General features: G+C 38.8%; 3 protein-coding genes across 10 annotated transcripts in view; all 3 read right to left on the reverse strand.

The window, feature by feature from the left end:
- LOC127441303 (major facilitator superfamily domain-containing protein 12-like) overlaps positions 1 to 404 on the reverse strand; it is a 12,810-nt gene extending 12,406 nt beyond the window's left edge. The window contains exon 1 of one of the 2 annotated variants that reach the window (XM_051698542.1): positions 1 to 404. This exon is cut by the window's left edge and continues 274 nt beyond it. The gene's annotated coding sequence lies outside the window, so the exon portion shown is untranslated. The other variant, XM_051698543.1, reaches the window with a different exon arrangement.
- A 6,008-nt stretch (positions 405 to 6,412) lies between these two features.
- LOC127441305 (casein kinase I-like) lies at positions 6,413 to 45,792 on the reverse strand. 7 transcript variants are annotated; one of them, XM_051698548.1, is made up of 13 exons: positions 40,089 to 45,489; positions 39,959 to 40,006; positions 36,021 to 36,786; positions 23,017 to 23,086; positions 20,796 to 20,944; positions 20,423 to 20,657; positions 20,086 to 20,171; positions 15,293 to 15,377; positions 15,053 to 15,201; positions 14,880 to 14,963; positions 11,460 to 11,561; positions 10,038 to 10,144; positions 6,413 to 7,730 (listed from the first exon to the last, which is right to left on the reverse strand). In XM_051698548.1, exons 3-13 carry the CDS (start codon positions 36,258 to 36,260, stop codon positions 7,676 to 7,678), a joined length of 1,362 nt encoding a protein of 453 aa, XP_051554508.1. In that variant the 5' UTR covers positions 36,261 to 36,786; positions 39,959 to 40,006; positions 40,089 to 45,489; the 3' UTR covers positions 6,413 to 7,675. The 7 variants fall into 7 exon arrangements, with proteins under 7 accessions (XP_051554508.1, XP_051554510.1, XP_051554506.1 ...); XM_051698550.1 differs by lacking the exons at positions 39,959 to 40,006; positions 40,089 to 45,489 and adding an exon at positions 45,500 to 45,792 and having other exon boundaries at positions 15,053 to 15,198; XM_051698546.1 differs by lacking the exons at positions 39,959 to 40,006; positions 40,089 to 45,489 and adding an exon at positions 45,500 to 45,790.
- Positions 45,793 to 50,965: 5,173 nt separating this feature from the next.
- The window catches only part of LOC127441304 (MAP kinase-interacting serine/threonine-protein kinase 2-like), a 23,097-nt gene continuing 1,973 nt past the window's right edge, over positions 50,966 to 72,089 (reverse strand). Inside the window, exons 6-14 of the mRNA XM_051698545.1 lie at positions 66,710 to 66,789; positions 66,241 to 66,314; positions 66,053 to 66,157; positions 65,898 to 65,953; positions 65,576 to 65,671; positions 53,043 to 53,237; positions 52,727 to 52,891; positions 52,525 to 52,565; positions 50,966 to 52,379 (exon numbers count right to left, since the gene is read on the reverse strand). Of these exons, the coding sequence (XP_051554505.1) occupies positions 52,097 to 52,379; positions 52,525 to 52,565; positions 52,727 to 52,891; positions 53,043 to 53,237; positions 65,576 to 65,671; positions 65,898 to 65,953; positions 66,053 to 66,157; positions 66,241 to 66,314; positions 66,710 to 66,789 (1,095 nt within the window). The 3' untranslated portion in view covers positions 50,966 to 52,096. The remainder of the gene's footprint in view (positions 52,380 to 52,524; positions 52,566 to 52,726; positions 52,892 to 53,042; positions 53,238 to 65,575; positions 65,672 to 65,897; positions 65,954 to 66,052; positions 66,158 to 66,240; positions 66,315 to 66,709; positions 66,790 to 72,089) is intronic.

Raw genomic sequence — 72,089 nt, forward strand, 5'->3', positions numbered from 1 at the left:
ACAACAATACAATGAATTTCCAGTCGGCTAAATGTGCATATCTTTGTGTATTCACTTCAGCATCCCGTCCTCTCCAGCTCCGGCTTCCTCATGACAGGAAGAATAAGTCGTATGTGAAGTTCAAAGCTCGGTCCATCATTTTCGCTGTTGTAAGATCCTCAGGGTTTGACCCAAAGTCAGCTGACTTTGTAAATGAGTCACGATGGAGGAGGTGCGAATTGAAACTCCATGAATCCACACTTACACCGGTAAGGTGATGTTTACCTTACAATTGTAAATATCAGGCACAACATTGTCTATGTGGGAGATTTTGTAGCATACATAAAGCTGGAGTTGTCGACTGTCTTGTTATTGTGGAGCCATTTGTGATGACATGTTTATTAAGCCCCGCCTCATTCAATCCACAAGATTCCCATCCACACACGTGATTCGTATGTGTTGTTAAAGGGACAGTTCACTCAAAAATTAAAATTCTCTCATCATTTACTCACCCTCACGCCATCCCTGATGTATGACTTTCTTTCTTCTGCAGAACACAAATTAAGATTATTTGAAGAATATTCAGAAACAAATCAATATTTAAGTCCTTTTTTTTACTATAAAGTCTCCTCCCTGCCCAGTAGGTGGCGATATGCACGTAAAATGTGAATCGCCAAAAACGAAAGAATGTGAAAGTGAAAGTGGACACTGTAGTAAAAAAAGATCTTAAAGGGATAGTTCACCACAAACAATTAAAATTCTCTCATCATTTACTCACCCTCATGCCATCCCTGATGTATGACTTTCTTCAGCAGAACACAAAGATTTTTGTTGGACCAGCTCTGTTGGTCCATACAATGCAAGTGAATGGTGATCAGACCTTTGTAGCTTCAAAAATCACATAAAGGCATCATAAAAGTAATCCACAAGACTCCAGTGGTTAAATCCATATTTTCAGAAGTGATATAATAGGTGTGGATGAGAAACATAAAAATGTAAGTCCTTTTTCTTACTCTAGTTTACTCTGATTTTTGGAGATACAAAGGTCTGAACACCTTTTTACTTGCATTGTATGGACCTGAAGAGCTGAGATATTCTTCTAAAAATCTGGGATGGCATGGGGGTGAGTAAATGATAAGTGAATTTTAATTTTTGGGTGGACTACCCCTTTAAATATTTATTTGTTTCCCACCCACACCTATCATATCACTTCTGAAGATATGGATTTAACCACTGGAGGAACCATCTTATCGATGACTTTTGTGCTGCTTTTATGTGCTTTTGGAGCTTAAAAATTTTGGTACCCATTCACTTGCTTTGTGAGGATTATAGTATATTTTTATATCAACATGAACTAAAACATAGAAAAGAACTAACTTAGAAAGCCTGGACTTTGTGTGACCCAGGAGAGGGCATATGAGGTTACTAAAGTGCTGATGTTGCAAGAAACACTCTGTGCACTAAGTTGTAGCAAAGAACAATGGTACTGAGACATGAGAAAACTCTGGGAGGCACAGCAAAGTAAAAAAATTAACACAACCAATAATCAAAATAACTATATTATGCTCAGATTGTGATGTATTATTTACTCAGAATGTATATTTTCATGATAAATGAATTTAAAATATATATATATATATATATATTTTTTTAAATGGACTAAAAGCCAGGTTTCCACTATTAAAAAGAGGTCAGAGGCTCTGTGAAATAATGGTGGCAAACAGAATCCATTGGATACAAAAAATATTAAGAGGGTGTAGACAAAAGGTAATGCTAGATAACAAACTGTATAAAAAAGGAGGGTTTTGACCAAGACAGTCAGATCTCAGCTGACATCTCGGGTTTGTTGGTTTGTTCAATAAACTCTAACCGTTGACACCTGGAACTCCTGACTTCAAGAGTTTTCTTACAGAGAGGAAAGAAAAGTTTTCCATGCTCCACAACAGGATCTACAGAACTGAGATATTATTCTAAAAATCTTTGTTTGTGCTCAGCAGAAGAAAGAAAGTCATCCACATCTGGGATGGCATGGGGGTGAGAAAATTAGAGAACTTTCATTTTTGGGTGAACTATCTTTTAAACTGTAGGGTCACTTGATCATTATGAGAATAGCAATGTTCTTTTAGATACTCGGAATTAGCAACATGTTAGTTTCTCACTATTTTAGAGATTTTCCACTGAAAATAATGAACTAATGATGGCTCTTGTAAAGGTTATATAGAGAAAGAGACATGCGAGATGTACACAAAAAGCCTATGTGGGGTCCAAAAGTCAAGGGCAATATAATATACACCAATCAGCCACAACATTAAAACCACCTGACTAATATTGCGTAGGTCCCACTCGTGCCACCAAAACAGCACCAACCCCCTATTCTTCTCACCACAATTGTACAGAGCAGTTATCTGAGTTACCATAGACTTTGTCAGTTCAAACCAGTCTGGACATTCACTGTTAACTTCTCTCATCAACAAGGCATTTCTGTCCGCAGAACTGCAACTCACTGGATGTTTTTTGTTTTTGGCACCATTCAGTGTAAATTCTTGAGACTGTTGTGTGTGAAAATCCCAGAAGATCAGCAGTTACAGAAATACTCAAACCAATCTGATACCAGCAATCATGCCATGGTCGAAATCACATTTTTCCCCCATTCTGATGGTTGATGTAAACATTAACTGAAGCTCCTGACCCGTATCTAAATTATTTTATGCACTGCTGCCACACGATTGACTGATTAGATAATCGCATGGATGATTGTTGGTACCAGACGGGCTGGTTTGAGTATTTCTGTAACTGTTGATCTCCTGTATGCAGTGTTGGGGAGTAATGGAATACATGTAACAGGATTACGTATTTAAAATACAAAATATAAGTAACTGTATTCCACTACATTTACAATTTAAATCATTGGTAATTAGAATACAGTTACATTCAAAAAGTATTTTGATTAATGAAGAGATTACTTTGCATTTTATTGTCATTTGTTTCATTTAATATTTAGTCCTTTCAGATGGAAAACATTTATATATATAAATGATGTGATCCAAAGTGCATTTGAACAGCGGTGAAACACTTTCTTATGATGTGTTACATTCATACGAGCAGACAGAGAAGTAAGTTTGAAGTAAGTTTGGAGCAGAAGAAACAGAAATAAACCTTGTGTAAATTGTCAGCTTTATGCTAAGCTAAAATGCTATTTCTAGCCATTTTACATGCACGTTACCAGACACGATCATATTTTTTATCAAGAAAATTAACGATTGGATCATAATTTCTTTTTTTCTAGTAAGACCTTTGATATTAGGGCAAAAATCATATTCTTGATAATGTTTGTATTGTTTTCCTGTAAAAATATCTACAAATCCTTAAAACAAGATCGATTTGATTGATCTTGTTTTAGAAATAACACTACATAAGATATTTAGGTTTTTCAGAGAATGTGTTTTTAACATGTGTATTTTGTCTTACTGTACTGGCAGAGTTTTTATAGTCAAAACAAGTGAAAAAATCTACCAGTGCTGAAGAAATAATCCAAAGTATTTAGAATACGTTACTGACCTTGAGTAATCTAACAGAATACATTACAAATTACATTTTACAGCATGTATTCCGTAACCTGTAGTGGAATACATTTCAAAAGTAACCCTCCCAACCCTGCCTGTATGTAATATAATATAATTAATATAATATAATATATAATCAGGTATGGTAAAGCTTCTAATCATAGAATGACAATAGACGGACCCAGAAAAATGTATGGAGAAAATGTGCATCAATATGCTGAAGCATGAGGACTTTGGATTTGACTTTCCAATGTGAATCTAATACAGGTGCATCTCAATAAATTAGAATGTCGTGGAAAAGTTCATTTATTCTCAACTCAAATTGTGAAACTTGTGTATTAAATAAATTCAGTGCACACAGACTGAAGTAGTTTAAGTCTTTGGTTCTTTTAATTGTGATGATTTTGGCTCACATTTAACAAAAACCCAATCTCAAATAATTAGAATATGGTGACATGCCAATCAGCTAATCAACTCAAAACACCTACAAAGGTTTCCTGTGCCTTCAAAAAGGTCTCTCAGTTTGGTTCACTAGGCTACACAATCATGGGGAAGACTGCTGATCTGACAGTTGTCCAGAAGACAATCATTGACGCCCTTCACAAGGAGGGTAAGCCAAAAACATTCATTGCCAAAGAAGCTGGCTGTTCACAGAGTGCTGTATCCAAGCATGTTAACAGAAAGTTGAGTGGAAGAAAAAAGTGTGGAAGAAAAAGATGCACAACCAACTGAGAGAACCGCAGCCTTATGAGGATTGTCAAGCAAAATCGATTCAAGAATTTGGGTGAACTTCACAAGGAATGGACTGAGGCTGGGGTCAAGGCATCAAGAGCCACCACACACAGACATGTCAAGGAATTTGGCTACAGTTGTCGTATTCCTCTTGTTAAGCCACTCCTGAACCACAGACAATGTCAGAGGCGTCTTACCTGGGCTAAGGAGAAGAAGAACTGGACTGTTGCCCAGTGGTCCAAAGTCCTCTTTTCAGATGAGAGCAAGTTTTGTATTTCATTTGGAAACCAAGGTCCTAGAGTCTGGAGGAAGGGTGGAGAAGCTCATAGCCCAAGTTGCTTGAAGTCCAGTGTTAAGTTTCCACAGTCTGTGATGATTTGGGGTGCAATGTCATCTGCTGGTGTTGGTCCATTGTGTTTTTTGAAAACCAAAGTCACTGCACCCGTTTACCAAGAAATTTTGGAGCACTTCATGCTTCCTTCTGCTGACCAGCTTTTTAAAGATGCTGATTTCATTTTCCAGCAGGATTTGGCACCTGCTCACACTGCCAAAAGCACCAAAAGTTGGTTAAATGACCATGGTGTTGGTGTGCTTGACTGGCCAGCAAACTCACCAGACCTGAACCCCATAGAGAATCTATGGGGTATTGTCAAGAGGAAAATGAGAAACAAGAGACCAAAAAATGCAGATGAGCTGAAGGCCACTGTCAAAGAAACCTGGGCTTCCATACCACCTCAGCAGTGCCACAAACTGATCACCTCCATGCCACGCCGAATTGAGGCAGTAATTTAAGCAAAAGGAGCCCCTACCAAGTATTGAGTACATATACAGTAAATGAACCTACTTTCCAGAAGGCCAACAATTCACTAAAAATGTTTTTTTTATTGGTCTTATGATGTATTCTAATTTTTTGAGATAGTGAATTGGTGGGTTTTTGTTAAATGTGAGCCAAAATCATCACAATTAAAAGAACCAAAGATTTAAACTACTTCAGACTGTGTGCATTGAATTTATTTAATACACAAGTTTCACAATTTGAGTTGAGAATAAATGAACTTTTCCACGACATTCTAATTTATTGAGATGCACCTGTATATCAGTGGAATGACATGTAACTTGGAACCAAAAATTGTCCTACCTAGAATTACTTTGAATTAATAGCAAATATTGTCTTTTTCACATGGACAATTCTGTGTATATGTGGCATTGATTCTCTCAAGCCATCTTTACTCAAAGTTGTACTTGCACAGACTGTTTAATGCTGCTCAGAGCACCATAAATGCATTTACACAGCAGTTAAATGTGTAAATGTTCTAAGATGAATATTAAAACTATAAAATTATGAATATAGAAATATGAAGTGAATGAAAATATGAAGTTATACTTTAAAATATGAAACTAAATTATGAACTATAAGCTCTACCATCATAACAAAGTATAAGGCTGCTCTGATGCTGCATTTCATTTTCACAGAACAAAAGCAGCATCAGAACTAGGGGATGAGATGGGACAGAGCAGGAATAATATAGTCTGGCTTTTATGCAGTATTGCGTCTTTACACAGAATTTTGAACCAGCACAGAAGAGACTTAACTCGGCTGTGTAAAGATGCCTTAATTAGAATGGTTAAATTAGATTGTGTACAGCTAATACATTCACCTCAACAACCATATACAACCTTATTGTTAAAAAAACAGCCCATTCATGTTTCCTGACAGTCTGTTTTAAAGAGGTTAATGTTTGAATAATACTTGCTGGCCCTTCAGAACTGTTATATTCCTGTAAGAAATGAAAAATTTGGGAGGATCAAAATGTTCTGTTCCTACACTATACAATAAAAGTTTTTATAGAAAGCAAGCGTGCAATAAGGATGTACCACCTGCTTTTATGCCTTTGTATTCTGTGAATTGTATTATTCAGTCTTTCAAATGTAATAAAAGGGGTTTTTAAGGCACATGACCAGCAACTTTGCAGATCTGATCTATGTCACCACATCCTGGCGACTGACTGTAACCGCCTCTGTTTTCTAGGTCAAGTCACTTAATGTTGACACAAAGGTTGAGAGGTGAGGATAAAGCACCACAACAAACTCAATACAGTGATTGTGCATACATACAAAACGTAACATCTTATGAGGCATAGAAGAAAAGAAACATTTAATAGGTATGTAAATCAATACACATCCTCACTCTTATAGGCAACCTCTGTTACTGCGTATAAACCCATAGACTCATGTCTTGTGGATCTTTGCTATGATACACTTTACAACAGTGAAAAGAAATCTGAGCAATGCCAACGGATTCCATTAGACTGAAATGGAGCACACAGTAGAGAATAAACCATCTGAGAGGGCCATGGACACCTCAACCTGGATAGGAATTTTAAAAGGGACACATTAGTGTTAAATTTTTTACTTGGAAAGGCACAAACTATGTTTCCCAGGTAACTTAATCTAATGCAAAAAATAAAAAGCATAAGACGTTAACTCTCAACCCCCCCATTGGGAGAGACCAGCTTGCTGTATAAATGATCCATATCTGCCTTTATTTCTGTTACTTTGTTCATTTCAATGCCAGATGGTTTTCTTTTTTCCCCCAAAAAAGTGCAATAAACAGGGGAGAGATCCCATATAATTCTCTCCATCTCCCACAGTACCTGAGACCAGCCACTGTGCTACAACATCATCCACAATGACAGGAAAAAAAAGAGGAAGTAAAAAAAATAAAATAAAATAAAAAAACACTAAGAGCAGTTAAAAAATGATCACACATTCTACAACATGAGTAAAACTGTCCAACTCAGGGAGAGCAGATCTTGAAAAAACTTGTTTTAAATTACAAAAAAAAAGAGGAGACAGAATTTACATCAGTTGTTTGATTCTGGTGAACATTTCTCAATACATCAGTCAGCAGGCTTTCCCCACTTATTTTGATCCCATCAAACAAAACACCATGGGAGATCACGCAATTATCCAGCCAGTGTCGAAGTGAATGGATGTTTGTGTGTATGGAGTTTCTGGTTGCCTTTTAGTTCTCAAATATTGGTTTTGCATTTCATCTAAAGCACAAGTTCAAACAGTCCATCTGGGTTTAAGTCACATAACATATATCATCTTATTTACGACCATTTAAATCTCTTCTGGTGTCCCACATTGTACAAATATATTTATTTGTTCCACTGAATTGATTCCTTACAAAGAGTGTCAGGGCCCAGAGTACTGAGGTGTGTTCTCTCTGAGCGGATGCCAAAAGTGAGGCAGTGAGTTTGTGTTCTGAGGTGGAGCACAGCACTCAGAGCACAGATAGAAAGGGAGGGTGCTCCACATTTCATATCGAGTCCTTTGCTTTATTTCTTTTTCTTTAAACGCACCAGTGACTCTTAATGTTTCAAACATGTTCTTCCTCACTTGTGCCGCTGGAGTGCTTTCCTCTTCCTCCTCTTGAAAAAACAACAGCACCTGAAACAAGCATATAAGTTAAAGATGACTTTGCAGTCTCCTTCCCTCAGACTCGAACTAGTCAAGCACAGTCTATATTAGATAGAAATTAACACTATAACGGCATGTGTATCAAATATGATACATAATGTTTGATGGCTCCTGTTTCATTCTCTGTTCAAGCTGAAAAGACAAAAACGTATGGTATATGATATGTAAGTTTCACATGTTTATGGCACCATCTAGTGGTTATTTGTAAAAAAGTGGTTTCAATGTTTATATCGATCTACTTAAAATGGCGGCGGACTTGCGTGAAAAATTACTCTTATGTTAGGATAAATGACATCTTATTTTAATAAAGTAAAAGTGACAGTAATGATTATATTGTTACTGATATTTTAAAATGAGTATTTGCTGAATATAAGCAACTTATGCTTGGTTAAAATTTTGTATATTATTTTATTGAAAAAGCATATTGAAAAATACATGTATCAAATATGATACAACAGGCTTTTGAGGTATATCTCTCAATCACCATTACATTACATTCATGCCCACCACCACACACACACACACAGACACAAAAAGTGTAAACCCCGGTGTAAACAGCAACTGCCACACAGTGTAGCTATTTGCACCCCAAAAGTCTGTTGGAACCACAGAAATATATGACAAACTAACCTGTAGATGTCACTGCAGTGGTGTGGGGAGTAAAGATGGTGTGTGAATGTGTACTGTTGCCCTTGCAACCGCGGTTTGAATCTGCCTTTATCCCACTCTTTTTCCCCATTCGATTTTCTGATTAAACTCTTAAATATTTCCTTTAATACTATTTAAAATAATAGATAAAAATTAATATAAATGTTGATGTCATCGCAGTGATTTGGTCACGGCGAATGTCGAGGGGTGCAGAGAAGGGTTTGATCCGGAGGCAGGGTCTGTTGATCGTTCCCGCATGAAACCATGGTTACTGTAGTAAAACCAAGGTTGTTTTTTCTAAGGTAAGGTTAGGTTTAGGGGTAGAGCTTAATGTATTGTGTCTGTGGGACTCTAAATAAACACAGTAAACACACTGCAGTCTCTAGAATTTACTCAGAATGGTGCCAAAACCAAAAAACATCCAGTGAGCGGCCGTTCTGCAGATGGAAATGCCTTGTTGATGAGAAAGGTTAACAGAGAATGTCCAGACTGGTTTGAACTGAAAGTCTACAGTAACTCAGATAACAGCTCTGTACAATTGTGGTGAGAAGAATATAATCTCAGAATACTATTTTGAGATGCGGGTTGGTGCTGTTTTGGCGGCACGAGAGGGACCTACACAATATTAGACAGGTGGTTTTAATGTTGTGGCTGATTGGTGTAAAGTTCTCATTATTTTACATTACAAGCTATTATGATGTCATCTTACCATAAGTTCCTGAGACCCAGCAAAATAGTTTTAAACTTTCCCTTTTTTAATTGTCAATATAGTGTTTGGTGCATAAAATACATATGATAAAACATTTAGTTTCTCTGAAAAGCCCTCTAATAATACCCCAAGATTTACCACTGTAGCATGTATAAGCTAATAAAACTTAAGTAACAACCATCCTATACAACAATTAATCGCAGGGCCTCAGGAGGATAATGACCCTTAAAGCCTAATGTATCAAATATGATACATAGAAAAAAAAAAACATGCAATTTTCTGTGAACTATTTATTTTTATATTTTGTATAATGGTACTAAAAACAGTTCAAATGTCAAAAAATTTGAATTTTCTGACAATACCATCATATGCTATGCAGGGTTAAACAAAATATAGCAATAAGCCAAGAGAGGCTGTGCGTTACAGACATTTTACTTCAGATGAGGGGTGTTTGAAGGCACAATGCAAAGTGGAGTGCTTAAAACCCCCTTATCCATTGTAAAATCACTGTAATGCATTGACTTGAGTGGCTTATTACTTTTATTTATTAATAATCATTATAACAAACAATTCTCACATTAAGTAATGCAGTTCATTATCCTAACTGTAGGCTGTTGCCAAGCAACGCATTATTTTAAATATGCCGCATTATTATAAAATGTGCAGTCACAGGTGTGAGTTTGCAATCATTTAAAAAAACTTCGAACACAGGTTCATCCAATCAAAATTTAAGAGTCAAATCTATTTTTTTTATAAGCTAATTTAAAGAATCAACTTTGACAAAGACAAAGTCCCAAGACTCATGTTAGCATAGCAAACTGCAGAATTTTGCACAACTATCTGTAACTGGTACTTATGCAACAAATACACAGACATAAATGCAATAAAAGTGCTTTAAGACTTTATAAAAAATTCCTTACTTTGTATCATCGGCCACCTCTACCTCAGCAGGCGCAGTAATGGGAGCGTTGGAGTGTCCCGCCGTGGGATCATCTGTATTCACTTCTCCATTGGTCGAGCTCATAACCTGAAGAAACAATGGAAGGCAGCAGGCAAAGTGCTTTTAATATAGACTGGCAAAGATGAGCTATAATATCAAAACCACAGTACACAGTGACAGATTTTTTTTCACTCTTTTTTTGGTACTTCACATTCAACAGTTCTTGCAACTCTATCACAACTGGTTGGGGCTTAGTAACCTATTAAGAACACTTTGTGTTCAATTGTTTAAAATCAAGTTGCTTAGCACCAACCAGGGTAAGTTAAGAAGAAAGGGAAAAAGTAAAATGATGGAACGGTTTGGAAGGGCTTGGTTAGCTAATGAAGCAAGCACAAACCGACCTAACAGAGTGCAACTGTGTCTGCCCACTTTTCCAGTCGCCCCCTCCTCCAAAAAAATTTTTTCCATAGGGATTTGATAAACTTGTCATAAAAGTGTTCTAAGCCATGAACCAAACCAACCAGCTTCAAGGTGAATCACAACATTATAAACTTTGATTTGAAGCAAAAAAGTAAGACAAAAAGACAAAGGTGCAAGATTGTGAACTTAACATCTTTAATGAAAGAATGAACTACAATCCCATGAAGCATTGCAATTGACACAAACGACCAAAAAAAAAAACACTTTTGATTTTAAGTTGTTGATTGTAAGTATAGAAACAAAATATTTAAAGTTTATTGCTAAATAATCTTCTGTGTCATGGGAGTGGGCTATTACTACTGGGTTCGTTTGCAGCATGTCGGATTGGTGGATCTTTCTTTACAGGATTCACTGGTAGTGTAGTTATTTACCACAAATTCTATAATTGAACAAGTTTATTTAAAAACCAAGTTGAAATAATGCAACTTCTATTGATGACTTCAATAGAAGCTTACACCATCGATTAACATCCTCTGAGGGTCTGTATTTAAAGGTTAAATATAATTAAAAATCAATTCCCCTATGGAAAAAAAATACATTATACAATTTTTACTTCCAGAACACTCCATTTTAGATGGAATTCTTGGGAATAACAGCATGATTTTGAAATCCTAAAATGGTGAAAATCACAAAGTTACATCATGGATGAATAAAACCCCAAAGAACCTGATGTACACAAACAAATATCCATTTTGTCTTACTTAGCTACCCATTTAAAAGCAGTATTTTCACACTGAAGTTACCAGATCCCGACCCTAACCATCGCGGGTGTGTAAGTGTGATGTGCGTTAGACAAGGGCAAAGAGAGGAACAGACTATTTAACTGTTCACAGCAGGAAAATGAACAGAGGTGTCTCGAGTGACAGGACGAGAGGGACAGAAAGACACTTAAACCATGCAGTACTGCGCAAACACCCAGTACCTGGACAGAGCCCCCCAACCTATCGGCTGTGAGGTGCGACCCCAGGAGCTCCCTGTTGGTCACGGGAGTGGGCTGAGACTCACTTCCTTTGGGTTCTGGTGACTGGCATGACAGCAGTGGGTGGAAGGGGGAGGGTGGCAGAGGGTATAAGAGATGTATTTGAAAGGAGGTGAGGGTGTAAAGAAAAAAGAACAGAACGAATTTAAAGAGGAACGCCTTCCATGCACAAGCAGACTACTCTAATTAACAGGACAGAGGTGGAAAAACAAGTGTGAGTGAAAAAAAAAGAGCATGTGACATGCAGAGGTGGAGAGAGGGAAGCTAAGCTCTTATCTTTCAGAAACAGCTGCAGCAGATCTTTTCAAAATGTATAAACATAATAGACTTAATTTACTTCTACAGAAATACAGTTTCAAGGAACTGTGACCAAGACATGGTAATACCATTGTCTAAAAGACTGAAATTTAGACTACCAAAAGCTATTTTGGCTGCAGGAGAGCAAGATGTCTTGAGTTTGTTGATGACTGAGACAAAAAAGTAGACACATGCACTGCTTCTATGAGTTAAAAGAAAATCATGAAATTCTGTGATATCATCAAAAATTACAATGCATAAAGCAGTTAGGGTTCCACAAAAAAAAACACAGTAAAGAAAACAAACAAGGGAAGCTGGTACTTCAAATGTAATATCTGTGACCCATTCTTCCTCGTTTACATCAACAAGGACATAACTGTAAAACTGAAAGTGAATTTTGTCAAATAATTCAATAGTTACATGATACTGGAATTCATGATTCTGGTATCCATGCAATGACACCAAAACCTATATTTTTCATTGACTGTACACTCCATAAACTGCATAAAAGAAATACAGTAATATAGGATGTGTATTAGACAAACATCTAATTTACATTTGTATAGACAGTATAAGGGTGCATTTCCCCTATATATATATATATATATATACAGGTGCATCTCAATAAATTAGAATGTTGTGGAAAAGTTCATTTATTTCAGTAATTCAACTCAAATTGTGAAACTCGTGTATTAAATAAATTCAATGCACACAGACTGAAGTAGTTTAAGTCTTTGGTTCTTTTAATTGTGATGATTTTGGCTCACATTTAACAAAAACCCACCAATTCACTATCTCAAAAAATTAGAATATGGTGACATGCCAATCAGCTAATCAACTCAAAACACCTGCAAAGGTTTCCTGAGCCTTCAAAATGGTCTCTCAGTTTGGTTCACTAGGCTACACAATCATGGGGAAGACTGCTGATCTAACAGTTGTCCAGAAGACAATCACTGACACCCTTCACAAGGAGGGTAAGCCACAAACATTCATTGCCAAAGAAGCTGGCTGTTCACAGAGTGCTGTATCCAAGCATGTTAACAGAAAGTTGAGTGGAAGGAAAAAGTGTGGAAGAAAAAGATGCACAACCAACCGAGAGAACCGCAGCCTTACGATTGTCAAGCAAAATCGATTCAAGAATTTGGGTGAACTTCACAAGGAATGGAATGAGGCTGGGGTCAAGGCATCAAGAGCCACCACACACAGACATGTCAAGGAATTTGGCTACAGTTGTCGTATTCCTCTTGTTAAGCCACTCCTGAACCACAGACAATGTCAGAGGCGTCTTACCTGGGCTAAGGAGAAGAAGAACTGGACTGTTGCCCAGTGTTCCAAATTCCTCTTTTCAGATAAGAGCAAGTTTTGTATTTCATTTGGAAACCAAGGTCCTAGAGTCTGGAGGAAGGGTGGAGAAGCTCATAGCCCAAGTTGCTTGAAGTCCAGTGTTAAGTTTCCACAGTCTGTGATGATTTGAGGTGCAATGTCATCTGCTGGTGTTGGTCCATTGTGTTTTTTGAAAACCAAAGTCACTGCACCCGTTTACCAAGAAATTTTGGAGCACTTCATGCTTCCTTCTGCTGACCAGCTTTTTAAAGATGTGCTGATTTCATTTTCCAGCAGGATTTGGCACCTGCCCACACTGCCAAAAGCACCAAAAGTTGGTTAAATGACCATGGTGTTGGTGTGCTTGACTGGCCAGCAAACTCACCAGACCTGAACCACATAGAGAATCTATGGGGTATTGTCAAGAGGAAAATGAGAAACAAGAGACCAAAAAATGCAGATGAGCTGAAGGCCACTGTCAAAGAAACCTGGGCTTGCATACCACCTCAGCAGTGCCACAAACTGATCACCTCCATGCCACGCCGAATTGAGGCAGTAATTAAAGTAAAAGGAGCCCCTACCAAGTATTGAGTACATATACAGTAAATGAACATACTTTCCAGAAGGCCAACAATTCACTAAAAATGTTTTTTTTTATTGGTCTTATGATGTATTCTAATTTTTTGAGATAGTGAATTGGTGGGTTTTTGTAAAATGTGAGCCAAAATCATCACAATTAAAAGAGCCAAAGACTTAAACTACTTCAGTCTGTGTGCACTGAATTTATTGAATACACAAGTTTCACAATTTGAGTTGAATTACTGAAATAAATGAACTTTTCCACGACATTCTAATTTATTGAGATGCACCTGTATATATATATATATATATATATATATATATATATATATATATATATATATATATATATACACACACACCCCGATCAGCCACAACATTAAAACCACCTGCATAATATTGTGTAGGTGCCCCTCGTGACCTCTCTCATCAACAAGGCATTTCTGTCCGCAGAACTGCCGCTCACTGGATGTTTTTTTGTTTTTGGCACCATTCTGAGTAAATTGTAGAGACTCTTTGTGTGTGAAGATCCCAGGAGATCAGCAGTTACAGAAATACTCAAACCAGCCTGTCTGGCACCAACAATCATCCATGCGATTATCTAATTAGCCAATCGTGTGGCAGTAGTGCTGTGCATAAAATCAAGCAGATATGGGTCAGGAGTCATGTTCACATCAACCATCAGAATGGGGAAAAAATGTGATCACAGTGATTTCGACCGTGGCATGATTGCTGGTGCCAGATGGGCTGGTTCAAGTATTTCTGTAACTGCTAATCTCCTGGGTTTTTTTACACACAACAGTCTCTAGAATTTACTCAGAATGGTGCAAAAAACAAAAAACATCCAGTGAGTGGCAGTTCTGTGGACAGAAATGCCTTGTTGATGAGAGAGGTTGACAGAGAATGGCCAGACTGGTTCAAACTGACAAAGTCTACGGTAACTCAGATAACTGCTCTACAATTGTGGTGAGAAGAATAGCATCTCAGAATGCTGCACTGTTTTGGCGGCACGAGGGGGACCTACACAATATTAGTCAAGTGGTTTTAATGTTGTGGCTGATCAGGTATGTATATATATATATATATATATATATATATATATATATATATATATATATATATATATATATATATATATATAATATGCATGTGTGTTTATCTCACCTGGTTTTTGGTCTGTGGTTGTGCTTTGTCTCTGCTGCTGGACTGCAGAGGTGTGTCACTAGGCATGGGTCCTATTGGAGTTGGCTGTACAGACATGAAAAAAACTCAACACTCGCTTATTTTGGTACATTATACACAGGAGGTTTATGCTACGACATCCAACTGAGACTTACCAGCGGCTTGCCAACCCAGTCATATTCATAATCAAAGACAAAGCCGTTTCTGTCGAAGAGGTCTGTAAAGAGTTTCCTCAAGTAGTCATAATCCGGTTTTTCAAAGAAATCCAGTCTCCGCACATAGCGCAGGTAGGTGGCCATCTCTTCTGTCAGATGAGGTCAAAGTTAATGGTATGCACATAAGTCAGGGTGTAAGAGAAATATATCTGACCTTTTGAAAGCAAACGGCACATTTACCTGGAAAACTCTCACAGAGCACTTCTATAGGGGTTGCCCTTTTGGTATCTCCGATTTTCTGGTAGCGCTCCTTAAGTGTGTCAGCCTTAAATAATAAAATGGAAAACAATTAAGAAAAAAAGGGCTGTTTTTCCCAAAAGCATCGCAAGCTTAAGTTGATCGTAGAGACCACTGGCGCCATTGGTTTCTATGATCTACTTAAGCTTATAATGCTTTTGGGAAACGCAGCCAAGAGCATTTGGTTCTATGAAGAAATGTGTATAATAAATGGCTTATGCCATTGCTTCTTCCTTAAGCTTATAGGCCAAATTATGATTTTTTGTATATATATATATATATATATATATGTATATATATATGTCATGCGTATTTTGTTATTTCATGTTTTTCATTTCTTTTATTTTGAAAAGTTTATTTCTAGTTCCTGTTTCATGTTATGTGGTTCCCTGGTCATGTGATTTCATGTTTTCCCTCCATGTTCACATGTCTTGTTTTCATTGGTTTATCGTATATTATCTTGTTTAGAGTTCTGTTTGTTCATTGGTTTGTTCTCCCATGTCCATGTATTTAAACCCTCATGTTTTCCATTGTCCTTTGTCAAGTATTATTGTGTGTTTGGTAACATTGTCATGCCAAGTCAAGTCAAGTTTATGTCAAGTCAAGTTTACATCAGGTAAAGTCTTGTTCATGTTTATGTTTCACATTTGTAGTTAGGGTTTTTTGGATCTCACTTGTGTTAAATAAATTGCACTTGGGTTCTTCACTCCATCATCATCGTCTCTTCGTCTCCAGCATTGCCAGCAGCCAATCGTTACAATATATATATACAGGTGCATCTCAATAAATTAGAATGTCGTGGAAAAGTTCATTTTATTTCAGTAATTCAACTCAAATTGTGAAACTCGTGTATTAAATAAATTCAATGCACACAGACTGAAGTAGTTTAAGTCTTTGGTTCTTTTAATTGTGGTGATTTTGGCTCACATTTAACAAAAACCCACCAATTCACTATCTCAAAAAATTAGAATACATCATAAGACCAATAAAAAAAACATTTTTAGTGAATTGTTGGCCTTCTGGAAAGTATGTTCATTTACTGTATATGTACTCAATACTTGGTAGGGGCTCCTTTTGCTTTAATTACTGCCTCAATTCGGCGTGGCATGGAGGTGATCAGTTTGTGGCACTGCCGAGGTGGTATGGAAGCCCAGGTTTCTTTGACAGTGGCCTTCAGCTCATCTGCATTTTTTGGTCTCTTGTTTCTCATTTTCCTCTTGACAATACCCCATAGATTCTCTATGGGGTTCAGGTCTGGTGAGTTTGCTGGCCAGTCAAGCACATCAACACCATGGTCATTTAACCAACTTTTGGTGCTTTTGGCAGTGTGGGCAGGTGCCAAATCCTGCTGGAAAATGAAATCAGCATCTTTAAAAAGCTGGTCAGCAGAAGGAAGCATGAAGTGCTCCAAAATTTCTTGGTAAACGGGTGCAGTGACTTTGGTTTTCAAAAAACACAATGGACCAACACCAGCAGATGACATTGCACCCCAAATCATCACAGACTGTGGAAACTTAACACTGGACTTCAAGCAACTTGGGCTATGAGCTTCTCCACCCTTCCTCCAGACTCTAGGACCTTGGTTTCCAAATGAAATACAAAACTTGCTCTCATCTGAAAAGAGGACTTTGGACCACTGGGCAACAGTCCAGTTCTTCTTCTCCTTAGCCCAGGTAAGACGCCTCTGACATTGTCTGTGGTTCAGGAGTGGCTTAACAAGAGGAATACAACAACTGTAGCCAAATTCCTTGACACGTCTGTGTGTGGTGGCTCTTGATGCCTTGACCCCAGCCTCAGTCCATTCCTTGTGAAGTTCACCCAAATTTTTGAATCGATTTTGCTTGACAATCATAAGGCTGCGGTTCTCTCGGTTGGTTATGCATCTTTTTCTTCCACACTTTTTCCTTCCACTCAACTTTGTTAATATGCTTGGATACAGCACTCTGTGAACAGCCAGCTTCTTTGGCAATGAATGTTTGTGGTTTACCCTCCTTGTGAAGGGTGTCAATTATTGATCTGTCAGATCAGCAGTCTTCCCCATGATTGTGTAGCCTAGTGAACCAAACTGAGAGACCATTTTGAAGGCTCAGGAAACCTTTGCAGGTGTTTTGAGTTGATTAGCTGATTGGCATGTCACCATATTCTAATTTTTTGAGATAGTGAATTGGTGGGTTTTTGTTAAATGTGAGCCAAAATCATCACAATTAAAAGAACCAAAGACTTAAACTACTTCAGTCTGTGTGCACTGAATTTATTTAATACACGAGTTTCACAATTTGAGTTGAATTACTGAAATAAATGAACTTTTCCACGACATTCTAATTTATTGAGATGCACCTGTGTGATATATATATATATATATATATATATATATATATATATATATATATATATATATATATATATATATATATATATATATATATATATATATAAATAATTTAAGGCAATTAAAGTTGCATAGATAATGAATACAAAAGAAATATACTGCGTAAAACCGTTTTAGATGGAGTATAGCATGCCACAACCACAGGACAAGTTTCATGACAACTACCCATGTATCATCCAACAGGAAAGTCACAAAACCAACTAAAGCTATAAATAAACACATTTGAGTTCTTTTAAGTCTTCTAAATAGGTCAGCCTATCTAGGCTGTTTAGCAATCAGTTATTCCGCTGACTTTACATGATAGTGACTGATAGTGGAGCACGTCAGTTTCAGACATTAGCTAAGTGAGATAAAACTCTCAGACCAGAAGGATATCATCAAAACAGAGTGTGAACTGAATGGACTAAATGAAACAGATACATTTGTATTTCACCTTATTTGCAGTCTCTTGGGACAAAAACACCCCAGAGCCGATAAGCTACACTAGAGTACCATGTAATAACCTCTAATAAATACCCTTAATTGTACTACTTTCATTAAAGGAATAGTTCACCCAAAAATGAAAATTTGCTGATAATTTACTCAATCCAAGATGTATCTGAGTTTCTTTCTTCATCAAAACAGAATTTAAGATTTTTAGGATTTCATTTCAGGCCTCCTCCTTTAAACAATGCAAGTGAATGTACTCCATTTTTTTGACGGTCCAAAATGCATATTTAGGGTGCATCAAAATAATTCACACGACTCCAGTCGACACAAAGTTCTTCTGAACCCAAACAATTGATTATTTTGAGAAACAAAACAATACTTATATACTTTTTACCTACAAATGTTCACTTCCATACATCTCTGTGACGCGTGCTCATGAGAGGGATGACGTAAGCTCATTGGTAAGGTCACACATCACGTGGAGGAGGAGGCAGGAAGCGTGTCAGTTTAATTATCTTTGCTTTAGATTTGTATTTGTATAAGTGTATTGTTCAAAATGTTCATTTGGCATGTGTATCCTGGATGCTTCAACCTTCAGTAACCCCAAAGAAAATGCATGCCGGGAAAAATATTAACTTTTCATTGATTGCCTATACATGAACATGAGCGATTTAAGCTCTGGCTTATCTCGCTGATCCTGGACATTCTCTCAAATATTGGAGGGTGTGCAGTGAACATTTTACCCCTGATGATTTCAGACCATCAAAAGAAACAAAGGGTCAATATCTGAATTCATCGGCTGTTCCTGTGCTGTTTTTCCAGCGAACTCAGGTATGTGTGAAAACTTTGTCATTGTCACGACTCCCTCGGGCTCTGCACCTCCCTCAGCGCTCCGCTCCTCATCACCCGATTTCTAATTCACCGCACCTACACTCAATTCACTCGCTCATCACTGCCTACAATACTTATATACTTTTTAACTACAAATGTTCACTTCCATACATCTCTGTGACACGCACTCATGAGAAGGATTACGTAAGCTCGTTGGTAAGGTCACGCGGAGGAGGCAGGAAGCGCGTCACTGTTTACAAGAGAAACTTGCACAGACCACAGACCAAGCGCCGTTCACAAACCAATCAATATAAAATAAAAATTTCCAAATAATAATACAAATATTACTGTAGTAAATAACCATCCTTTATTTCTGAGCAATGCCGTTGTGTTATCTACTTTTCTTTAGCAGAAATATATAGGCTATATGACTGTCAGGAATTCAAGCCACACAAGTTGTAGTAAGTGAAACCAAGTGTGAGAGCGTTTACTGAAATTCACAGGATTTACAGGGTTTACACAGTGACATCAATGGTACAGGTGATATCACTGAAGAGAAGCTTCACAAACTGAAGAAGAGGTAACAAGCAAAACAACAGGGTAAACACTAAACGGATAACAAAGAAGATCAAGTGCAAGTACAAACAGGTAAATAAACACTGCAAGTGCTTTATGTGAGACTTGACATTGAAGTGGCTTGAAGGTGAGTTATTTATGCTTTGTTTCTAAAAATAATCAATCGTTTGGGTTCAGAAGAACTTTATTTGTTGACTGGAGTCATGTGGATTATTCTGATGCACCCTAAATATGTATATTCACTTGCATTGTTTAAAGGAGGAGGCCTGAAATGAAATCCTAAAAATCTTAAATTCTGTTTTGATGAAGTAAGAAACTTAGATACATCTTGGATGGCCTCAGGGTGAATAAATTATCAGCAAATGTTCATTTTTGGGTGAACTATTCCTTTAAGTCTTGTTTATCTTTAATGTTATCCTTGAACACAGAACAGTTTATATTCATAATTTTCAAAATAAACCCTTAAATAAAATCCATGAAAACGTTTCTTTCACTCTAACCACTGCAATACCTTCAAGCCTTGCCAGGGCAGACTGCCTCGTAGGAAGTACATGAACATGTGACCAAGTGCCTCCAAATCATCCCGCCTGCTTTGCTCTGTAAAAGAAATAATTATGAAACTGCTAGCTAGACTAAGAACTGTCTTTGGTCATAAGTTTTATTTCACTGTGTAACCCCTGCATTTTCAACAAGTAGCAGCTGGCATAAAAATGCTAAACAAAACAGCACCTGTTTCTACCATTAAATCTAAGTTTTTATCCTTCAATAAATTTGTAGTTCTTTTGTCCTTCATATGCTGAATCTTTCCAGTGTCTCAGGTAAAATGTTATCCAGGTGCAGAGTCTTACCCTTCCCCAGGTGTGTGTTGATGCTCATGTAACGAGCTGTGCCTGTTAAGCTCTTGTGCTCCCTGTAAGGGATGTGTTTTTTGGTCTCAGGGTCAATGTATTCTTTGGCCAACCCAAAGTCAATGATGTGGATCGTATGCTGCCTCTTGGTCCCCGGCCGGCCCACCAAGAAGTTCTCAGGCTTAACATCCCTGTAGATAAGACTTCTTGTGTGCACATACTCCATCCGTGTGATCTATAATAAAAGGATGAGATCCTTTAAGGAACTACCTACAGGGTCACTGTTCCAATTAATTTTGTTGAATCACTAACAAAATTGTAATTCTTTATTAACATATTTGTTTCTCTCTCGTGTTTGAACGATTATACTAACCAGCTGAATTGCAATCATGAGGACAGTCTTGAGGGAAAAGGTTCGATCGCAGAGGTCAAACAGGTCCTCCAGACTGGGCCCCAACAGCTCCAGCACCATGGCATTGTATTTCCCACAAGGACCAAAGTAGTACACCTGAGGAACGCCCTCTGCCAAAACACATATAAATGCAGTTTATATGCAAGACAAATCCACAGAGTTGTGTAATGCAAATACAAACTGGCAATTCAGTACAGCATTTACTAACAAATAATTTTCAGAATCAAGAAGATTATTTGAGAAAGCAAGTGAACAATGAATCCTTTGTTATATGGTGTTGGGCACTCTTAAATGTTTTGGGAACAATTATGTCAAAAACATAGGTAGAGTGGTGTAACGATATTTCGTGCCACAATATAGCAAAATATAAAATGCTACGAACCGTATCGTGGGTTTAAAAAAATAGATTGCTATGTAACAAATTTTGATCAGCATAGGACTTTGCATCATTTGTTGGTATGATAAATGATGCATCACTGCCTTAACCATTATAATGTGTAACAGGCATTACATATTAAATTATAAAGATTAATTAATTGAAGTACTGAGCTCCATCGCTCGTTCACCATAAGGATTCAGATAAATCATAGACGGATGATTTTCTCCCCTTTTTCTCCCCAATTTGGAATTCCCAATGCACTCTAAGTCCTCGTGGTGGCGTAGTGACTCGCCTCAATCTGGGTGGCGGAGGACGAATCTCAGTTGCCCCCGCGTCTGAGATTGTCAACCTACGCATCTTATCATGTGGCTTGTTGAGCACGTTACCACGGAGACAGCGCGTATGGAGGCTTCACGCTATTCTCCGCGGCATCCACGCACAACTCACCACGCGCCCCACCGAGAGCGAACCACATTACAGCGACCACGAGGAGGTTACCCCATGTGACCCTACCCTCCCTAGCAACCGGGCCAATTTGGTTGCTTAGGAGACCTGGCTGGAGTCACTCAGCATGCTGATTTGCTCTTTAACATGATTCAGGTTTACTGCATTTATAGCTAACATTTGGGAAGGGACCATTTTGACACACTTTGCGATCAGAACTGCGATATCGAAACACTGATCATCTAATCGAAATGTTCACATTCATAGCTATTTCTGAAAGGTACAGACTCTGAACGTACTGGCCCAATGAGCGACAATGACCAGTATCCAGTCTAAAGCTGTGCAAAATAGCGAATATTTATGATTGTTTGTGAATATCACAATAATGTTGTATATAACTAAAATTATGTCATTCTTCCTTTTCATTCATCAAAAAAAGTGGAAAACATGCCTTTATTTTTTCAATGATTTTTACCGCATTTCACTTTTTTGCATTAAGCATTTTGAATCTATTTGCAACAATGGCTATTTAATCAAAGAAAATAGATCTACATTGAATATCGTCAAAAGGCTGAAATTTACATCGATCTAAATGATGACACTGAGATATCCTTTTTCAGCTTTATCGCCCAGCACTAGTCTGGCCTGAGACTAACATGCATAAAGTAGATCACACAGTAACCTGAAAATAAGCACACACAAAAAACACAAACAAGCACATTACCAGATTCTGTGTGACATAATACAACTTCAGCACAGAGGAATGAGTGAAAGTGCACAGTGTCATGTTTTTTCCTAAGTTCTCCACATGAAAAATGTATGGCAGAATAGACAGGGCCTGAAGCCTTAATCTAGGGAAAAGAAATCTCCCCTGGCTCAATAGTAGCAAGAAATACAATGCTTAGGTCCTAAGCCAGCAACCATAAGCTTTATGACATCTGAGCCAAATACAATGAACAGATTATGAATATATCATATCCTCAATATCAGCTATATGTTAATGTCACATCCTTGAATATCACTACGTTAAACACTTTCTGTTCTACAAGTCTTTTTCAAAGTTGTGTGGGAAGAGCACAGCAAGTAGAGCAATCGATGCACAGGAACCACAGTTTGTGCTGATAAAATTCTTCCTCCATACTGAAGAGAGGATGTGGACAGGATAGGCTAAAGCAACTCACGATTGTAAATAGATGTGGACAGCATAAACTCTAGGAGAATGTAAAGAAACTGGCACCAAACTATGGAACAAAATATGTCTAAATATGTGTTAAACTGTAAATTCAAAGGATTTATGGCTTGAGTAATGTGTGGAAGACAATATAAGAGAAATGGCTAGAAACACAAACAATTGCTTACCTGAGTTTCCCAACTGTTTATAAAACCTGTACTCAAGGTGGAGCTGGGGTGCTCTGGATTTGATTGGCTCCTATAAATGAGTAAAAATTAAATGACATATGAGAATGGCAACGAGGACATAAAAATGTTTTGGTAAACCTCTTAACATTAAAAAGCCAGTTAGCTTACATTATTTTAAGTAATAAACCAGTCAGATAAATGACGTGGTATGTATTTGTGGACGCTGGACAACTAGGCAATGTCTTTTATAATGAACATATTGCTCAGCATAGTATGTTCAGGTTATGACATCCCAAAGGGATCAAAACAGGTAGTCCATTTAACTTAATGCTGGTATTTACATAAATAATGTGAGTGAGTGAAAGTGCGTGTGTACAGTTAAGTGCAAGATCAGCCCGGGTTAAATCTGTGGCACCAGCAGCTCTGAGCATGCGGAGGAAGAGCTGCCAAGTGAAAGGCAGAATTGAAGATCCAAATAAATAAATAAATCCAAGCAAATTGCATAAAGGGCCTCATGATGTATTAAACAACTAGCTGGAGAGTGACATGTACAACAACTTTACTTGCTTAAAAAGTCTATTTCCAACATGACACAACCACTGTATAGTAATTCTCAGTCAGATCAGTTCACAAATAGGAGCAACATCAAGGAACCATCTAATCGGTATTAATATTAGTAGCAATTAGGTATTATAGACCATTTCAAGGATGTATACAATAAAGAATTTAGAACACTACTGACCTAGGAGCACTTCCAGTCACATTACCAGATCCTTTAAATAAGGCTCTGGGTTAACATATTTTCGCAAAAACATGAAACATTTACCTGTAGTGACTTATCCAGATGTGTTGCTGATACTAAGCGTCTACGTGAGAGAGGCGATGATATTGTATCGTAGTTTAGATGCTCACAATTATTTCCTCAGCAGAGAGCTCAGGAATTTGATCGCTCCGATTATAATCAATGAAGCCGTTCAATGAAGCTGTCTGTGTGACCTGCGGAGAAGGATTTCTTTTTTTGTGTTCCTAATTTGTAAGTTGTTTTGGATAAAATCGTCTGCTAAATGACTAAATGTAATAGTAAATTACTTGAGCATCATTCATTATAATGGGATTGATCTATAGTCACTTTTAGAGCTCTACCTCTCAACCATACAATTAGTTGGCAAAAATATCGTTCAGCTACCAGAGATAAGATGTGTGCTACAGTTGTTTGTACAGCACGTATTCAGCCATCTCGCTTACTGCAGCGATTTATGCGTCCACTTGTCGCTGCTTTTTCGGAGATTTAATCCCTTTGATTTCCATTAGTTCTAGGCATCCAGGGAGCATCCAGTAACCAAACAACATTGTCCATATTTTAATAATGACATTTTATTTCAATCATGTTAATGTTATGTTAACATTGTTTGTTCATTTAACAAAGATATCACTTCCTTAAACCGATGAATAGTCCCTGAAATGGTCTAAGCCATTATGAGGCTTTCTTCAGAAAATAATATATTGTGCCCTGTAGCTATCTGTGTGTTCTCTAGCTGTGTTCCTCAAAAGACCTATAAGCTACAGTAAATTTAGTTCTGTCATTCCTTCACTTGCTAACTCTTATCATTAAATGTAGGGGTGGGCGATATACAGGTATACATGATAAACTGGTAGAAATTTGGCAATCGGTATACATTTTAGATTATCGTCTGTATCGCGGTAACGCAAAATCACCACCGCGTGACAAGACATTTGCACCTCATTCTATTCACGTCACATGTATGCGGTATACATTCTGTTGGAGATATGGAGGAGGAGGGTGGAGCGGCTTCAGTTGAGACTGAGAGAACTGAAGAAACAGGGTTTTTCAGGTAGGCTACTGACAATTTTTCGCGGCCGCCCAGGTGAAAAATCGGGCCACCGAAGCAAATTCAATGACATTCATCTCACATTCTAATTAAATAAGCTTCTCATCTGACACACACACAGTTGTGTTTTACGTGATTGTCGCGCGTGCTATATCTGAAGCATGAAAGTGCGCGTCCAGGCTTCAGAGTTCCCTTACGACCCAGTACACTTGACATTGCGTAGCTATGCATATGGGGAGTGTCTTCTTTCACAACCTACTTGAAACCTCTCTACAATAACACCAATATTCTAATATTGGCTATGGCGTTTGAGCCCCGCCTGTTTTGGCGCGAAACTGTCCGCTATAAAAACAGATGCACAGACACCATTTCCTCAGAATTTCTTCAAGACAGCGATCATCTCGTCTAGAAGCCCTCTACCTTCGCCATCGATATACACGAGTCAGCGGGTGGAATCTTTGCGGAAAGACTTTCCGCTCCCCTGCAGTGCTCCGGCGAACATCACACCACCTCGCCAATTGATGCTTCGCTGGTGAACGGGCCTCAGCATCCTGATTCCCCGCAGCGCTTCGGCAGGGTTTGTGTATCCTTACAAAGCAGTTGTATATTGTGTATTGTATATTGTGTGATATAAATATATATTAATTTATATATCTAAGAGAGTAATTTACGTTTTCGGGTCTTTTCAAAGATTCCGTAAGTGTTCCTTGTGCGAGAGGCACATCCCACTGTCAGATCAGCATGAGAGCTGCGTTTACTGTCTGGGCCGTGCCCACGCAGAGTCAGGAGACAGACTGTCCTCACTGTGAGGGCATGAGTCTCAAGACGTTTCACTCGTGAATCACCCTCGTTCTGAGGGACGATTCAGCCTCACGCACACTCCCACCCACCTCTTCTGTGATACCCGAGGATTCACATGAGGCGGCACGGCGGGGCCGCGAGGTCGAGCAGGATGACTTTGAGATGGTCCTCGTGGCGGCACACGCCCTGTGAGCTCCTCAATCTCTCTGAAGTGCATGTTTTCCGATAAGATGTGTGCTTCTGAAGAGCGGGCGGCCTCGTCTCGTGCAGCGGTTCTGACGCTGGGGATGTTAATAGTCATGTCTCTCGCTGCATCAGGCGCATCAGGTCAGTGGACGATGCTGCCGCCCCTCCCCCCCGCAAGGGCGAGGAACATGCACGCGCCACTGACAGGGAGATGCTCCACATCCTTACAAGGGCGGTCGAAGAGCTTCACTTTGAGTGGTCTCCCCCAGAGGAACCTGAACAGTCTCACCTCGATGATTGGTTCCTGCAGTCTGGATGCTGTCAAAAGGCAGCATCCCGTAAATCTGCCCCATTCTTCCCCGAAGTTCATAACAAACTATCTATGTCCTGGCACACACCCTTCTCGGCGTGCTCGCGCAGTGACGCCATACTCTTTAATGTGGATCACGGTGAAGAAAATGGTTATGCCCAATTACCCTCTGTGGAGGAGGCGGTAGCGGCACACCTCTGCCCAGCGAGCAACATGGGCAACCTGGCAGTTCTGGTTCGACATATATGGATGACCCTCACAGAAATGAGTAAAAAAATATAAATAAAAAAAATTAAATAAAAAAAGGCTCAACTGGAGACACAAAACACTGTTCCCCATCTCCCCATTACTGGTTGTCAGGAAAGGAATATCATTGTTCACAATATTGTTCAAAATGTTGTTTGTGTCTTGCACTCAAATAAATGAAATAAAAAATGCAATAAGTGCAATAAAGAATACAGCACTCGTTGCAAATGCATGAGATGCTCACACATTCTCAAAAAAGATCCCTTTTCCCCTTCAAAGCACAAACATTTTGCGCTACCGCTTCCCTATAGTTAGCATCGCATCATATCATACAGTGAGCAAACCAAATTGCCCTCTGTCCCATTACGCGGACATGTGGCGAGCCCTAATGGATATTTCAGAATGGGTGCAAAAAACAAATTGAACATGGTTATACAATCCAATTTGCATGCCGGCCACCCCATTTCAACGCTGTTCTGTCTTCCACGGTTTCAGCCGAGGATGCGCCAGTGTTAAGAGCCAAAATAAACAATTTCATTGTGAAAAACGCAATAGAGATTGTGCCAAATTGTCAAGCACAAAAAGGGTTATACAGCCGTTATTTTCTTGTTCCAAAGAAAGATGGCGGACTTCGGCCAATCCTGGGGCCGGTTTCACAAAAATGTTCTTAAGAAAAAATTACGAAAGTTCTTAGGATAAGAAGTTTGTAAGAACGTTCCTAAGTACAATTCTTGAAAAAATCTTTCTCAAATAGTTCTCAAATATTTTCTTAAGAATAAAAAGACAAGCTTTGACATTGACTGATCAGCCTGCTCATGGGCTTGCCTTATCTAATAGCCCACAACAAATTCAATACTTCAACACTGGTAAATCGTAACTATAAATGTATCTATTAACCTTTTTTTTTTTAAGTAGCAAGCACCTCGCGATAAGTTTTTTGAATGTAAAGTGCGTGAGATGTGTTAGTTTAATGACATTAACCGTCAAAAGAGAATTTACTTGCTGCTAACCATTTGATAACTTTAAATTTGACATGGAGGAAAAGAAAAGAAACAAAAATTTCAGGAGACAAAAGCTGGATGTTATTGTTGAGGAAATTACTGCAGGGAAAAGTTCTCCTTGGGAAGCTTGATAATAATATCACGTCGAAAAGTAAAAGGCGGGCAAATGGGAAAGGGTGGCAGAGGCTGTCTCCACTGTGCTCAACTCCGATTGGAATGTGGATTGGGGGGGTGATAGAGAAGTCTCAGCTTTCTAATGTTATAATTATTATGTTTCTATGAACTCTAAAGATCGCGGAGAGAGAGAGCTATATACAGCGCATCCATTTGAATTAGCATGACTGGTCACCACATTAAGAAGCTTCTAAACAACATTTATCGTTTGAATTTGGTGATGACATTTACATGGTTTACAAGATGAAAAAAAATATAATTAAACACAAAACAGTCACAAAAAAAATTTCGTCTAAAATAACATTTCTATGTAAACAGCCCACTGCGACTTCAGACTCAACATGAAAAAGACAGTAAATTCATTAAACATTTTACCTTTTAGGATTTAAGACAACTGTGAGGTTATCCAAACTTTGTTATTTACGACGATATTTAAGAAAACAAAATTCAGAGAATTTGAATGCTTACCTTTTTTCTTAAGAACAATCTTAAGAAAAAAGATAAGAACTTTCTTTAGTAGTATATTCGGGAATACAAAATATTCGTAACTTTTTTCTTAAGTTACAAATTAAGAAGAAAATGGTAGTTAAGAAGAAATTTCTTCTTAAGAACGTTTCGTGAATCCAGCCCCTGGATCTGAGACATTTAAATCGTGCACTTTTAAAGCGCCCATTCAACATGATTACTTAGAAATGGATCTTATCGCACGTACACCCACACGATTGGTTTGCATCTATAGATCTGAAGGATGCGTACTTTCATATCCAAATTGTAAGACATCACAGAATGTTTTTGAGATTTGCGTTCGAGGGAACAGCGTATCAATTCAAAGTCCTGCCCTTCGGACTGTCTCTGACTCCTCGCACATTTACGAAGTGCATCAATGCGGTTCTCACCCTCTGAGACTGAGCGGCGTACGCATCTTGAACTACCTCGACGACTGGCTGTTCCTGGCGCAATCAGAGGCTCTGTTATGCCAGCACAGAGACTTACTGCTTCAGCATCTAAACAGCTTGGGCCTCAATGTAAACTGGGCGAAGAGTATGCTGTCCCCCAGCCAACAAATCTCCTTTTTGGGAGTCCGCCTAACTCCACAAGCGAGTCCGCGCACCTCACGAGCATGCGTGTTCAGGCCATTCTACAGTGTCTGTCTTGGTTCAAACTGGGGAGAACACTTCCTCTGAAGCTGTTTCAGAAAGAATTGGGATTTATGGTGGCATCATCCCATTAGATCTCTTACACGAGACCTTCAATGCTGGCTGAAGTGTCGCGTGCCACAACATGCTTGGCTCCAACGGCGCATGCACATCACTATATCCCAGCTGCATAGCTGCTTTAGCACCAAGGACAGATCTTACATTTTACCAGCAAGGTGTCGTGCTGGAGCAACATGTCAGGTGGAAAGTGGTGACCACGGATGCTTCCAATACAGGTTGTGGGGCAGTGTGCAATGGACGCCCGACTTTCGGCACCTGGACAGGTGCGAGGAGGGCGTGGCGCATCAACTGCCTAGAGATATCGGCTGTAATTCTAGCCTTAAAGGATTTTCAGTCAGAAATAGCGAGCTGTCATGTCATGATTTGCTCAGACAACATGACAGTTGTGGCATATATAAACCGCAAAGGCGGAATTCATTCACCGCCACTGTTGAGACTGACGTGTCGCCGCCTCCTTTGGGGCGAGCATCATCTCCTCTCCCTGAGAGCGACATATGTCCCAGGCCACCTGAATTATGGGGTGTTGCCGGGCGAATGGAGATTTCATCCTCAAACTGTATTGAGGATTTGGGAAATATTCAGCAAAGCAGAAATCTGTCTATTTGCCTCAGTGGAGAATGCCCACTGTCCCCTCTGGTATTCGAAGTCCCAAGCCCCGCTGGGAACGGACGCAATGGCACACAAATGTGCATTTCCCCCGGTATGCCTGATTCACTCTGTCATATGCAAAGTCCGAGAAGACAAGGTAACGGTTCTATTAAGGGGCTTTTCCACTGCACGGTACAGCTTGACTCAACTGTTTTGGGGGTTTTCCACTGTGGATAGTACCTGGTACTATTTTTAGTACCACCTCGGTCGCGGTTCCAAGCGAGCCGAGCCGATACTAAATGTGATGTCAAAACCCTGCAGATCACTGATTGGTCAGAGAGAATCATCACTACCAGTGTCACTGGATTTGCGACACGGGACATTAACCCGCTAGTTTTAAAGTTAGCAACAGTGATAGCAGTATCATTTGTTCACGCGACTTTCGAATTGTAAAAAGAAATGGCTGTGCGCAAAACCACGCCATGGTCAATAAACGAGGTGCAGACGTTCCTCTCGTTAGCGACGAACGAAATGATGAAGCAAAAAAGTCTTTCAGGAAGTGTCTCAGCTGTTGGCCGCACACGGCTACCACCGGACCTACCAACAGTGTAGGGAAAATAAAAAAAACTTAAGTGACTACAGAACCATCAAGGACCACAACAGCTGGAGAGGTTCAAACAGAAGAAAGTGGAAGTGGTTCAACCAAATGGACGCTATCTATGGCAATAGACCGGCGAGCAATGGGAGGGAGGGTGCCCTGGACTCGGCCACGGCGTTGTTGGAGTCCATGATGGAGGATGGTACGTTTTGTTACGTTAACTCTATATTCTGCTTGAAAGCTTCACTTTATTTAGTTGACCAGCTACTGGAAAGCTTGCTTCTAAAACAACCAGGCCAATTTAACTGTTTCACTTGTGTAAAATCACCATGCAACAACTGTTTTATGCAGCACAATGAGCTAATAGCTAACAGCTGGTGGTCATGTTATTGTTTATGGTCAGTAATGTTTGTGTCGCGTTTAAGATGATGTCACGGCAGTAGGGCAGCGCAACTATGACGATAAGCCTATAATCCCACCCACGTTGAGGCAGCACTAAACTGCAGTGGAAAAGCAAGCTCAGAAAAGTAAAGCGAGCAGAGTTGAGTCGAACCGTAACGTGCAGTGGAAAAGTGCCATTAGTTGCGCCAAAATGGCCCAACCAGCCATGGTTTCTGGAAATGATGGAGATGCTGTACAGCTCACCATGGGAAATACCACTGAGGAGGGATCTCCTCTCTCAGGCGCAAGGCACAATCTGGAATCCCCAGCCCCAGCTGTGGAATGGTGCGCACTACACGTGCCAGAACTGACGCATTCAGTCATGAACACCATTTTACAGGCCAGAGCATCGTCCACGAGACGCCTCTATGCACTAAAATGGAAGGTGTTCACTGATTAGTGTCTCTTACATGGCAAGGACCCAGTAAACTGCCCCATACATGAAATTCTAATATTTCTTCAAGAGCGATTAGACGCAGGACTCACCCCGTCAACACTCAAAGTGTTTGTGGAAACTATATCTGCGTATCATGCACATGTAGTCGGTGCCTCTATAGGCAAGCATGATTTAATTTTTTTTACATAAAGTTCCTTAAAGGAGCAAGACGATTAAAACCCACCTCGGCCGGCTACAGTCCCGACTTGGGACTTAACTTTAGTCCTAAAAGCTCTCGCAGGGCCCCCCTTCAAACCTTTGGACTCTGTTGATTTGTGCATGATCTCCATTAAGACCACACTACTGCTGGCTCTGGCCTCAGTAAAATGGGTAGGTGACCTGCATGCACTATCAGTCAACAATTCATGTCTGGAGTTTGGCCCCGGTCTTTCAATAGCCACTGTCAAACCCAGGAAAGGATATGTACCCAAGGTCCTAACCATGCCCTTCAAAGTGCAGGTGGTTCACCTTCAGGCCTTCTCCCCTCCTCCATTTAATTTGGATGAGGAACAATCATTGCATTTGTTTTGCCCTGTGTGGGCACTACATGCATACGTTGAGCGTACTTACCAGTTCAGACTGTCTGATCAGCTCTTTATATGCTATGTAGGTTGCACAGAAGTCCGTCTCCAAGCAAAGGCACTCTCACTGGACTGTCGATGCAATTGCCCTGGCTTATGAGTCGCAGGGTCAGGCTTGCCCAGTTGGTGTTAAAGCACACTCAACTAGAGGCATGGCCTCCTCATGGGCATGGACGAATGGTGTGTCCTTACAAGACATATGTTTTGCAGCAGGATGGTCCTCTCAAAACACATTCGCAAGGTTTTACAACCTAAACATAACATCTCTTTCTTCACAAGTCCTCTCTGTTTAGAGCACTTGGTATTCATTGGCCAAATATATATATATACTTATGCCCTTCCCTTTCTTTTTTTTTTCTTTTTTTTTTTATATATTTTTATTGAATAATGTGTATCTATATAGTAAAAAAACAAAAAACAAAAAACCCCCCCCAAAAACAGCGTATTGTATACTGTACAGTGAATGTTATTATTTGTATATTGTTGAGTGTAATTATGTGTATAACAGATGTTTAAATTGTGTTGTGTTAATTTGATGTTATTGTAAATTGGTATATGTCTCATCACTGTCACGACTGCTATGTTGATCGGAACTGCACCCAAGAATTTCACACACCATTGCACTTGTGTATATGGCTGTGTGACAATAAAGTGATTTGATTTGAAGTACGGGCTCCCCATCATTTGCACAACTGCCTGCATTCAGGCCGTTATAATTTACCATAAAGTCACAAGCACTTTCATTATAAATAAAGTCCCTTCCCAACTGGGTTCATAAGGAGTTAATTCATAATATATGACTATAGTTCATATATTCGTTATGAGTGCTCTCCTCCTGGCCAAAACGAGGATCACTCACTGCGGCATACTCATGTCCGTAGCCGTCCCACAAGACTGCGCCACCATGTTTCCTCTCTGGGAAGTTATGTCATGTAGTGCGGTGTGATGGGATTCTGTTCCACATTTTAGAATAATAGTAAAGTCATCACAACTATGGAATAATAGAAATGGAAATATGGGAATTATGTTGTGACTAAAAAAATCCAAAATAAATCAAAACTATGTTATATTTTAGCATCTTCAAAATGGCCACACTTTGCCTAGATTTTGCAGAAATGTACTCTTGGCATTTTTTTCAAACAACTTCTTGAGGTATCACCCTGGGATGCTTTTTAAACAGTATTGAACTGTATCGAACCAACTGGCTGGTGTTTTTATGGACATTTTCAACCTTTCCCTCTCTTTGTCTGTAGTCCCCACATGCTTTAAAACGTCCACCATTGTGCCTGTTCCAAAGCAATCCAAAATCACTTGCTTAAATGACTGGCGTCCTGTTGCTCTGACCCCCATCATCAGCAAATGCTTTGAGAGACTAATCAGAGATTACATCTGCTCTGTGCTGCCTCCATCACTGGACCCATTGCAGTTTGCTTACCGCAACAACCGCTCCACTGATGATGCCATTGTATCCACAATACACACTGCTCTCTCCCAGTGTGTATTGTGGATGCAATGGCATCATCAGTGGAGCGGTTGTTTAACCACTTACTCATTAAAAGAATGAGTAAGTGGTGGCTCAGCGGTTAAGGCTCTGGGTTACTGATCAGAAGGTCAGGGGTTCAAGCCCCAGCACTGCCAAGATGCCACTGTTGGGCCCTTGAGCAAGGCCCTTGACCCTATCTGCTCCAGGGGCGTTGTATCATGGCTGACCCTGCACTCTGACCCCAGCTTAGCTGGGATATGTGAAAAAAAAAAGAATTTCACTGTATATGTGCAAATGTATAACATGTGATAAATAAATACAATTAAAAAAAAATTAAAATAAAAGTGACCCTAAACTTTTGAACGGTAGTGTATATATATATTATATATTTTTTTTTTTTTTTAACTTATGGATCATTTCCTTTGTTGCATTGCTTTCAGATGATGTCAAGTTTCTTGAGGAAAGTTTATAATAAAAATTATAATAGGCCTTCTAGTCACCATCAGACTAAAATGTGGCATAATGTGAAATTTAGAATTATGGTAAGGTTGATTTAAATCCAAACCTTTTTTATCATTACTCTATGTCAAATAAAGAGATAATTATATAAGAAGTCGTTTTCATGTATAAAGTACTCAAATGACTAGATTATTAAAAAATAGGCATTACAATAAGGTTATTTAATATATAAATATTTTTTAATAAATAAATATAAAAATATATAGTTTTTTTTAATTAACTATATCGTGATATATATCATTATCGTGATGTAAAATGATTCACATCGTGATATAAGATTTTGGTCATATCACCCACCCTTAATCAAATGTATGACTACATGACGTGAAAATGTGATTACAGTTACAGTACGTGAAACTGAGACCAAGGCGCAACACTACGTAAGTGGCAATGTCTCACTTTACGCCATCACACATTTTTTTCAAACAGAGAACAACATGAAAATGAGATCAATGCATTTGAGACTTCTGCAATATGTTGACATTCTACACGGTATAAAGTGGCTTGTACTGTATTTGAGTAATCACAGAAAACAGATATGTTTCAAAACTGAGACCAGTGCTGGAAATAAACGGTTTATGTAGCAACTAAAATGTCCCTAGATATCCTCCTAATTTGTAATTACTTTTTTCCCAATGTATTATGGATGTGATCCAGACAAATCAACCTGTAATAAAAAACTGCTTTCAAACTAAAATCCATTCAAATTGTTGATATGGAAGAAAAGCGCAACAACAAAAAGCTCAAATTCTTTTACGCATCTGGACGCATCACCGCAAACTGCATGCAGTCTGAACTTACTCCATGCACGCAAATGTGTGAGAAGTGCTCTCACACAGTTGACACCTCTTGTTGTTACGTGTTCACACCCTCACCTATGGATTGTGTCATTTTTGCCTTAATTTCGAATTGTTGATGCTGCAATTTTGTAATCGAGGAATTTGCTTAATCGAGTAATCGTGACAGCCCTACTTGTCACCCAAACAATAAACAATATCCCATGAATTATTCCATTGGATTACACATGGAATATCTCATCTCACATCAAATCCCAACTCGCTCGCACCTCTCTCTCCTGTTTTCTAATTGCTATGTGACTAGCACGACACTCACTTGAAACCAAGTTTTACTCACACATTTCAGACAAGACACATTTTTTAGCATGTACAAAGCACCGAACACAAGATGCACTTGGTGTGTGCCAAAAAAAATTAAATGCAGAAAAAACCCTGACCATCAAATTGATGGAAAGCATTTAAATTATTCATCAATGTTTTTAAAATTACTAAAAGACAGAAAAGTTATTACGGCCTCTGATGTAATATGTAAGTAGCGTTTTCCATTTGCATGGGAACCTTTGATCGGAACTCTATCCGATCACTGTGGAGACACATTGTCTGCAAGGTGTAAATGCAATCCAGCTATAAATACTCTGGATATGAAACGCATGTTAATGCAAGGTGTAAATTGGGCCAAAGGTTCATCTACAGGACTTGTTTTCACATGCATGGTGCATATATTTGCATTATTTGTTTTTTGCATTATTTTAATTGCATTATGAAAAAAATATGTTACATATTTTTGTGGAGTAGGCTAAAGCTGTTGGTAATTTAAACTACACTAAAGATACCCTTGCAAAAAAGTCTGTAATGTTCTTTTCAAATCACAACCTGCAGTACACTGAAATAAATTTTATCATACAATGATCCTTCAGGCTTTTGCTCTTCATGTAGTAGTTTTTTGTTTGTTTCTGTTTTTCCCTTTTCTCCCCAATTTGGAATGCCCAATTCCCACTACTTAGTAGGTCCTCGTGGTGGTGCGGTTACTCACCTCAATCCGGGTAGCGGAGGACAAGTCCCAGTTGCCTCCGCTTCTGAGACAGTCAATCCGCGCATCTTATCACGTGGCTATTGTGCATGACACCGCGGAGACTCCTAGCATGTGGAGGCTTATGCTACCCATGCACAACTTTCCATGCACCCCACTGAGAGCGAGAACCACTAATTGCGACCACAAGGAGGTTACCCCATGTGACTCTACCCTCCCTAGCAACAGGGCTAATTTGGTTGCTTAGAAGACCTGGCTAGAGTCACTCAGCACACCCTGGATTCAAACTCGCGACTCGAGGGGTTGTAGTCAGCATCAATACTCACTGAGCTACCCAGGACCCCCGCTCTTCATGTAGTTTAAGGAAACGTATAGGAAATACTGTACGGCAGAGACAACAGTATTGTCCTTTGTTGTCTCTATCACAAGTAATGACATTGTAATATGTCAGTGTGACAAGGTTTTATCCTTTCAGATGAAACTGGGTGAAGAGGGGAGAATGCAAACACTTATGTGGTTTAAATGTTATAAACTACTGCGATTGTTTAACTGCAGACACTACAGGTAGCAGCAGAAGTTATGTTCACCATGTACCTGAATAATTTCCAATATCCTAACATCAACACACACTGCCCAAAATCAATAAGTATTCAATAATGAATTTCTATTTTAAATAAACCATACACTTTTGAGATTTAGCCAAGTTATAAAAGAACATATAAAACTGGCTTTCTTGAAGCACTTACCAGTTTAATGGCCACATATTCATTAGTGTAAAGATTCTTCCCGAGTCGAAGCTCGCCAAAGTTTCCGCAGCCGATCTTCTTTCCCACTCGGAAGTTAGGGCCAACCATAAGCACTCCAGAATTGGTCCCGGAGCCTCGGCCCCCTCCGTGCCCTGTCCTGCTCCCACCAGTCTTAGACATTCTCTTTCCTTCCTCCACCTCTCCTTTTCCTCCTCCTCCTCCTCTCTTATCAAAATCCATAAGCTTGTGATACCCCGGCCTCTCCACGATTACTCCACTGCCATAAAATCACAGAGCCACCAAAACAACTAGCAACAGGGGTATGGGGAATGGGATGGAGGAGAGGAATTTAGAGAGAGAGAGTGTGGAGGGAATGACTGATCCACAAAACAGTTCTATGCATGTAGCTTAAACTAGACATGAACTGCTTTTATAGGTGGGGAAGTACTGACAACAGCAGACAATCCAAGGAAGTGATATCTGACACAAGACATTGCAATCTTCCTCAAATCCAACTTCAGAAGAGCATGGTCATCAGTAGATGGTCACAATAACATGTGTTTACAGACACATGCACACACCTTTGCTTCCACACGGCCCTAGCTACTGAAAGCAAGGCACTGTCTGGCATCATTTTCCATCCTTAGCGCCCCCTCCAGGTGGTTTTGTAGCGACGTGTCAGACATTCCTTGTGTCCACATACGAATACATAGCATGTCAGTTTGTGTTGAAACAGGCAGCACATCAGCGGCGCATCTTAGAATATCTAGGGCAGAGAAAAACACATTTATTAGAGCCCAACCGATATGGGATTTTTGAGACCGATACCGATTTTAGAGAGGGAAAATTCACCGATTACCGATATGGTGGCCGATCTAGTTAATTTTTGAGCTGGAATGAAAACAGACCTTTTCTATGTGTGTTGCTCAAAAATTTGGCACTGATATGACTATGCAAAGGTACTCAGAAGGCTGCTTTCTTAAATATTTTTATCAAAGAATATTTGACATTATTATTATACACTGTCAACAAATTCAAGAAATGAACACTGAGAAAATAAAGAATAAATAAAAATACAATAAATAGCTTAATAAACATCAGTACTGTATGTTTAGTATCAGTCAATGGCTGACCATTAAAATAAAGAATAAATTCAAATAAAATAAATAGCTAAATTAACATCAGTAGTACTGTTTAGTATCAGTAAAATGCTGACCATTTAAATAAAGAATAAATAAAAATAAAATAAATAGCTAAATAAACATCAGGGGCCGGTTGCACCAGCTATACGTATGTTACAACTTAGCCTAGTTGTGGTGTAAATGGGCACTAAATCAAAATGTATGCACTACTAAATATTTGAGCGTTGCACCATTACATTTATGTAGGATATAACCCTACGTATAAACTAAATATTTATGGAAGCCTCAGACCAGGCGTAACTGATGGAATAAAAAAGCAGACTCACTTAATGACATCAATGAGCTCATGTTTTGGTTGACAGGCTTCAGTCCTTTCGATATATATGATGGTGTTGGCATTTACACTCGTTTACATTTACGAGAGAGAGAAAAAAAACGTACTTTTAAGCAGCTCTTCAGTATGAAACCAATCTAACGGTGCAGTTTTTATGGTGCGTCGCCCAGTGTCAAGTTTCAACACATTCAAAATATATAATATATTAAAATGATTAAATGTCTATTTTTCCAGCCTGTTGTATTAGTATTTATTTATCACCCCTTATTTATTTTAGATACAGTTCCTATAAATTATTATTTACACAGGGCAAATATACTATTTATTAAATCTACTTTTATTACGTATCCTATTTAATGTCAGGAAAACCAGACTTTTAAATATTACATTTTATAAATGCAACAACTGGAATTGTTCAGTTGAAGGGGGTACCAAACTGTGAATCCTGAACAAAACAGTTTGGTGAATACAAGTTTACACGCTGACAAGGTATGAAAGTAGCTACGTGGTTAGCTAGTTAGCTATAAGCTCGTTGCCACGTAGAGCAAAAGATGGACTTTATTTACTTTCCAGCATTGTGTCTCATCAACTAGGTAACAACATAGTGTGAAATCAACACTCAACAAACACAATCCACCACCACACCGTTGTCTGCTGAGCTGCAAAAAGATGCTCTTGTGCTTAAATTTCAATCTACTACACTACTGACTGCACTGACAAACTATAGCTGGCTAACATAACAAACAGATGTGATCAACATGAGTGACATGGTTGTCAGAGACTGGGTTAACATTATATTAGTTATAAAAAATGATGGGGTCATTGTACATTAACTTTTCACTATGTATTTCACAACCTACTTAGCAATTTACCAAGAACACACTGCTCAACTCCACCCTGTCTGCAGAGCCACTGTCAGCTCAGAGTCAGCTCTGTAAACAATGGAGTCGGAGCACGCTCTGCTGGACAAACTACGTAATGACACCAATTCTAAAGCATTGTTTTCTGCATTACATGTTCTGAAAAAGTTTTCATATCTGCGCATATCGGTAAACATACACTATATTGCCAAAAGTATTCGCTCACCCATCCAAATAACTGAATTCAGGTGTTCCAATCACCAATCAGGTGTATAAAATGAAGCACCTAGGCATGCAGACTGCTTCTACAAACATTTGTGAAAGAATGGGCCGCTCTCAGGAGCTCAGTGAATTCCAGCGTGGTACTGTGATAGGATGCCACCTGTGCAACAAGTCCAGTTGTGAAATTTCCTCGCTACTAAATATTCCACAGTCAACTGTCAGTGGTATTATAACAAAGTGGAAGCGATTGGGAATGACAGCAACTCAGCCACTAAGTGGTAGGCCACGTAAAATGACAGAGCGGGGTCAGCGGATGCGGAGGCGCATAGTGCGTAGAGGTCGCCAACTTTCTGCAGAGTCAATCGCTACAGACCTCCAAAGTTCATGTGGCCTTCAGATTAGCTCAAGAACAGTGCGTAGAGGGCTTCATGGAATGGGTTTCCATGGCCGAGCAACTGCATCCAAGCCATACATCACCAAGTGCAATGCAAAGCGGCAGATGCACTGGTGTAAAGCACGCCGCCACTGGACTCTAGAGCAGTGGAGACGCGTTCTCTGGAGTGACGAATCACGCTTCTCCATCTGGCGGTTGCCAGGAGAACGGTACTTGTCTGACTGCATTGTGCCAACTGTGAAGTTTGGTGGAGGGGGGATTATGGCGTGGGGTTGTTTTTCAGGAGCTGGGCATGGCCCCTTAGTTCCAGTGAAAGGAACTCTGAATGCTTCAGCATACCAAGAGATTTTGGACAATTCCATGCTCCCAACTTTGTGGGAACAGTTTGGGGATGGCCCCTTCCTGTTCCAACATGACTGCGCACCAGTGCACAAAGCAAGGTCCATAAAGACATGGATGAGCGAGTTTGGTGTGGAAGAACTTGACTGGCCTGCACAGAGTCCTGACCTCAACCCGATAGAGCACCTTTGGGATGAATTAGAGCGAAGACTGCGAGCCAGGCCTTCTCGTCCAACATCAGTGTCTTACCTCACAAATGCACTTCTGGAAGAATGGTCAAAAATTCCCATAAACACACTCCTAAACCTTGTGGAAAGCCTCCCCAGAAGAGTTGAAGCTGTTATGGCTGCAAAGGGTGGGCCGACGTCATATTAAATCCTATGGATTAAGAATGGGATGTCACTTAAATTCATATGCGTCTAAAGGCAGATGAGCGAATACTTTTGGAAATATAGTGTATATGCTGATACCGATATATCGGTGAAAGGCTAATATCGGCACTACTTAAAACGCCTCCACACTAGACCTACAACTCGATTTTGACTGAGGATGTCACTCATGCAGACTGCTTTGCTGAGATCTTGCTCTCTTCAGTCAGAGGTATGACACACTTGCTGATTAAGAACGGTGGAGGTGTGCAAACATACCTACTCATCGCAACTCTCCCTCTCTGTTTCCCTGTCACGTGGAGCTTGCTGAAATAACAACAGGAGTACCGTATGAGCATAAAAATTTTTAATGGATTGATTTAGGAAGCGAGTCATGGAGGAACTTTACCTTGTCAAAGAGTGTGATTGTGTATTTATCCCCTCGAGGCTTGCAGTAGAACACGTATGAACATATGCAGCTTTCAGTGAGTACGAAATTACGTTCAATAAAAACAGACTGTTTCTTCATGTTCAGATTAGTCATTTAGTGTAGGAGAAAAATGATTCTGGTGACAGTATCACTGTAGATTACAATCAGCATTTGTGATTATAGCAACTGAGTGCCATGAAAACATTCAGATCAGCTTGATGTTCTTTGGTAAAAGAAGCTCATTGGTCACTTGACGAGAACACAAGAACCTGCCTTGGTGACAGAAAGATTTTTTCAAGCAAGCCTGATGTGCTTTTACAGTTTTTGAAGCCATTAACTCAACAGAGAGTCCCGACGGTCAAGTGATTAACGACCCCCCACTGGCAAAGGCTAATGTGCACTTAATCTCCCTCCGCCTGGCCGACGATTATGTAAATTAAGTTCACACCTGAAAATCACTGGTAAAATCGGCTAGTGTGGCACCGGCTTTAAAAGTACACATGGAGAACTGCATTCTAATAGCACCTGCTCTTCTAGATCAGGGGTTCTCAACGGGGGCGGTACCGCCCCCCAGTGGGCGTTCAAAGGATGCCAGGGGGCGCTGAGAGCAAACTGGTAGAGAAGGGGGTGTTAGGTCACGGGGGGGGGGGGGGGGCTTATCAGTCATGTTAATCAAATCGTCAAGTTCCTGTTTGCCTTAAAATGTTTATCTAGTCTCCATTATACGGGTTGGTATGCATTTGTACCTCGGATTATCTGATTCTGAAGTCTAGCGACGCATCTGATGTATCTGGTTTAGCAGCGTCAAATAGTCAGGCAAAGTCACAACCTCCGCTAAGCCACCTGTATGGCTATGTAAGTGGATACGGCTCAATGGACAGAGCAGCACGAGGGCAAAGCAGGTGCATTTTTACTCACAGACCGGTCTCAAGCTCTTAAACGCACACATCTGATCATTGCTGCGCTGCGAGAACCAGTGAGAAACCATTTGAATTTGGCACAGAATTCTACATGACCACCCTTGAATTTACTATAGCACTAACTGTACTTTAGGCAGAAATAAGATTCATAATACATATTATCATATCACTACTTCAGCTCTATTAAATTGTCATAGGCTACATTGGGGAGTGAGGGAATACAATAAATTTACTTTTTTTTTGTTACAGCTTTTAAATGTTTATATTTTGTATTCATTGTTTTTACATGTGTTTAGAGTAGGTCTACTGTTTGTAATTACAAAAATGCCACTAACCATGGTAGTGAAGAAGATCCATACTTCCATGTGTTTACTATGGTCTTGTTACAAATAGGGATGCACCGATACCACTTTTTCTCTTCCGATCTGATTCCGATATCGGAAATCTCAGTATCGGCTAATACCGATCCCGATCCGATACCAGTGTTGTTGTTTTTTTGCATAATCAGTTTAGAATATCTTTACATTATTGTGTGGGAGTACTCTTTAACATGTAAAGAAACACAAACCTCTAACTACACATTATTTCAATATAAATGTATAGCTTATTAAAAAACTAGTAACTATAGTATACAATATAAATTATAGCTTATTATTAACTAGTATACTGGATAATGTAGCAACAAAATTAACAGTAATTCCAGTATAAGTCATCAGTAGAAAATATATGTATATATATATATATTTTTTTTTCAACTTGTATCTGGACTTTAAAGGATTCAGATCTCTATTTGTTCAGTTTAATTGTAAGATATCAGCTCACTTTTAATTTGTAAACAAATGATAATAATAATAATAATAATATATTATTATAGTAATATATATAGTAATATATCTCAATCATGCACCTTTAACTTTTAAACCCTCAGGCTTTTATTTTGACATTCTGAACTCTCCAGGAATTCCTGTTTGTGTCTGTTTGTATGCAAGTTCAAAGTAGTTTAATTCGCTTCTTATTCAAATTCTGGTAAAAAAAGAAAGAAAAAAAAAAGCACCTCCAGTGCTGTTCTAAATGCATATTATAAGTGAACCGATCTTTTGAGCATTTACATCTGAGATGTAGTGCTCAAATATTGCGCACCTTGTGAAGGCTAAAAATAGGTGCATGTGTGTGTGTAAACAGAGCAGCGCCATTCACTGACGCACTGAAGCTGCGCGTGCATTTTATATATTTACTTATTAAACACAGCCTTTTGTGATTCACAGAGCTATCGCACGTCTTCAAGTGGCTTTGAATAAAATGCACCAATCATATGAACTACTTTGTGTTCTTATGGTTCTTTTATGTCATTTTTTGAGCTTGACAGTAACGAACATGACTAACACACAGTATCGGATTTGGATCTGGCTCGTCGGACCGATACCCGATCCGTTTAAAAGCTTCAGTATCGGAGCCGATACAATCCAGGTATCGGATTGGTGCATCCCTAGTTACAAACACCGTTGTTAAAACTATAAAAATAAATAAATACATTTAACTTTTCATAAGGGCAATGATTTTATATTAAATAGAAATGTGTAAATCCTAAAATAAATAGGCTAAAATATTTTAGTTTGAGTGTGAGAAAATCTAACTGGTTTTGTTTGTCTTCAGAAATTCCAAGAGATGACAGAATTTGAATCAATAAGAACCTGATGAAAGGAGTTCCAACTCAGTCATACTGTTAGAATAATTTAGTCACATAAATTAGGTGTTAACTTTTTACTTTTTATAGATAACCTTACTGTTGTTGATACTAGTAAATGTACATCTACGTCCAACTCAAAATTAATGCCGTAATGTAGAATGAGCATTTTAGTGGGGCAAAATAAACAATATTATCAGTCTATTCACTATAATAACCACTAGAATAACAATACCACTTGAATTATTAGTTTCTGTCTTCACGTTTTCATTTTATAGCCCCAGATCTAGACCTCCATCTGCTTAAATTTAAGAAATGGTTTGGTCTCACGTTCATGACGCATAAGCCTGCTGAATTTATTAACAAAACTTTAAAATTATGCAATGTCTGGGGTAAGGGAATGAAGTGGGGGGCCTTCATCAAAAAAAAGTTGAGAACCACAGTTCTAGATGGTGGGAAGAGCTTATGATCAGAAGCTGCACCGCTCATTTTGAAGGGCATTTCACAAACACTGAACATGAACACATTTCTCGATTGTGACTCTGCGATATAAAGTGGTCTAGATATAAAGAATTCCCCCAATAATAATAACAACAACCTAAAATCGTATTAATTCAAATTTGGATTGGATGTATTTGTCCGGCTTGGGTTATTGAACAAAGTTTTGCCTATTACAGCTTTATAACCCAGTGCAGTGAAAACCAAAGCACTTAGTGGTAAAAATGTCTTAATAACACAGTCAATGTGTTATTACACTTTGCCAATTCACACAATCCTTAAACAATTTAGCTTTTGAGCCTATAAATGACCTCAGATAAAGCAGAACACATGCAATGAAAGGTGAAGGGAGAAAAATCCATCAAAAAGTGGAAAAAATCTGCATTGAATCACTGTCTCTATTAAAGACAAAATTTACTAGAGTTCGACGGTTTAAGGGATGCAAAACCAGATCTCCCTTCAGGAAATGATATCTAGCATTTCTGACTTCCAGGTCTAAAAATACATCCCGCAGGAGCTTGAGATGAGGCCTGAGGTCGTGTGACGTGGAGTCGGAGTCATCTCGGTCTGAGTGCCTCTGTTGTGTTGTGAGTGAAGGGAGGCACCTCTCCAGATGTTACGGATGATGCTGACCTTGTGCTGGTTTATTTAACAATGGATTGTTTCCTGAAAAACTAAGATGGAAGAATTCATACCCAGGATACTCATGCCTAATTAGCCACTGTGATTCAATAGACAATTTGCTCATCTCATTAGATAATAATATTAAGCACTAATAGCCAGGTAACGCTATTAGTGCTTCAAGAGAATTTGTGAGTAGATGCAAGCCATTATGGCAAGTCAACACGAAGGCTAACACATTCATTTAAAATTGAAACTATAAAGACAGGAGACATTTCTCTTGAACATAACAAAAAGTACATTTTTAAGTCCAATTGGTTATTAATCACACTGTGTATTTGCACAAACCTATGCATAATCTCAACTCAAGTGCAAAATATTTGACACGCTCAATGACATAAACAAGTTCAGACCCTCCCATTGCATGTGTTCCTTGTCTAATGAATATCACAATAAGTACCATAAACCATTAACTAGAAATACAAGACTGACAATGTATGCACTCTTGTCTCAAAAAACTGCTTCAGCGTTAACAAGGTATCAGCTCTTAGGGAGCCTGTGCTGAAGATGACTATTTAACGTGAAAACACATACTCTCAAGCAAATTCCAACCAAAATTTCTCAATGGACCCCCTGAAATGTTGCAGTTTAATATAATGGTCAATTGTTGTTGTTGGTTTTTTTAAAGTCTTACACCCTATGCCATGCTGGTATAGTGCACAAATTACAGAAGGAATATCAATATAAATATGAATTCTGTTTGGCTTTAACTGCCTGTGGATCTGCAGCATTCATCCCAAGACATCAGAATTATAAACGATGGTTAAAATCTATACAATTAACCGTGCAACTATAGTCTATAATGCATCGTCTCATGTCGAATCAGGCTTGGTTTACAAGCATCGACAACGACATTTTTTTTACGACGCCAACAATTGTGACAATACAGGCCTATTCTTCACTGGCCTACCATCAAGATTTAGCACGACTGGTTCTTGGGACACTCAAGTAATGAAAACACAGTTAATTATCCAATATTTAGAAAAAGTCCAAAAGTTGTCTAAAGTGCTAACATGAAAATAAACTGGTCAAATGTTCCTGCTAGCATCATTTAGCTCGTCACCAAAGTATGAGAAACTTAAGTTCTCATGATAAACTCCAAAACATCTTTGGTACATTGCGTGTCCCTTGCAGGAGTATTATATATGGAAGTATAAATATCAACGAAGTGACAATCTGAATCATTGGCTGTCGATGGGCTAATGTTGTCAAAAGGGGGTATTGCATAGGCACTGAGTTGCCAACTAAGCAACAGAAATGAGTGAACACACAGCTAGCGCGCTAACTAGCCCAAACAGGCTAACGATCTGTGGCCTGCGCTTCAGCGAGATAACGAGAGTTAGAAAAAACACATAACAACACAAACGGGGTTGGGGAAAGGAAAAGACAGCTTGTTATTGTCTACATAAACACAACGCATACGTCAAAGCGGCATTTATTTACGAGCACATACATATATCCATTTGGGTGCTGGACGTACAGCTAGCCAGCCATTACCCGGGCAACTCCTTAATCCCGCACACTCGAAAATAGTCTCAGTTATTTACACGGAATATTCATCAGATCGTTCAAGGAGGACGACTAACTAAAAGATTAGACACTTTTACCCAAATCTGTGTATCACCAATCGACGACAGTTCCCATTGTGTCGGTGTTATTGCACATTCCTTGAAGCCATTATAATTTTTTCTCCCTCTACGCTGATGTCTCTTTAAGCCTCTCCATACAGCTGGCGCCTTTCCTCCGCTGCCGCTCGATCACATCAGAGGGTTTAAGTTGCAAAACTTGCGCAGTTCCGTTTGGAGAATAGCGGGTCATAAAAATCACTCGTTCTTCGGAAAAAAATAATGCGCAGTTTTATTGTAAAACTACGTGAGAAACTGATACCTGATAACGAACTAGGCGAATGGCTTGTACTGTACGTGCTTCCTGAATTTAAGTTTGAACAATAATCGCAATAAGTAAATAATTCTCGTGATTTATAATGGTAACCTATAAGCAAGGGGCTAATACCACATGTGTTAGAATTATAATTACTAAAATTTGTAAAGATATTTTGATTGAAAACTGAAGTTTGTTTGAATTCTTAAATCTGTTAAAGTGTATTTTCCAGGTGCTCCCTGCATTTCCATGAAGTTTTCACAGTTTTAATCATTCTTTTGCATTTTGTACTTAAACAGCCAGATGGTGTGATAAATGAATTTGCAACTTCATATCAAGTAACAATTCTGGTGTTTTTATTATTATTATTATTATTATTATTATTATTATTATTATTTTAAGTACACATCTTCAGTGTAGTCTCTCAGTTATTATGTTATCACATAAAACTGCATGCATAATAGTTATAAAATTATTGGCAAAATGCTGTTTAAAATAGTTGTAGATGGACTACAGCATATCATGTCAGCTTACCAAAAGTAGGCTATTTCATGTCAGATTCTGAAAATGAAAAATTGGCCACTATCTAAAAAATACTTGAGAGACATGTTTTTTTGTTTTGTTTTTTACGTCTCATCAGCCTGAGAAATGTTTTATCTGGCCATGCGAAAAGCCTTTGATGTTAGGGATTTTATGTTATTGCTTCAATTTATCTCATTGCTCATCAGCTGAGAAAATAAAATGCCTCAGTACAGGTAATTTCCTGTTCTTCATGATATGCAAGTTTCTGTTTCTCTGCAGACTCGATTTCGACTTGAATCTCAACAGTTAGGGACAGTTAAGGTCAAGCATGTGCTGTTTAATATTCATTTTGCTGGTATTAATTCCATCAAATACAAGGGGTAAGTTTATTTATTTATTTACTAAGTAACCTGATTTTTACCTCCTAGGTGCATTTAAAGAAATGCACGTCTGTTATTTTTTGTATTATTATTTTTTTTCAGGTGACTGTGAGCACGACATAACTGTAACTGGAGAGCAGAATATGTGCTCTGGTCAAAACTTCACCCTCTCATGTCAGTTTTATTGCGATGGACCATCGAACCAAGTACAGTTGTTAAAAGATGGACATTTTCAAATGAGTCGACAGTCTTCAGAGCATACAATCACAATCTCTTTACAGGTTCACAGTGCAAATAAGAGTCATGCAGGGAAATATACCTGTGAAACACATCCTCCACATCATCTTAGCATTATTGATGTAGCTGTGGAAGGTAAGTGTAAAGTGTAAGTGTAAGTCTTTAATATGTTCTTTATAGTATTGTTTTTTGTATTTATAATACTTGTTTTGAATTGTTAGTGCCACAAAGTATTTGGACACCTGAATTTAACTGATAACTGTCTTTCAGTTATAAGTGGCTTTTATTTTTAAATAAAAAGAGCAGAAGCACACTTTTCAAGCAAAACCTTTCAAAAAAGGATGTCTGTTAGTTTTCAGATATTTATTGTTATAGATATATTGTTCAAAATGAAAGCAAAAGTATTTGGACACTACCTGGTTGTCAGATGCAGAACATGTCCAATGTGTTGAACTACACCTGCGGATACTCTGCTTGGACACTTCTGTGAACTTGAGGAGAACTGACTTTAGCAAAAATTTGTTTTGAGAAATTTGGTTCAGGGAAAAGGTCAGAACCAGGTCAGAACTTTGTTTTCAGATGCCACTTGATCTGATATTTTGTTATGCAATGAAATTCCAACTGTGACTTAAAGTGTGCAAATACTTTTCGGACCATAGTTTGCAGTTGTTCAAAATAATATTGAAATTTAAATTCTTGCGATTTCTTCTTTTTATTGTGATTCAGACTGTAGTGTTTCAACAGAATATATTTCCACTGTAAATGCTACCTACTCTCCGATTAATACCACATACCAAGCCCCCACACAGTCAAGTGAGTTTCTGCAGTTTACATCAGATTATGCTTAATAAATAGGTACTTAGTTTAGAATATTGCTTTTTACATGAATAAATTGTAACAAAGCCTTTATAGTTTAATTTGCATTTTCCAGGAATATGATGGTACAGACCAATATGCAAGATAACCCAAATATAATTTAGAATTGAATGAAAAATGCATGTTGCCAATTGTAATACAATGTTGGTGTGTTTTGAAATGTCTTTATTGTAGACTCTCCAGTTACTAAATGGGTGTATGTGCTATTTTCTTATGAAGGGATCTTGGAGCCAGTACTGATATGGTACATATTGTTCAAGACAGTGGTTTATCTCATCGGATCAATAACTGCGGCACTGACAGCCGTATAACAGAGGCACTGAAAAAATGATCCGAATTTGTATCATCTATCCATTCATTAAAAACTATGCTTCCTTTAAATCATGTTCCCCATGTGTCTTCTTTTGTAGGCCACACTTTAATACAAAATTAAATTTTCTTCCACATATACTGAATCTGTAAATGTCAGCTAGCTGCTAAATTTCCAAAATAGGTAAACTCAGCTATAGTGCCTTGTGTTGTTCACAAGTCTAATGTCTAATGTACTCTCATGAACCTTGACCTTCATACAAGAGAGAATACTAACTGGGCCAGTTCTTGCTTTCTGCATGCTATGTCTGTACATTTTTGCATATGATTTAGTTAATGGATCTTCAGAGAAATGGAACAGTTATTGCTGTTGATGTAAATTAACAACACATTTTCATGGTAAAAGTTCTGATCTAAAGTCATATGTGCTTGGTGTTCATGGTCTGTTTCAGAATGATAACAACATCCTCATTTGTGGAACATTTGGTTGTAACTACTGTCTTACATTAGCAAGTTGCATGTATAAAGTTAGCTATCTGCTTGTGTATTTGGAGATGATGTCTCAGCATTTTTTATAAGACCTATACACTTTTGGTAATTAAACAATTATAAATTATAATATATTTGCACATTTTTGCTTTTTTTATTGTTTGTTGTTTTTTATTGATAAGAGAAAGGTTGAGGAATACTAAAATGCTGGTGGCATAACTCAAAAAAATGTATGAAGTCCCGGGTCACTAAAGCCCCAAAGTATGCATCTAAGGGTTAAATAAAGTAGATGTTGTCATTTACTGTTCTTTGCCTTGCTACAATTATGACGTAGAGACATTATAATCACAGCTTTTCAACACTTGGTGGCGCCCGTGTTCAATTAAAGTCCTGACGCTTCTACACCTGCCACACATTAATCTTTTCAACAACTGCGAACTGTTCGTTCATATTTAGAAATGGTTTGTTTTACTGAAAACATGATAGTGTCAATCATATTTTCCAGATTATACATTTCACTTATTGTCTGTAAAAATAATTAAACTAGATGGACATTTGTGGGTTTCGCCAGTTGCTTCGAACTTCTGTAGTCTCAGTCATGGCTTGCAGTATCAGAGATTGTACACACAGTGTTCTGCTGCGGTCTGCTTTGGACAAGAGCTGTGTATTTCTATTGGCATACACTCTAAACGAATCAAACGTCTTGAACGAGGATCAAGCCTGTGTGTGCGACTTATGTGAACATTTTGTGGTGAATCTCATGAAACCTGACTGCATGTCTGGGCCATATTTCACTCCAAATCAAGAGAAAGAAAGAATATAATTTGCTCAAAGCCAAGCCTGTTTTTATCAACTTTTTTGCATTGTGACATTAGGCCTATTTATGACAATTAAGCAGTCCAAGTTTTCATGACTGTATGTGAAAAAACAATTTACATTTAAATTTATGCAATTTCTATTAAATCAGCATAGTAATATCGTAACTGAATTTAAGTATCTAAAGTGAATCAAACTATAAGCAAACATATAGATACATTACATTAATAATATAGAAAAAAATGTGCTTAATCATGAAAAAAAAATAACGATTTAAATAATTTATGCACATTTTATATATACACTAAATACTGTATATAAACGCGTGTTCTCTCATCTCCACACGTTCTGGATGAAGGACTCACTGATACGTCAGTTCCAAGTATTTACATGTGTAAACTGTGGATATGTAGTTCAATACGGATACATACACTTGTGAAAAAGCAGGAGGCTTGCACTAACCACATGGATGAGGTCATAGCATAAGAAAAACTGGCATATCCATCAACTCCTGTGGACTTCATGTTATATGGGACGCCGAAGTGTTTACCAAAGCTGTAACATGCGTCTTATCCATAGGCACGTGAAAGATGACGTCGGTGTACGTTTCTATGAAGGACGTTGGTTCCGTGATCATTTTGAATGACAAACATTAGCACTGAGTGAAATGATACGTTTTATTCCGAGATAACTTATACAAAGTTGTCATTTGGAAAGTTACAGGAACATCCACTTTAGGTTGTTTTTGGCTATACAATATTTGGGAGTTGCAGTTGAAACATGAAACGTAACAAATGAGATCCACTTTCCTTGATTTGCCTGAAATGGGAATTTGATTTTTAAAGCATCTGTACAGACGCAGATTTAATTTCCCCTGAAGTACACATTAAAATGAAAAACAACTCTGAGGCATTTTGTCATCTCAAAAATATAAATTAAGCCCAGAGTTTGGATAGTCAATTATGAATAAAGACATTTAACCACTTTAGTTGAACAAGTTGTCATGTTCTTTATTTTGCCCCCCCTGGGTCAAGAGAAAAATAAAAATGGTGCAACCACATGAAAACACAAGACAGACATGAAAACTATACCACTGGTCCCTTAAAAAAAAAAAAAAAAAAAAAAAAACACTCCTGCAGTAATGACAGGCATTAAAAGGGGCACTTGGTTTTGTTGCTGGTTGATCTACATGTTTGCTTGGGACACTGGGTTCACATGCCCACCAAAAAAAAAAAAAAAAAAAAAAAAAAAAAAATCTTTGTGGAACAAAAAGCTAACAAAATAGCATTTTAGGATAAACTAAACCTTTGGTCAAAATATCCACACTCTGAGGATCACACACACATTCACACCAGTCTTCTCTCACCAGCTTCATATTCTTTGATACCATATACCTAACTTATATATTAAAAAAAAGGGGGGTGGGCAAAATACAGCAGCATGGCACATCGGTGTGTCTGGAGGTTCCTGTGTATTTGAGCTTTAAAGTCTCTATATTTGAACTTTTTCTCAGGGCACACACACACACACACACACCTAACAGAGGACTCTTCATACAAATACTTTCATACAATAAATCACCTTTATTCAATCAGTGCACGGAGTCATTGACAAAAGCACACCCAAGTTATTTGTGTGTTCACAAAAATGTTCAATGACTAACTGAATGAATGGTGAAAATAGTTGATTTTTTTTTCTTAAGTTGCTGCAGAGCCCTGAAAAAGCACAACTGTCAGTTCCTTAAATACCTCTACATGGTATTTGAGGCCATGAAATGTAAAAAGGGAAGAAAACAATTGTGCAACCCAATTCATGAGAGCCTTTGTTCAGATGTTGTGCTGCACCGTTCAATTCTCTCTGATTAAAGACTAAACCCACCAGTGCAAGGACAAAATTGAATACTAAAGTGTAACTCCAATGAATTTACAAACAGAGTGTTTTGCACCCTAATCTGCTTAAACTCTGCTTTGGTTCCCCATTCAGAAAGAGATCCTGAGGTTTCTGCCAAAAACACAGCAAAGACACTGAGATTTTCTTGGCAGAAAACAAGAGTTCTTACAGTAACACAGTGGAGCAAGGGGGAGATTAGTAAATGAGGTCTGAAAATTCAGGACAAAAGATAACCCCACACAACATGGCTGCAATTTCGGCCCTGCATAACTTGAATAATAAATCTTTCAAATTGCCTCTTAAGTCTCAGCAACAGTTGTGGGTAAATTAAATAGTCGGCCATCAATATCACCCTCTCGAGTGACTGAAGGTGAAATACTTTAAGTCTTAAAGATTGCTTAAGCACAAACCCCTGCGAGCATGCGTTTTTTTCTAATGTTCAAAGAAAAAGGAAAATTAAATTAAATGGCTTCAGTGGGACCAAGCTTTTTGAAGGGAAGCAGATTGACATGAGTCCTTTGGTTCTCAGGGGCTTTTTCATAAACATTGTTACATCAAGAGTCCGGAGACACACAGACGTAAACATTTGTCTTTTCCAGCCACAACAGCCTTTACCCACTCAAAACTATGTTTGCTGGGAACTTTGAGGTTTGTGTGCTTTAAGTGCTACAAACATTCCTCCCACAGTAGCTTATGATCCACAGATTAAGTGGGCGGAGTGGTTGGAGGTCAATACACTGCCTAGTTGAAGATGTCAACAGAGGTTGTTGGAGGGGAAAATCGGAGGCCGAAGAATGGTAAAAATCAGGCACAATCGCCCACAATAACTAGAGGGGCGAGGAGCTGGCGGAGTTCAGCAGCACACACCGGCCCTCTGTGTTGACTTCCTGCGGTCTTCCTGCAGCGGGCCAGCTTGGACCTGGAGGGAGGAGACAGCAGCACGGACCCGGAGCTGCTGGAGAGAAATGGGGAAGAGAGCTCCTTCTCGAGCTGCTGCTGCTCCTCACTCTCCTCCCTCTCAGCCAGCTCCCGGTTCATGGCTACAGCCTGTCCTGCGAAGAACGTCAAGTCCTGTGCACGACCACCCCTGGAGAAAGGACATCATAGGTCAGAAAGGCACAAGTATATGAATCAATCACAGCTTTTAAGAGTTTCCAGTACGAACTATTGCTGTTGAAAATCCAATGGATAATGAGATTCAAATCTTTGATACTAGTAGGGAGTTTACCTACCTCTGATGTAGTATGGATGCTGATACAGTGTTGGGTGCACACTAAGGAGAGGAGAACAGAAATGAGTCACTTGTCCATGTTTACATTATTTGTTTTTCCTTAGTTACACATTAGCTAAGAGGTGCATTGGAAATTAAAAGTTGCAAACTATATTAACCATATCTCTAGTGTCCTAAAAAGGGCCGGGAAGGAATGGACTTACCCCCTTGACCCATGGGTGCTGCAGCACTTGGGCTGCACTTAGGCGGTCTTTGGCGTCCCGCACCAACAGCTTGGAGATTAGGTCTTTGGCTGCAGGGGAGATATGTGCCCAGTCCTTCTCCAGAAACTCATATTTCCCTTCCTGAATACTGTCAAACAGCATGCTCTGTGGACACATCATTTTAATGAGTGAGATTAAAGATACTTTGGAGAGGTAACATCTCTAAAGGTAGTCTAGAAAAAACTCAGTATTTGTGGTGCTAAAAGCTTTCCCAATGAGCTACATGCATCTTAACTTGCGCAAGGGTGCAGTGTACCTGGCAGGCTTGGCAGGGCTCTCCCCAATCCCAACCACAGTCTGTTCCACAGTGACCCACAAAGGGCGGGTATCCACTCAGCATGATGTAAAGGATGACGCCAAGGCTCCACAAGTCACAGCGCTTGTCGTAGATGCTAGCTTCTTCATTAAAGGCCTCCACCACCTCAGGAGCCATGTATTCAGCAGAACCACACTGTAGAAAGAAAGAAAGATCTAGGAGATGAAACTTCTGACAGAAAGGCCTCATCCGAATGCATCAGACAGACCTTTGAGTAATGACATATGGGGTGCTTCGCATTTCTGAAATTGTGCATCCTAGTTTCATTTCCTTGCTACCTTTCCTCGTGTCCTAACTCCATCCTCTTAGGAAACGAGGACAGAGGAATCTAAGCAAGACAGATTTGTAAAATTAATGTCCTTGCTCACTTGTGCGTCACTTCAAGAGCACATTTTTCTGAAGCTGCAGTATCTCAGCGTGCTTGGCTTTGTTATTGAAACTTTAATATATTCATAATAAATCAAAATTATTCAAGATGCACTGTTGAAGTATGTGCCAATTATGATTTAAACCACAAAGGTGAAACATGAATTAAAACTGTTGAGTGAGACGTGAAGGGGGTGGAGAATGTGTGCGTCAGGTGCTTTGACCAAAAAGTCTCCTGTATAGGATGCTCCTGTGCTTCCTCGCAAGCATCCTTGATAAGATTCCTCCATCCTCGCCTCCTCACGGTGCATTTAGAGAATTGGTACGTTCTTAAATGGCGGACTTCAATCGGTTTCCGGGTCACAGGCTCAAGGATGCAAGATTTAGGAAATGAGAAGTACCCATGGTCTGGTCCACATTGCAACTTTTCCTGGACAAGAACTGCCCACTTAGGAAGACATTGTCTCACAGATTCTGATCACAATTTCTATCCATCTGAAATGTAATAAGTACAGACTTTCTATAGACAGACATAACTCTGACAGAAATTACCATCATGCTCACCTGGGATTCTCCTACACTAAAATGACTAATGAAATCAGACAGCGGAGGCACAATAGTCGGTTTTTATTGCAGCAAGCCTCGAGGGGATAAATACATAATCACAAACCTTCACAAGGTAAAGTTACTCCAATCACACCCTAAATCACTCTTTTGCAATTGTTTATGATCAAGCGGTACACCTGTTATTTCGGCGAGCTTCACGTGGCAGAGACAGAGTCCCAATGGTGGAAAAGCTCTTTTTGTTTCCAGATGGGCTGTATAATAGTGCATCATCTGCATGTCAGGTGGCTTGCCAAATTTACCGATTTAGAAAACAACAAAAAACAAAACCCTCAATTCCAAGAGGAGAATGGTGTAAGCAACCAAAAGCTGCAACATTTACCAGAGATACAGCACACACAACCTGGCCTTTCCTGTTTGTTTTCATCTGCCGAGGCATTATCACATTCATTGTTCCCAGTTAAGCTGGGGTGGCCTGATCCGATTCAGACCTGGATGCGTCAGCGGACAACTGTTCCAGCAGGGCCCACAGGCTGCTGCGGTCTACACCGCGTCATGTGGAAACTAGGCCAAAAGGTTGCTGCTCAGAAAAGGATTTAAGCTGCTCTGAACCAAGTGTTACATAACGCATGCATACGAACATCCATCATGAATGAAAGTGTACCATGGTCAAACGTGATGGTGTAGCTCCACCATAAAAGGTATGGCCAGCAGCTCTACTGACGCAATGCTTGTGATCAGGGGAGAGACCTATCTGCTAACCTATCAAAGCTTATAAAAGATCCTTTAGCCCTCTGTAAATTAGGCACAAGTCTCCCATGTCACAATGCTGCAGAAACTGGAGTGCACTGTGACGCAATAAACCCAGGGAGCAGCAATGATCACCAATTGTCAGCATATTATCCAACTGGCTCTATTTTCAGCATGGCTGGGCTCTTACATAATGCCCCTCCATGCAGAATGTATCTTGGTAGTGTCAGGCAAAGCAGTCTCTGTCTTTTATCTTGACCAGCCCCACCCCAACCCATCTCCTGTTGTGGTTTTAAAAAAAACAGTGTTTACAGACAACATGTAGGCTGCAGTGTTAGAATGTGCAAAGGATTTCCCACTGACAAAAGTTTTAATGTTCTAAATGATTATAAATTTAATGTGGCCTATGTGTAGTAGGTAACAAAGGCAGACTGATATATCAGTTTTACAGATTAGTCTGTGTCAACAGTTGCTTTTTGGAACCATCGTTAGCGGCAAAATAAGAGTCCCTAGTGAGATTCGGGCTTGTTTATACTTTAAAAAGTCCTGCGTTATGCACCAAATCTTCATAATTTTTTTTTTATTTTTGTGATTTTGGTTGAACAATAAACTGCATCTGGGATTTTATTCATTTAGACCTCTTTGTCTGTACATGTCATAGTAAGACTTTTTTACATTCCATAAATCAATTTTAAAAATTAATCGGCCGATTAATCTGTTATCTGCATTTCCACTGTCGAAATCCTCTGTCGGTTGACCTCTACTAGGTAAACATTTACTTCAATGATTTCAGCCACTTTAAATAAGCTCCAGTGTTGCATCAGTCTCTTAACTGCATGTTGTACAATACAGTAGTTTAGGAAGGGAATGTTATAGCAAGAGCTCTGGCAAACCAGGGACTTTCCTTTGTTCACTATTCTTGTAAGTAAAACCAAAGTTAAAGAAATGCAAGAAATCAGACAGGGAAAATCTACCACAGTGTATTTAACCTGGTATGCCACAGAGGGAAAAGTCAATGTTTCGGTTGAGTTGTGGGATGAAGGTGAAATTTCATACAGAATTAGTCAAAAGCTGTACCATGAATCTGTACTGTATTGAAGCGGTGACTTAATCTCTTCAATTTACCATTTTGTTTTCTATCCCAGATTAGACCATACAAATGCTTGCCTACCTGGCTGGCCAATGGATATTTTGCTGCTGTGGGGTAAACTATGACAAAGAATGGAAAAGACTATAGGAATTACAAAGAGGAAGGATAGACAGGTAACCACAAGCCTCTAGTAACCTAGTCTTTGAGTGTTTCAACAGCATCTGAAACCGCAGGGTGTGGAGACGAGAGCAAAATGAGGGAGGCAAGGGTGAAAAGGCCTAAATGAGGAATTTTGTTTGTTCTCCATACTAGAAGGAATTCACATTTAAAGAGCTGTGCCTGTTCCCCTCACAGCACTGATAAACTGCATAGCTTAAACAAAGCCCCTTCCAGTCCACTGTACAGTATGCTCTATTCATGACATAATTCTATGATCTACGATAACTCGTGTCAAAACAGATCTTCAACCCTTCACAAAACTCAGTTACTGCAGGAGATCATTTTGATGTTTATTGGTGGTTGCTGTAACTCTCAACCTTTATCACTATTGATCTTATTTGCTCTGGATTCCAGGACAACATTTCACTGGAGTGGTAATAAACACTCCACTAAAACAAGCCACTCCTGTTTTAATGGTGTGAGGTTTATGTAAGACCAAATACTGTTTGTGACAAAACAGGTCACATTCCCTTGGTATACATTTAGGATAATTCAGAATTAGTTTTAGGACGTTCTGGAAATAAAGAGTTTGATGTATGGGTGTTCGCAAGTTCTGAAATACTATATGATATGAACACTGCCTTCCCTGAGTTCCCGGTTTAAGTCAACATGATATAAAAACTGGCCCCCATTTACTTTCTTATTGCATGTTCCTGGTCTTATTGTGCATGTTACAAAAAAATAAATACATATAAAATATATTTAACATGTTCATTTCTGCGACTAACCGGTCCCAGGCATAATAATAAACACGGGAGCGCATTTATTGAACTGAGATTTTAAGACTACATCCACATTAGGGCGAGTGATACGGGCAAGCTGCTGTATCTCTTCGCATTACGCGAAAACGCTCACTGACTTTCATCTGAACCAGTTTCAAAAGCAAATCCACCAGAGAGAGAGACGGTTGTGTATGTGTGCACAGTTTACCTGTGGAAGTGATGGCACAAGGATGCACTATGGGAAGACGACAAGCCGGTGGGGGCAGTGCGATACTCTGTGCAATGTTCTGCTGGGAAACCCTGGGTCCGCTCATTCATGTGGACGTCAATTTGACATATACCACCTACGTAAATAGTTGCAGACCAGGTACACCCCTTCATGGCAATGGTATTCCCTGATGGCAGTGGCCTCTTTCAGTAGGATAATGCACCCTGCCACATTGCTCGAGAATGGTTTGAGAAACATGAAGAGTTGGTGTTGCCCTGTCCGCAGAATTCCCCAGATCTCAATCTGATTGAGCATCTGTGGGATGTACTGTACCAACAAGTCCGATCTATGGCGGATCCACCTCGCAACTTACAGGACTTGAAGGATCTGCTGCTAATGTCTTGGTGCCAGATACAGTGCATGCACACACACGTGCCACTTTTAGGTACACCTGTATATCTACTTATTCATGCGATTATCTAATCAGCCAAACGTGTGGCAGCACTGTAATGTATAAACATTTGCATGATGGGTCAGTTGCTTCAGAATGTGAAAAAGTGATCTGTGATTTAGACCATGGCATGATTGTTGGTTCCAGATGGGCTGGTTTTTCTCCCCAATTGGGAATGCCCAATTCCCAATGTGCTCCAAGTCCTCGTGGTGGCGTAGTGACTCACCTCAATCCGGGTGGCGGAGGACGAATCTCAGTTGCCTCAGTGTCTGACAGTCAATCCGCGCATCTTATTACGCGGCTTGTTGAGCATATTACCACAGAGACGTAGCGCGTGTGAAGGCTTCGCGCTATTCTCTGTGGCATCCATGCGCAATTCACCACACGCCCCACAGAGCAAAGAGAACCACATTATAGTGACCACAAGGAGGTTAACCCAACGTGACTCTACCCACCCTAGCAACCGGGCCAACTGGTTTCTTAGGAAGCCTGACTGGAGTCACTCAGCACACCCTGGATTCGACCAGATGGGCTGGTTTGAGTATTTCTGTAACTGCTGATCTCCTGGGATTTTCACGCACAACAGTCTCTAGTGTAAAGAGAATGGTGCGAAAAACAAAAAACATCCAGCGAGTGGCAGTTCTGTGGGCAAAAACGTGACAGGAAGGTGACAGTAAGCCAAATAATCACACATTACAACTAGGGCTGAAACGATTAGTTGATGTTATCGACGACAAAAAAAACAAAAAGACATTTTAATTGTCGAATAGTCGTTTGATCTCATCTAACGTAACATGAGATCAGATTTGAAACTAATGCCGTACGAGAGCAGCGCTGCAGCTCGTGCCTGACTGAGGAAGAAGACACAGCTTAAAGTCCAGATGCACTCCAAACAGCTTCAAGTGATGTAGATCCATGATGATGCACGGCCGGTGCTGAATCAGCCGATACGTTGACTGTTCAGCCAGTTCCCGCCTCCTCTTTGCCCGTCCTTAACAGCTACAAATACAAAATAACTAAATACAGAAGCACTCCCGTTGTGAAATACAGCGGAGCCGGAGCTGCCTTTCCACAGAAGCAAACAAGGAAACACATCACCATTATATCTTTAATGCATCCTTTAAAGTTCAAATAAGGAAGCAGGTCATGCAAATAAGTATAAATTCTGAAACTGGCATATCTCTGTGTGGTCAGCACCGCTTCAGAGTTACATGAAGTGACACGATCTAAGGGGGAAGAGACTGAAACTGCACCCGGCTGATGTACATTCTGGCGCGGGCACGCTCGTCCCTTGTGCACACTTGCTCCAGTTAGATTATAATGTGATGGCTCACCACGAAGTGAATAATACATGGTGTTGTGGTGTGCATCTTATCGTGAAAAAACAAAAAAACAAAATCGGTAATATGCAGCTCTATTAAGAAGAGAGTTAAAGATGGATCAATGTGAACAAAAAAAGGTGAGAGGGTGGTCTTCGCCCATTATCTACACTGCAACTACATACTTTGATTTGTTGTTTTGGTTTGTTTTCCAATATAAATATCCAAAACTTCAAAATAAAGTGCATTTACAGTTGTGCTCAAAAGTTTGCATACCCTGGCAGAAATTGTGAAATTTTGGCACTGATTTTGAAAATATTCTTTTATTTAAGGATAGTGATCATATGAAGCCATTTATTATCACATAGTTGTTTGGCTCCTTTTTAAATCATAATGATAACAGAAATCACCCAAATGGCCCTGATCAAAAGTTTGCATACCCTTGAATGTTTGGCCTTGTTAGACACACAAGGTGACACACACAGGTTTAAATGGCAATTAAAAGGTTAATTTCCCACACCTGTGGCTTTTTAAATTGCAGTTAGTGCCTGTGTATAAATAATCAATGGGTTTGTTAGCTCTCACGTGGATGCACTGAGCAGGCTAGATACTGAGCCATGGGGAGCAGAAAAGAACATCAAAAGACCTGCGTAACAAGGTAATGGAACTTTATAAAGATGGAAAAGATTATAAAAAGATATCCAAAGCCTTGAAAATGCCAGTCAGTACTGTTCAATCACTTAAGTGGAACATTTGGGGATCTCTTGATACCAAGCCAAGGTCAGGTAGACCAAGAAAGATTTCAGCCACAACTGCCAGAAGAATTGTTCGGGATACAAAGAAAAACCCACATGTAACCTCAGGAGAAATATAGGCTGCTCTGGAAAAAGACGGTGTGGTTGTTTCAAGGAGCACAATACGACGATACTTGAACAAAAATGAGCTGCATGGTCAAGTTGCCAGAAAGAAGCCTTTACTGCGCCAATGTCACAAAAAAGCTTGGTTACAATATGCCCGACAACACCTTGACATGCCTCACAGCTTCTGGCACACTGTAATTTGGAGTGACGAGACCAAAATAGAGCTTTATGGTCACAACCATAAGTGCTATTTTTGGAGAGGGGTCAACAAGGCCTATAGTGAAAAGAATACCATCCTCACTGTGAAGCATTGTGGTGGCTCACTGATGTTTTGGGGTGTGTGAGCTCTAAAGGCACGGGTAATCTTGTGAAAATTGATGGCAAGACCAATGCAGCATGTTAATCAGAAAATACTGGCATTCTTCTGCATGAAAGCTGCGCATGGGACGCTCTTGGACTTTCCAGCACGACAATGACCCTAAACACAAGGCCAAGTTGACCCTCCTGTGATTACAGCAGAAAAAGGTGAAGGTCCTGGAGTGGCCATCACAGTCTCCTGACCTTAATATCATCGAGCCACTCTGGGGAGATCTCAAATGTGCGGTTCATGCAAGATGACCAAAGACTTTGCATGACCTGGAGGCATTTTGCCAAGACGAATGGGCAGCTATACCACCTGCAAGAATTTGGGGCCTCAGTCAACTATTACAAAAGACTGCACGCTGTCATTGATGCTAAATGGGGCAATATACAGTATTATACACAGAATAGGGGTCATTTCATTTTTTTCTTTGTTGCCATGTTTTGTTTTATGATTGTGCCATTCTGTTATAACCTACAGTTGAATATGAATCCCATAAGAAATAAAAGAAATGGGTTTTGCCTGCTCACTCATGTGCTTTAAAAATGGTACATATATTACAAATTCTCCAAGGGTATGCAAACTTTTGAGCACAACTGTACTTTAGGAGCTATACTGCAGAAGACAAATTTGTTGTCTGAGAATGTTGAATATAATATTACATATTTATATATTTTAAAATATCCAAAAATCCTTAAAACAAGATACATTTACCTGAAGCAACATAATATTTAGACTTGCTTTCAGAGAAGAGATCTTGAATGTAAGTATATTTTGACTTTACTGCACTGGCAGATGAATAAAAAAATAAAAAATAAAACATACAAAATTCACTTATATTCAAGATACATTATCTGAAAGCAAGTCTAAATGTATTACATCAAGAATTTTTAGATAGTTAAAAAAAAAAAAAAAAAAAAAAAAAATGGAAAACAAGTCAAAACGCTTTATTACAATGATTTTTTGCAGTGAATTTACTCAATTAAACTTAGTCATTTTCCTTTAATTCAATGAATGTCATTTAGAGGTATTTTTAAAAGATGATTTTGTCCTTTTTATTATTAGTAAGCACATTTATTACAACCTTTTAAGTCAAGGAACAAGCTGAATAGTCGGTTAAGAGCTAATGATTAATCGTTGCAATAATCGCCCGAATTATCGTTCTAATAATCGTTAGATTAGTCGATTATCAAAATAATTGTTAGTTGCAGCCCTAGTTACGACAGTTCTATGCAGAAAAGCATTTCTGAACATACAACACCTCGAACATTGAAGTGGATGGGCTACAGCAGCAGAAGAGCCCTCCAGGTACCACTACTGTCAGCTTAGAACAGGAAAGTGAGGCTGCGGTGGGCACAGGCTCACCAAAACTGGACAATAGACGACTGGGAAAACAATCGCCTGGTCTGATAAATCTGGATTTCTGCTGAGGTACACAAATGGTGCATATAACGCAATGCATAAAATCATGCAGATACTGGTCAGGACCTTCAAGAACAAAAATCTGAGGCTGCAGTGGGCCTACCATCGGTGTACCTCAGCAGAAAGAGATTAATCAGACAAAGCTATTTTTTTTCCCCCTGTCTTTAACTGTCCAGTTTTGGTGAGCAGCCTCAGCTTTCTGTTCTTGTCTGACAGAAGTGGAACCCGATGTGGTCTTCTGCTGTTGTAGCCCATCCGCCTCAAGGTTCAACATGTTGTGCATTCTGAGATGCTACTCATCTCACTACAATTATACAGAGTGGTTATTAGAGTTACATAGCCTTTGTCAGCTTGAACCAGTCTTGCCATTATCCGGTGACCTTTTTCAAGACCTGAACAAATAAAATACCATATCCCCATACCAAAACAAACCCACACAATCTCAAAATAAATAACACTGGGTAGGATATATGAAAGTTTTACGGACGCACAAGTGTCTGACCGATTTATCGGTCGGCCAATATTAGCCTTTCACTAATATATCGGTATCGCCGTATACGTTTACCGATATGCGCAGATATGAAAACTTTCAGAACGTAATGCAGAAAACAATGCTTGAATTGGTGTCATAACATAGTTTGTCAGAGTGCACTCCGACTCCATTGTTTACAGAGCTGAGCTGACGGTGGCTCTGCAGACAGGGCGGAGTTAAGCGGTGCAGTGTTAAGTAGTGCGGTGTTAAGCGGTGTCTTCTCGGTAAGTTGCTAATTAGTTTGTGAAATACATACTGGAAAGTTAAACAATGATCCCATCATTTTCCCTTTTCAATGTAACGTTAACCCTGTCCCTGACAACCATGTCACTCATGTTTATCACATCAGTTTGCTATGTTAGCCAGCTATAGTTTGTCAGTGCAGTCAGTAACGTGGTAGATTGAAAGGTAAACATCACAACATCTTTTTTGCAGCTCAGCAGACAATGGTGCAGTGGTGGATTGTGTCTGCTGAGTGCCGATTTCACGCTACTTTGTTACCTAGTTGGTGAGACGCAATGCTGGAAAGTAAATAAACAACGTCCATCTTTTACTCTCCATGACAACAAGCTTATAGCTAACTAGCTAACCACGTAGCTACTTTCATACATTGTCAGCTGAGTGGAAGCTAATGTGTAAACGTATTAAAATGGTTTTGTTCAGTATTCACAGTTTGGTACCCCCTTCAACCGAGCAATTCCAGTCGTTGAATTTATAAAATATAATATTTTAAAGTCTGGTTCTCCACCGTTGAAAGTTTCCCCTGAACTTGTATAGCAGAATACGATGCAACACTGCTGCCCCTAATTGACTGGCAGTATTAAAACAGTCAGCATTTGACTGATACCAAACAGTACTACTGATGTTTATTTAGCTATTCATTTTATTTGTATTTATTCTTTATTTTAATGGTCAGCCATTGACTGATACTGAACATATAGTACTGATGTTTATTTAACTATTTATTGTATTTTTATTTATTCTTTATTTTCTCAGTGTTCATTTCTAGAATTTGACGATGTATAACAATGTCAAATATTCTTTGATAAAAATATTTAAGAAAGCAGCCTTCTTGAGTACCTTTGCATAGTCATATTGGTGCAAAATCCGTGCACAATGCACATAGAAAAGGTCTGTTTTCATTCCAGCTAAAAAATGAGCTATATTGGCCACCATATCGGTAATCGGTGAATTTTCCCCCTCTAAAATTGTATTGGTCAGACTCTATATCACATTAAAATTGGTTTATGTACCATTATATAAATACAAATTAGAGGCTGACCAATATTGGATTTTGCTGATATGACCCACCCCACCCCCCTAACCCTTACAGAAAACATTCTGCATTTTTACATTTTCAAAAAACATTGTTTAGCATGTTTAAGATTTTGATTTATGAGGACACTTGATAATTACATGTGTATAATCTAGAATAGGGTTGCAACGGTATGAGATTCACGGTACGATAACCATTTCACGGTATTACACAATTATTATTATCAGTTACAATTACCCTTAAAGGAGTAAAAGCAGAAGTTTTTTTTTTTGGTTGAACAAAACGCTTTATAATTCAAATCATTGTTTCTTTTTTTTTTTTTTTTTTTTTTAAAATGGAAGTGTTTTCAAAAGGGAGACTTTTTTTTTTTTTTTAAAAGAAAGCTAACAGAATTATAATAAACATGATAAAAAAAAAAAAAAATAGCATGTAACTATAACATGTTATATAACTAAAGCATGTTAGTTTACATGTTAGCATAGCATGTTAAATTAACTACTAAATGAAAAGTAACATCAGCTGTGTGAGCTTTTAAAGTAATGTCCTGTGATTATTAACAATTAACATACTGTAGGTGCGCGACAGCGCAGCCAGACTGCTCCAGTCTGTAACTTGAACTCGTGGTTCTCAACTGGTTTTGCTTCAGCACCCAGATATTACATTGGAAATCAAGTGGCCCACCATAGTAAAAACGTAACCTGTATTTAATGTATCCTGGGTCGCATTTCCTTTTTTGCATAGTTTTGTTCATGGTTTAAGTACAAGGACATGCATCAAGTGACATTTTGTTGACGTCAACAACAAAAGCAACTGGAAGTTTTCTCTCCCACCTTTTAAAAATTTATCATATTTACTTATGAGCCCATTATTATCCCGTTTGTTTCTAATTTCACATATTACACAGGAGGAAAGGCTCCTCATTACCATGGTTAGGTCAGTGTAGCTAGTCTTAAATAGTAATAATAATCATAATAATAATAATAAACAACAACAACTTTAGTATTTATGAAAAAATAAATGCTAGCTAAAACACATCTTGAAAGTTTAACTACAACTGCTACAGTTGATATAAAATGAGGTCTAATAGATTCTACCTTTAGATTATTTCACATGAAACTATAACATTTTCAAAATATAAGATATACTTTTACTCATGTAAAATCGTGAAACAATTTTGTTGTGATGTATAATTTAAAAAAAAAAAAAAAAAAAAAAAAAAAGAGCGCATAGCACAGTGTTGCTCTTTTCCTCCTCAGTGCTGTTTGGCATGTCAGGGCTGCCTACTGTTTGAGAGATTCGACTTGACTTCCTCTGTAACGCTTTAAACTAGAAAAGTCTCACTAGAATTGAAATTGGTCACATCAGTTTTGAAGTCAGCGCTCCGCAATATCGAGGGAATCCCGGTTGTTGCAAGCAAGCCAAAGAGAAGAGCAGATCATGATCGCAAGCTGGTTCCGTTACACTCGTGCGAAAGTGCAGATGAGAAGCCTTTAGCCGATTGCGAGATTATCATTAAATCTGCCTTGGCAGTCCTAAATAGGCTATCATTTGGGCGGCTGCCGAAATATCTTCAATGGGAGAACCACAGCATTGTTCTTTCTCTGCTGTCCGCAACCCAGTCCGAATAGACCTGCGACCCACCAGTTGAGAAACACTGCTTTAACTCACACACACACTCATGTCAGACCCCCTCGCCTCTCTCTGACATTTTCTCCGCTGCATGTGTGTGTGTGGCGCAAGTTGACGAGTCTGACAGGCAGTCGAGGAGGAAAGGAGATGAGATTCTCCGTCGGGTTGCATTTTTTTCTCAATACCGTAGATTAGCAAATGTACATGGTATGAAAACAGTCAATTTTCATACCGTGGTATACCATAAAACCAATATACCGCTGCAACCCTAATCTAGAATAGTGCTAGTGAATAGTCCTCGTAAACCATATATACCTGAACACACATATATACACACACACACACACGCACGTTTATTTTTGTAACGTTTCATCTACATTTAATTAACTGCTCCGCCTCAAACAAATTTCCTTTTGGTCTGACATCACCAAACTGTCTTTTCCAACCCATCCTCTCCAACTACCTGTCCTATAGAAATAAATTCAAGACTCATTCAATTTCATGATGGATAAAAAAAAATAAAATAAAAAAAAAACCAAGCCCCACACTGCATTTTTCCCTTGTTAAATTCGCTGTTTTACTCGGAAACACATCAGATCAGAGAAGAAAAATGGTTGTGAACCGTTACAAATTGACTTCAACTACAATATATGGGGAGCATTAATATCCAGACTGTATACAATATATTGCTGGGTCAGACTCACCGGAGTCAATAGTTCAGGGGTGGAAATGGGTGAGCTGTCGCTGTTCAACTTGATCCCACTACCCAGGTCAAAATCACAGATCTTCACTGGAGAAATCTGTAGAAAAGAAAAACCATAAATGTCAATATTATGAGTTACAACTGGGCATTGAGTAACCCTAGACAGATAACCGGGCCAATTCTTGTTTGTTTAACAGCACAAAAATAAAGCACATAAAATGTTACTGTACCCAACATATTTGTCAAAAATCTAGTCAGAAATGCAGTGCATGCATTTTCTCCTCAGTTGTCTCATGTCTCCTGATGTGCAAAGAGAGGCTCACCCTGTCACTGTGTTCACAGAGGATGTTCTCTGGCTTAAGGTCTCGATGTGCCATCCCTATAAAAGTAGGAGATTATATAAAGACAATCGGTGTTGGTCAAAAAAAACAAAAACAGCATGAAGACATTGTTTTGAATCAACACAAAAGGTCCCAACCTTTGTTGTGAAGGAAATCCAGAGCACTGGCGATGTCCTGTACCACTATGCTGGCCTCCTGCTCATTAAAGTGTTGCCGTCTGTGTATGTGAGTCAAGATAGAACCTGAGAAAATGAACACAAGCATAAAGATTTAGGAAATATTGTAGATTCTTTACAAACATTAATAACAAAAGGAGTCAACTTACCACCTCTCAGTTTCTCAAAGACCAAATAAAATTTGTCCTCTTCCTCAAAGTATTCCACCAGTTCCAAAATGTTTCTGTATTGAGAAAAGATCTTATCATTAGGCAAAGATCTTAAAAGGTGATCAAGGCACACTTTGGAGTTCCTCGCATTGTAACAGGCGGAACCCTCTGATGAACCTCCCGGCAGCATTTCAGTTCTCTGAGAGACTTAGTTCCTGCAAGAACACTAGGTTTCAAAAACTCCACCATAACAGAAAGGTTGAGAGGCACTCACTCTAAAAGGCAATATATATGTTCCTGTAGTCCATAAAAGCATACTTGACTTCTTTAAAGGTTGCCAAGATGTTCTCAAGAAGGTTCCACCAGTCTGGCATCTGAGTAACCCTCAAGTATCTTGAAATTTTTTCAGTGAAAATTACATCAATGCATTCAAATCCGTTAAGATAGTGTCCCATCAGATTCTCTGTACCTGTGGCCCTGGCACTGGTAGAGCATTTCCACCTCCCTAAAGACACGGCTCCGACTGTGCCCCGGCCTCTTCTCAATGATCTGTGTATCATTAAAAAATATTGTTTTAATGACCTATAATACAAACCAAAGGAAAGACACAGAGCTCCATTTCAAGGACGGAACCCTTTGGGTCTGTTCCAAAACCTAGTGAGCTACCTTGCTGTCTCCTGCCTAAATAGGCAGCTTTCTTTTATGGCAGCATCCTTATGGAAATGATGCCTCATAAGAGACCAATTTGGAACACTCTACATAGGCGGCAGCTCCACGCATCTTTCAAATAGAGCTCCCCAAGCGCAGTGCATGTGAGCCTCGACTCGCACCCGATTTCAATACAACTGACGTGAGAGAAACTACACAATCCTTGGAGCATAAATACGTACAGTAGACACATTAGGTGAAATAGTTGGTTTTGTATAATAAAACTATTATTAATCTATATTATACATTTATAATCTTGGATTTATTTTTCCACCCAAGCTCATCACTGTGCTTTCTGGGATCGCCTAACCGGAGGATACATATGATGCTACCTTAGAATTTGGCCAAAACGAGATATCTTAGCAGGCAGCATAATTAAAGATACCTACCTTTTGGAACAGCCTTCGTGTCGGGAGCATGCCTAAGATGTCTTAAAATCCTGCCTCCTGAGGACGCTCAATAGATTTTGGAACAGACACAATGATTTTTTTTTTGATAGGCCCTTTTGCTACCTGGAGACAGCTCTTTAAAGCACACATTTGGTTCTGAAAACCTGAGTGGCAAATCTATCAGACATATCCACGTCACCGCAATCCTCAGCTTGAGTCAACAGATTTGTCTCCTTGTTGGTGGTGTGAGATCCACAAAGACATGTGGGAGATTGAGGCACACATGAAACGCCTCTGTTCACCCCAGAAAACAACATCTCAGACCACTGATTCAGCAGGTCACCACATGACCTTGAAGCTTCTGCATGCCAGCTTTTGCAAGCCATGCTAGACACAAGATGACCAGATTTCACAACACACAGACAAGATACAGAGCACCCACATCACATGCGTGGTGTGTCAAAATAGCAGTCTTTCCCTTAGTCTTTTCCACCAACTTTTGGGTTGGGATCAATTAGGGATGCAAACAAAATTTGTGTCTCTACATGTCATGTTTCAGAAAAACAGTCTCAGTTATAAACACAAAACTGAAACAAAAAGCAGATTAACCAACATTAACTGAATTCTGAATAGCCTCTTGTTAGGCTCACATTAAACTGGTAACATTTCTAAATTATTTTTAACGTTCTTAACTCAGATTTGCACTTTTTGGTCTCCGCTTTAGCTCATCATATTCCTTGCTGTGTCGAGCTTTAAGGTGAGTAATCAAATTAGTGGTGTCAATTTTTAAAGGTAGTGAACACGGTAAAAAACAATCCTGTTAAATTTATGGTAAAAACTGCCAGCTTTGCCAGAAATTCACAGTAAAAAAAAAAAAAAAAAAAAAAAAATACCGTGACCAGTATTGTTTTAAATAATGCTACAAACTTAATACACCAACCTTCTGGAACCGTAAAAATCTGAATTGAAACTACCATCAAATGTATTGTTAATCACTGTAGTAACAACAGAAGGGCACAAGATGACATGAAATTGATCAAGAGAGGCCCTACCAGGAGCAATGACAAATACACACGTAGAGACAGTGTACACGGTCACCCACAAAAACACAAAACTCCAGGGTAACATGTGAAATTAAAATAATGCAATAAACATCAACTAAACTACATAATATAACAGAACACCCCAAAGTGCATAACTAATATTAAAAATAAGAATAAACCTAACTATTCCCATAAAATGAAATAAATTGAGATGGGTCACTGGAATTCTGTGAACGGATGACTGTTATTCACTGTAATATGGTAAACAATAGTTCACCATATAAAAAGTACATGTATTCTCGTTATACATCATATACATTTTTACAGTTAAACAGTTTGATGTAAAATAATTATTTTTACTTACAACATATTACCTCAACATTAAATATATTATCTTGTTAAATATTGTTATACAGTGTGTTAAGGTAATTACCCGTTAACCAATTAAAGGTTATTTTCTGTAGCATTTTCACATTCTTTCACCACTAAAATTAGTCATTTCTTATAGTGTGCATCTCATCCAATTCTAGCAGCACACAGCCTACAAATTGCTACTCTTCTGTCATTGTCACCCAATTCAAAGGAATTCCACACAGGACACATGGTCTTTCACATACAGCAACAATTGTAGCCATTTTTTCTTTTGATTGACAGGAAGTAATCAGACCTGAGCATCTGCTGTTTTTAAACAATCAGCTGATGTCCGATTGTACAAATAATTGCTTTTAATCAGCTGATATAGATTATTGGCAGATACATTGGTGCATCTCTAGTATCAATAAATGCACCTAAATGACTGAACATCTTTAAAAGTCTTTTAAAAGAACATCTTATATCTCACACTGGACAGTCGTAAATTATATTATTATTATTATTATTATATTATATTCTCTCTTAACAACTTACTATCAACCGACAGCCTGAATGTCAATACAGTACAATACAACCTACTGTACATTCTATTTATATACACTTTTTTATTGAATAATGTGTATTCTATATTGTGTGTATTGTATACTGTACATTGTATGTTATTATTTGTATATTGTGTTGTGTGTAATTATGTATATTAGACTTTAAATTGTGTTGTGTTAATTTGATGTTATTGTAAATTGGTATATGTCTCATCACTGTCACGACTGCTATGTTGATCAGAACTGCACCCAAGAATTTCACACACCATTGCACTTGTGTATATGGCTGTGTGACAATAAAAGGGATTTGATTTTGATTTGAAAAGAGCAGACAATGCCACCAGTTTGCTGGATTTGTTAACTGGGTGTGATCAGCAGTGTCCAAAATTCTACATGTGTGGGCATGCACCGTTTAACTAGGACAATAGAGAGGATCTAACTAAACTTTTGTCTATTGAATCTTAGTTTTCTAATGGTCAAGAGTTTGCAAGTTGTGTTGCCCCTCTTAACTCAAATCAATCTTCTGGTATAACACACACTGAGGAAGGCCATGAGGCTGAAAGGTTTGTGTCCCATGGCTGGTGGAAAAAATAAATTAAAATGAAAAAGTTGGGGAAGAATAAAAGTGGGGATCATTTTTCTTTTGGAATTGACCAAGCTCATGGATCTTCCCACCCTACATTGGTAGAGCACAGTGATTCTTTTTCATTTGATCTGGTTTAACCCTGCCATCTGTCCCTAGCCACTAACAAAATACACTTAAAGCTGAAGTACCGGTATGTAACATTTTTCAGTGTTAAAAATCAAGTAGGAATAGCTGCAGGCCGGAGACCTCCAAATGGGGGTGGAATCTCCAAAAGAGGGCAGGGTTACTCTAGTAGGGGCGTGGTTGCGCCATCTCCAAAAGGGGGTGTTACTTCCACTCACGTCTAAGGTTGGGGAAAGGATTAGGTAACGGGGTCCCTATATCTTTAAATGCCGGTTTGGAGCTTCCGCCCCTTTTTGGAGCAATGCCTGCAGCTATATCCTTCTCGTTAAAATACTTTCTCCTATCCCTGCTTAAAGGAATATTCCTGGCTCAATACAAGATAAGCTCAATCGAAAGCATGTGGCATAGTGTTGATCACAAAAAAAAATTACAGTGAGGCACTTACAATGGAAGTGGACAGGACCATTTTGAAAGGTTTAAAAAAGGCAGAAATGTGAATCTTATAAAAGCACATTAATTCCTCTGTTAAAACTCATGTATTATTTGAGCTGTAAAGTTGTTTAAACTGTCATTTTTAAAGTCACTTTAGGATTTGTTGAAATTACATCATCATGGCAACGAAGTTGTAAAATTGGTAATAACGTTACACAGATAAGTTTGTGATTTTCACACACTAAAATAATGTTTACAAGCATATTGTTCATATTTTGTGGTTATACTTTTGAAACAGTTAGTATTCAAAAATTGGCCCCAATCACTGGAATCAATTTCTGCTTTTTTTTTTTTAAAAAGCAAAAGCAAAAAAAAAAAAAAAAAAAAAAAAAAAAAAAAAGAGGGGCAAGTCAAAATTAATTTGTTGTAATCAATATTATGCCACAAATGCGGTCAGTTGATCTTAACTTGTATTGAACCTGGAATATTCCTTAAATATCTACTACAAATCCATTCATAGGTTAATTTTCTCAAACTGTAAGCACCATCTTACTACGGCACCTTGAAAATTGCTCTTTTGCTTTGAGCGGCCCACTTAGACCCACCCCAACAATATTACCAATGGCATGAGTTGGGGGCGGGATTATCTCCAAGTTTGACTAATGGCAGACAGGGGGCATATGCAGAAAGCCGTTTTGAAAACAAAGTTGATTTTTGAAACTGATTTGTGGCACAGAAATTACATACTTCAGCTTTAACTTTGCATTAGAGCATCATTCCATACAATCAATGGAGTGACCAAACGTTTCAATCTCTGCACAATGGTTATACAAAAGTTAAGCACTAACAATACATTTTAGCCTAATTATGCAAATCACATTACATGTGATGCGAATTATGAAATTAAACAATGGTGAAAAAACTCAAACTTTCTCTGGCTTCCAGAGGAGAGCACTGGCTCATACGACTCTTTAAACAATAAGCGTTGAACAATATTCCATGATGTCAGCAATGTGGATCACCTGCTGTTTTCAATTTTGTGCCCCTGTGGAAAGTTACACAACATTTGCTATGAAATGCAACATAAACATCCTGTGCGTGCTTCATTAGCATCCCACGGTTTCCTTTTTATATAGTATAGATGGAAAATGGGTATATACACATTTATTGGAGGTCAAATGCCTTTTTACACAGATTCACAGAACTACTACAAAAACGTCAACAATTGATAAGAGGAATTTTCTCTGCGGAGCAGGCACTGTGCTCATTTATTTTTGTTGCACAGAAGCTGGAGAGCTGAGGTTATTGTTCCAGAGAAAAGAACAAGTACAGATGCATAACAGCTCACAAGAACACACAACTGTGAATCAAAGCTAGTGACAAAGCTAGTATTTCCTGAAGAAAGCTGAAACATTGATACAGAGCCATCTGTCCAAACACAAACCTCCATCTTAAATGTTATGTAACACACTACATCCAGGGCGGGACACAGAGCTTACAGCCAAAGTTTGCCTGGCTTCTTCCCTCAATTCATACTTACAGTGTCACAAAACACTTCTAAGTGTGTTCTTAACTGAACACATAGATTTGAAATGGAACACATTTACAATCCAAGAATGTTTTTAAAGCAGCATTCACTCCCCAAAATGACATT

The sequence above is a fragment of the Myxocyprinus asiaticus genome, chromosome 5 (genome assembly GCF_019703515.2).
Source record: "Myxocyprinus asiaticus isolate MX2 ecotype Aquarium Trade chromosome 5, UBuf_Myxa_2, whole genome shotgun sequence".
NCBI lineage: Eukaryota > Metazoa > Chordata > Actinopteri > Cypriniformes > Catostomidae > Myxocyprinus > Myxocyprinus asiaticus.

Coding starts and splice junctions, on each gene's coding strand:
- LOC127441305 (XM_051698546.1), bottom strand. CDS start 36,260: ATGGATTTTGATAAGAGAGGAGGAGGAGGAGGAAAAGGAGAGGTGGAG. Junction 23,087..36,020: donor AATATGTGGCCATTAAACTG/GTAAGTGCTTCA, acceptor ACTCATTTATAG/GAGCCAATCAAATCCAGAGC. Junction 20,945..23,016: donor TAAACAGTTGGGAAACTCAG/GTAAGCAATTGT, acceptor GTGTTTTGGCAG/AGGGCGTTCCTCAGGTGTAC.